This window comes from Bidens hawaiensis, unplaced genomic scaffold, assembly GCF_021521415.1.
Source record: "Bidens hawaiensis isolate Kalapana, Puna unplaced genomic scaffold, B.hawaiensis_p1.1 tig00003644_1, whole genome shotgun sequence".
Classification (NCBI taxonomy): Eukaryota; Viridiplantae; Streptophyta; class Magnoliopsida; order Asterales; family Asteraceae; genus Bidens; species Bidens hawaiensis.
In genome coordinates this window covers 1,271,880-1,343,968 of record NW_027491207.1, presented here as the reverse complement: position 1 = coordinate 1,343,968, position 72,089 = coordinate 1,271,880, and the positions used below count along the sequence as shown (strand labels likewise).

The 72,089-nt window shown below is 37.7% G+C and overlaps 1 protein-coding gene across 1 annotated transcript; it reads right to left on the bottom strand.

Annotated features, from left to right (window-relative positions):
- Window positions 1-20,394: 20,394 nt before the first annotated feature.
- LOC143623927 (uncharacterized) lies at window positions 20,395-57,500 on the bottom strand. The gene is made up of 2 exons (XM_077094718.1): window positions 57,086-57,500; window positions 20,395-20,525 (listed from the first exon to the last, which is right to left on the bottom strand). The coding sequence occupies exons 1-2, from the start codon at window positions 57,498-57,500 to the stop codon at window positions 20,395-20,397; spliced, it is 546 nt and encodes a 181-aa protein (XP_076950833.1).
- Window positions 57,501-72,089: the final 14,589 nt, after the last annotated feature.

Below are 72,089 nucleotides of genomic sequence, written 5' to 3'. Positions count from 1 at the left end.
GTGCTTCTTGAAAGATTGATCAAAGCCTCTTATTTTTCTAGAAACACCTTCTTTTTGGGTTTTATTCTTATCGTCAATAAGAACCTCAAGAATACATCTTTGAGGCTATGGAGTGATTGAGGATGATAAACGGACGTTTGGATATACGTGTAGACATATAACGCATGGTATTTATAACCCTGAAACCTTAGATAACCATTAATACACGAGTGACTTGTTTACAACCGTATTGTCAAACTGGTTGCTTACATTGAGACAAACCATCACAAGATTAAACAACCTTGAGACGGGGGTGCCTCAAATAGTATGGGATGATACGGTCAGTTTATATAAATATCTTTACGAATAAGTCACAGGTGATACAAATCATTTCATATTAGATACGCGGTCTATCGACCATGGAAATTAATTTGAGTTTTTCACATGTGGTTTAAATTTGTGTGTTTGAAACACAATGTATTAGTCTATACACAACATATTTTCCTTATTTATACGTATCGTATAGTCCTATACGTGGCATATTTTTCATCAATTATTTATTTTATCACGTGTATTAGATTCTTCTTAGCAAGACACTAAGATCGAAGAACCCTACACTCTACTTTATTGTCATTGTTCGGTTAATATTCGTCAAAACGATTATTAACCTATGACATTCGCGACAAAATCAAGTATGCCTTAGTATTCGTTTATCGAATAATCGATTAATCGCTTATTGCGTAGCGAACAAACGATTAACCGAACGGGTCTGGTTATGACCCAGATATCCCGAGGGGCCATCTATAAGTGATATATGTCTATTATAAGCCAACATATTGATACTAAGGCTTTAGTATGATAGCAAACTAGTTAAACGAAAACGTACTCGTCTAACTACCCGCTATGGATTTAAACGCGAAAGATAGTTCTGAAACAAGCATTGTGTCATCTGTTAAGCCGAAAAAGATTTACCAAAAACTTGTTATGGATGCTTTAAGCGATCCGTGAAAATATTTTCGATTTTTACAAACAAATACTATGTTTTTATAAATTAACAAGAAATTGGCCGAAAAAGACTCGTTTTCGCACCGTTTATCATACCCGATATATTTTCACGTAAAAAACCGAACCCAAAATAAATTTGAAGTCAGGATTTCACGCTCGGGCACGAAAATTGAGGCCATTGGGCCAAAATAAGGCCCAAGAGGGCACTAACATTTGCGTCCGCAAGGTGGGGACTCCACCCCTTGGATATTTTGCTTCCTATACCTTTTAAAGCTTTTCTTAACCAAATTAACAAGATCCCAAACCTGCTCCAGCTGATTCTCCATGATTTTGGCCAAAAACATCAAGGTAATCCATGTTTTTAACTTGCTTTTATCAAGTTTACATCATTAGAAGTGAGTTTTATTAAGAAAAATCCTATCTATCCATGAAAAACACTTCAAAATCATGTAAAAACAGAGTTTGATGTTAAACAAGTCTATGAATATGAGTTGATAAGTTTTTTGGCCTTAAACATGGATTAAAGGGTTTAAACGACGTTTTTATGGTTAAGGTTGTGATGTGCATATTGTTAGGTCATGAAATTTTTCAGGGACATCAGGGACCATATCATTGAGTCCCTGTCCAAATTAGGTAATTTTTTGACCATCCGAGAATATTTGGCGAATTTATTACCGATTTAGGGCGTTTATTTGGGAGAAATAGTTAAAATGTTTGAAAAATTATGAAATTTGTGAGGAATTCAGAATTGGTATATTAATATAACATATGAAATTCACGGTCATTTGGAAAAGCCTAAATATGTTTTGTGCATTCGCGCTTATTTGAATTTTCAAGGTCGTTTTTTGGCTCGAAAATGAAATTTGGCAAGATTTTTAGCTTCTGGAATTGATACAGGTTATTTTGGGAAGTGTTTTGATCACTCAAGAATTTTGGCGGATTTTTTGGATGATTTTTGGGCTAAATATAGCATATAAAATGATTTTTTATAAATTTATAAATTAATAAATAATTCCAGAAATATTTTTATAAAAATATACATATTTTATTTGATAAGTCTCAAAATTTTCATAATCTAATGATTAACGGATAATTAATTATGCTAATTTAAAGATTAAACAAATTCAATTCTAACGAAAACCGATAAGTTCATGATTAACGAACCCGTTAGAACACAACATCAAGAATGATCAAAAAGCATATTTTCAGATTAATTATGTAAAAACAAACTTTTAGTGAGAAATTCAGACAATTTAGATAGATTGTGAGCGTTTTTCTCAAAATCAAACAGAATAAACGGAAACGAGCCCCGTAGCGAATCCAGACCCCTAATCCATGATATTTCTTTATAACTTAATCATCTTATCAACCAACACGTTTACCCAAGTTTATATCCCCACAACTGTTTTCCAAATGTGTACACAAGCAACTTGGTCCAGCTGGTAAAACGGGGAAACTTAGCCAAGTTCGATTTTAAACAATAGACACTAAATAACATCACAATCTAAGCCTATTGACACTTTCTGGGTTTTACAGCAAAACCCGGACTAGCTATACAGCCCATCTTAGTATAAAGATTATAATAATATTAAATATTAATATTATTATAATATTGACTATAGGGAATAAGTGATAGCAAGGAAAATGAACCCCGAGCTGACCTCGCACCGAGTGCCTACAAAACCAGGAGTTTCATGACCCCTCTTTTCAAACTATTTATGAACTAGGGTGAAAAGCATGTTTATATATGTTATCTTTCTGAAAACGGTTCAGGATATAAATTATCTAAACATTTATATATGAAAATTCCCTATAAACATAATGATTGACTACGTGCTGATGAAAGGTGATTATTATCGTTGATTGGTATATTAAGTGGAGATAGTACAAATGACAAAAACATAACGAAATTACACATGACAATATGTTTATACATACACGTTATGTAATGTTAAACATAACTAATTTGGGAAACAACGTGGTCTGTAATGGCCATGGGGATAACGTGGTCTGTAATGGCCAAGGGGATAATGTGGTCTGTAATGGCCATGGGGATAACATGGTCTGTAATGGCCATGGGATAACGGGTTTGTAATGTCCATGGGGATAACGCGGTCGGTGATGATCATGGGGCTATTGTGGGTGGAAGGGGGGCCACAATAGTAATAAACAAAAGTTGAGTATGGCCTATGAGCCAAGTTCTGCTGCAACTTATTAAACAAAAGTTGAGTATGGCCTATGAGTAAAGTAAATGCTGCAACTTACTAAACAAAAGTTGGGTATGGCCTATGAGCCAAGTTCTGCAGCAACTTACTAAACAAAAGTTGAGTATGGCCTATGAGCCAAGTTCTACTGTAACTAAACAAACTAACTTGATTATCACATGAATGCCAAGAAAATATTGTGGTTATACATATAGTGGGCGGAAGGGGGGCCACAATGATTGGCGATACGTGATAAATACTATTTATGTGTGTGTGTGTATATATATATATATACTATGTGGATAGGCGTCGGAAATACTATGTGTAGAAAATACTAGCTGTTTGTGTATACACTGTGTAATGTTTGAGTTTACGTAGAACCATTGTGGTCGGAAGAGGGGCCATAGTGGTTGATTTTACGTGGAACCGTTGTGGGCGGAAAGGGGGCCACAGTGGTTGATTTTACGTGGAAAATGAAGGCATGTAGTACGAACGAACAGTCACGATTTTGTCATAATTTCCAACTTTTATCATAAATTTATACACTGGCATATGTACATACAAAGATACAGATGTACATATTTACAAACGTAAATACATATTTCGATACGCGTGTACATAAAAATTACAACTGTGTAGTACGTAGAATCGATTTCGTTAAAACTTATGAAACTCACCAACTATTTGTAGTTGACCTGTTTTTAACATGCTTTTCAGGTAATCAGAAAAGTGGAGTAAATTGATTTTGTGCTACATGTTTGGAGGGTAATCGAGGTAGTGTGAACTGATGCAAGCATGGCGTGAAGTAGTAACGGACTAGTTTTGATTGTATCACCTAGTTTGTAAAAGTCATTAGAACAATGTAATATATTATAAATTAGTTAATAATGTTTCTTTATGAACAATGTATTTGATACCAGTTGTATCTGTTACATTTCCGTTTTACGCTTCCGCAAATCGCTCAACCTGACAGAAGTTGGTATCAGAGCCATTGGTTATAAAGGATTAGGTTATCCATTAGGATACCTATAATATAACCATAGGCTCGATTTTATCTGGGAAACTTAATAATGAGTAACGATAGATACTGATGGATGCCGGGATGAACTCGTAGGGAAAGTGAGTTATTATGGTCCGGAACGTAATAACAGACTTGCTTGTACGAGGAATTCAGGGAGGAGTCGTGGAACATACCGATAGGTAAAAATGGCAACATACGTGTATGAAGGTGATGTGGAGTATATATGTAACGTGCATACGTGTTTATTTGCAACAAGGTATATGGATAGTTGTACATACGGTACTACCGGTAATATTGAATCTCATCATAATGAATAGTATATTCGATTATAACTAATATCAATTCCTATTCTAATTAAAATTATATTTTACCAAAATTAATGTTATATTTAATTATAAATAACATTATATCTTTTCATAACAAATAAAATATTTTATTTCTGCCCTAATTAATAATATCCTTTACGCTTATCTAAGCTATCGAAAAACGTTCTTTTTGACTAACCATTGCAACGAAAGATATCGAGATCGGGTGGTTTTATGATAAATAAAGAACCGGTGTTGCTTGTGAACGAGGATATGAGGATGCTTTAGCAAGTTTAAACTAAATCTAGTGATGTGACGAAACCACAAAGGGACTTAATATACAAGGCCCGGGAATGAACCGTGGGAGGTGTGATCTACAAATAATAATTTCATGAGAATATACATATAATACTTCTCAGCTTGGGGCTAATCTTTATTCTATAAACTCGTTTATGTGTCATTAAACTAAACTATTTTCCGGTTACCCTTCCGTTTCTGTTGTTCAATAACAAACACCATCCCTAGGGGAAATGCCTAGTGATGAGCCCAATTTATCAAATTATAAATATGATAATTACTGAAACAGAGTTTTCAATTATAATATGACCAATCGTAGCTACCAGTACATATAATGTACTAATGATATTTCAAAAATAAATAGTAATAATAATAATAATTTTCTTTACATATCACCAGTACAACTAACTCTGACGAGCCTCCCTAACTAGCAAACTCTTCAAACCATCTATGTACGAGAATCTCCCACCTCTCTTATATTTTTGCTATTCCAATTGGTTATTATGTGTAGAAAATACTAATTGTTTGTGTATACACTGTGTAATGTTTGAGTTTACGTGGAACCATTGTGGTTGGAAGAGGGGCCAAAGTGGTTAATTTTACGTTGAACCGTTGTGGGCGGAAGGGGGGGCACAATGCTTGATTTTATGTGGAAAACGAAGGCACGTAGTACGAACAAACAGTCACAATTTTATCATAATTTCCAACTTTTATCATAAATTTATACATAGGCATATGTACATACAAAGGATAGAGTTGTACATATTTACAAACGCAAATACATATTTCAATACACGCATACATACAAATTACAACTGTATGGTACGCAGAACCGATTTCGTTAAAACTTATGAAACTCACCAACTATTTGTAGTTGACCTATTTTTAACATGCTTTTCAGGTAATCAGAAAAGTGGAGTAAATTGATTTTGTGCTACGTGTTTGGATGGTAATCAAAGGTAGTGTGAACTGATGCAAGCATGACGTGAAGTAGTAACGGACTAGTTTTGATTGTAATACCAGTTGTATCTGTTACATTTTCGTTTTACGCTTCAGCAAATCGCTTAACGGGCTGTGATGTAACCCATACACTAGGATCAAATAATTAGATGCTATTGAGACCGTTGGAATCGGGATTCACTTAGCTAAGGACAAGAACAATAACTGACTAAACCAAAATAACAATGAAGAACCCTAACTATAACTGGCGGAATCAAGCATAATTAGTAAGTTGGTAAAACAGGAAATGACAAAAGATCAAAACTCAAAAGCTTTCCATATCATTCATTAATATTTAATGAGGTGCAAGGAAGTATTAGGATTTGAAGGAATGCCGACACAGAAAATTAGGTAATCAATATGCTTAGGTGACTAAGGTGTGTAGAGGTATCCTATCAATGCTATCTAACATTCTATTTATAGGGGACCTGACATTCCTTCTAGAAACCCTAATTATTAGCAAAAACATAAAAATATACAAGTGTAGAAGGTCTTCGAGCAAACTATTTCTTGACGAGCATGGCTCCTTTGACTTTGTAATCTTCGAGTATGCTTGGGATTTTACTTTGTACTGGAAAAATACTTAGAAGATCTGCAACGTGAAATATTCCTCTCAAACAAGCTTCATCTTCTCAAGCATATTCAAACTTTGCTCAGATACGCTACCACGAACAAGAAAGTTCTTGCTCAGATCACTTCAGCCTTAACTTAGTCTTATTTGAACTAACCCAGTATGCTCGGGTACTGTAGGCTTGCTAGAGACTGAACCTTGCTAGGAGTAACACTTAGATAAATGCCAAAACTCCCTACCAGAATGCTTGTGATCATCTTTATTATATTTAACTCTTCTCGACCCACTAAGTTACCCGGGAACTTAGTTTAAGCAAAGTTTCTTCACAAGTTTGCTCTGTAGCAAATGCTGCTTGTTCAAGAAAATTCCTTGCTTGACAAAGTGTAGTTTGCTCGAACTCAACACTTAGAAGATTTCTGAAGACTATCATGCTCGGGTTAGGATATCTTGCTCTAGGAAGTAAATTCATTGCTCGAAGTGCACAAGCTTGATCGGATTCCATACTTAGCCGTTTCTTGAGGAGGTGAAGAACATTTCAATCATTCTTCAGACCCAACAATCTCCTCCTTGATTGAAACAAGCTCAGATGCACCAAAAAAATACCTAGATTACATACACTTGTCAAAAATACACATCAAATCCTTAAAAAACAGTAAATTACATTACTTAATGGAAATGAATTACATATTCAAATTCTGCCTCATGGGCGTTACACATCAAAATTACAAAGAAAAGATAAAATTACATCAAGAAGTGAAAATACATAAGACATAAATAATCTTTAATCCTGCTCAGGTCTATTATATCTTCTCTTGAGTTCTTCTTCGCGTTCATACCTTTTCTTCTCCATCACATATGTAGCTCTTTGTTGAAACATATCTAATTCAATATGGAAGTTGTGAGCAAGAGGAAGCTCAGTGCCACAATGTCTTGACTATCATCTCCATGTACCTACTGAAGATCGCTGTCATTCTCCACAACCGCCAAAAACCCTCTTGCTCCCTTCAAGATGACATGCTGAGTCTTTGAATCATACTTGAACCCAATGATTCTTCCACAAGGTATGACTTAACCATTTGAGTGTGTCATAAATCTTCTCATTCTCATAGCTTCATTTATAGTCTAGTGGATAGTTTTAGGAGCTAATCTTGAACTTCTTAATTCTTGTGCTCGCTTTTCCTTACTCTGCTGCAATGTAAGAGAGGGATCCACATTTACATTATATTTCACTTTCCTTTTGAATATTGGAAAGCATGATCTCATTTGATTTCTTAAGTACTGAGAAAGTTTATTTTGCTGGGCTCTAGCTATCTTTTATTGATTCTCACAGTAATGAAGAGGAAGCTTTGAAATCTTGGCAAGTTGTTCAACTGTAAAACCCCTGAATTGCTCATTCCTCTCAACCAATAACTCTCTCCCACTTCTCAATCTTATCACCAACACCCCTTTCTTCTTGTCCCAAAACCAATCCTTTGGAATATTATCTCCTGGAATATTAGGTTTAGGACTTCGCTATCTTCTGCATGCAGCTCTGGTGGTTGGTAATGTGACTCTTGAAGTTGATGCCTTGAGGATGAGGGTTTATCACTTTTGCTTTCAAATCTCCTAGAGGTTTGAGGTCTTGGGGGAGTCTTTTCTTTCCAATACTTCTCAGTTGTGACATGGACATTAAAATTTAATCTTTAATTGTAACATCTCTGAATAATCTTTCCACTATTTCCCTAGGCCAGGTAATCATATCAATTATACTGTATCCCCTATCAGCCAGATACAGTCTCTTGTTAGTAAGAATCTTCACAGCAGTAGCCTTTCTTCTTCTTCTTCTTCTTCTTCTTCTTCTTCTTCTTCTTCTTCTTCTTCTTCTTCTTCTTCTTCTTCTTCTTCTCAGTTTGAGATGAGGAAGGCTTCTTTTGCTTCTGTTCTTTGAAACCTTTATCGAATCTTTTAACTTCCAGATCAAATAATTCTTTCAATTGAGCTTTATTCAACTTCTCTATATCATGTTCAGCCTATCCTTTCCCAGCAAGCATCCTGTTGGTTTGATCAGCCATATTATCTTTAAAAGATTGGCTCTTGAACTTCCTTTTTCTTCTCTTCTCTTAGCCTCTTTTGAATATTTTCTTTTAACAAACTTTTTTGTTTTACTGGTTGGTTGATTGACCTTTTTTGATTTTTCTTTTTTTTCTTGGAAGGTGCAATATCTTGTTCTCTATTCTCATAATAATCCTTTCAATATGATTCTCTATCTCTTCATTTGACATCTTTAGAACATGCTGACGGTCATAATTGTTACTAACTAGAAAATTTATTTTGCTTTCCTATTTTCTCACCTCTTATAGCCTTCTTTCTTCCAATTCACTCTTTTTCTAATGCAATAATCAAGACCATCATTGTCTAAGTCCTCATTTCATCAAATCCCATTGGAATTTGGATTCTTGGATCCTTTCTTATTTCTCATCCAACTTCTTCTGAATATTTTCAAACTGCTGCTCAGTCATGTTGACATGAGTGCTTTCCATCTTTTCATTCTGGATCTCTGATTCACCTTCTAATACATCAAAATCTTCTTCAGATAAATTATCCAAATCACTAATCTTGGATTCATCAAGGCTTGGGTTCACTATCTTTCTTCTTCAACTTCTTTTCCAATAGAGATTTTGCTTTTAAGGTTTTTACAGCCACAAAATTTTACTCTCCTTTTCATTAGTGCAAGAGTTTTGATTGGCTCATTCTTCTTCTCATATTCAAGCTCATTTGCTTGAGTTGATTCTATTTCAGGTTCAACAGAAGATATTGTTGTAGGAGTAGGCTCAGTATCAGGTTCAGAGATTTTAGATATCTTTTTCTTTCTTGCATATAATACCATCTCTTCTTACCACACCCTTTGTTCATAATCAACTTCTGTTTTAGACTTTCTCTTTTCTCCCTTCTTCAATTCTATCAAAGATTCAATAAACTCCCGTGGGATTTCTTGTTCAACTAACATCTCAACTTCAAGTATCTATTGCCTAGCCAAATTGGCTTGTTCAAGTAAAACTCTCTGTTTATGTTGAGTCGGATATTTACAAAGGAAGATTGGAATCTTCTCAACCTCATCAAGAAATCAGCTAAGTATGGACTACGAGCAAGCTTGGACCATCGAGCATGGCTTTACTACCTCGAGCATGGTGTTTCAGACCCACTTCAGTGAAATCTTCTAAGTGTTGAAGGCTTTGAGCAAGCTACACTTTGCCGAGCATGAGTGTTCTTCATCGAGTATGGATTGCCAATCGAGTAAACAACTTGATCATCCAGCACATTGGTCCGCTCCTGACAAGTGTTATCAGTGCTTTGGAAGCTCGCTGAAGGCCACGAGACTGAAGGTTTGAGATAAAGTTTGAATCTTGAAAGGGTTTAAAGGTTGCTGAGTTCATATGTGTACAAATGGATGAACAAGAAGTATCTACAAATAAGATACCATGGTTGCTCAGCCAAGAAAACTTCATAAAGTGGAAAGTGTTGTTTGAAGCAGCTGTAAACTACAATGATACTGAGCTCTGGAACTCAATCAGAGATGGAAAATATATTCCTTTTCTAGCACCAGGCAACTACGTAACCATTGAAAGACAAATGAAGAAACGAGATGACAAAGCATTATCAATGCTGAAACTAGATCTCTCATGGGAAAAATTGACCAGTGTGAATCACCACAAGACTGCAAATGAGATGTATGATGCAGTTATCGAAATGTTTGAAGGAAACGTTGATCTTAGAGACATTAAGAAAGACAGATTGAAACAGCAACTTGACCGATTCAAGGTTAAAGAAGGTGAAAGATTGAAATCAGATCTTCAAAGGTTTAAGACTATTGTCAATGAAATCAGAACCATTGATTTACAAATCTCTGACTTTGAGCTAAGCAAGAAATTACTGTCTTCTTTATCTAGTGAATGGTATCTGAAACAGGATCTATGTGTGGAGGAAACCAGTCAAGATTCAATGTTCAAATGATTGAAGACAATGATTGTGCATCAGCAGCAAGTCGACATCCACCCTATGTTCAAAATTCTGGACAAGGGACCGACTATCAAGAACTGTTTTCCATGTTCACTGACTCTTATAATTCATTTGTTGCGTAGAACCTTATACACACCATTTTTGTGCAAGAAGACCTTGAGCAAATAGATGCAGATGACTTAGAAGATATGGATCTCAAATGGCAGGCTGCCATGTTGGCTGTAAGAAGCAAGAGGCTGTACAACAGGATAGGAAGATCAAGCTTCTCTAGACCTAATGAAAGAATAGGGTTTGACAAGTCAAAAGCCATCTGCTATAACTGCCAACAGCCAGGACACTTTGCAAGAGAGTGTAATCAACCTAGGCAGCTTGGAAATCAAATGAATCAGAATCAATTTTATCAGAACCAACATCAGAATTATCAAGGGGTTCAACAGAGAAATCAACCCATGAATCATAATCCCTATCAAAATCAAAACAGGCCCCAACAACAACCAGCCTCAGCAAAGAAAAAATCAGCTGCAGATACACGGGAACCAGAAAAGGGGAGCTGCAAATCAGTACAGGGATCAGGGGAATGTGGCTGTCACAATGGTACCACAAGATGGTAATTTTGATTGGAGCAATCATGCTGCAGACATTGAGAAAGCTAATGTGGCATTTATGGCCAAAGTGCACGAGAATGGGGAATCCTCTAACTCACACTCACAGGTACCATCTGAACCTTCTGTTTCTGACCTTCTTATTATCATTGATAATTTTCACAGAGAGGTTGGAAACTGGAAAACTGAGTGTGGGAGAAAATAAGCTATGCTGAATGTCTATGAAGCTAGTGAAGCCACTTATGAAAATCAAATTAAAAGTTTGGAAGAAGATTATGTTCAAGCCTACATGACTCAGTCAATGCAAAATGTTGAAATTGAGAGTCTGAAGAAAATGTACACAGAAGAAAAGCTCAATAATTCAGAATTGCTGATCCAAATGGAATTTTTGAAGAGTCTTGTGTCAACTGGAAACATAGTGGGATATTTGAAAAGGATGAGCCCTGAAGAAAAACACAAAAAGGTTCCACCACCCTTTTGTGACAAGTATCCTCTCAAAGTTAACAAAGAGCAAAGATAGGAGTACTTGAAACAATTCAAGAGTGTCTTTAAAGAAAAGAAAGTGTGTGTGAAGATGTATGAAGAGGTGATTGTGGATAAAAATGATGAGTTTGTTATAAAGGAAAGTGCTGCTATAGAAAAGACAGAAATGAAGCATGCTGAATAGAAAAAGAAATGGAGTGAATACTCTAGTGAAGAAAGCAGTTGCGGTTGCAAAAGTGATAATTCATCTGATGTCAAGAAAAAAAAGAAACCTGTGAAGAAGAAGGTTGAAAAAAAATACCAATGGTTCCTAAGGCAAATCAGAAAATGAAGAGGCATTATGAACAAATGAGAAGGGAACACAAAGTATTTGACATATGTGAGAGATCTCAATCAAGGAACAAGAGTGATCAATCAGGAAGCTACTCATATGATCAGTTCTATGCACCAATATATCCTGTATTCTCCAATAATGAGCTTTTTGATATTGGAAATATTGAAGATATGCCAAGGAGATGATATGTGCCTGAATAGAAAGGAAGTTCATCAAGGACCTTTACAAAGCTGGAGATGATAAAGTTTGTAAAGGAGAAGTATCCACAGAAGCTTGAACTGAATAAGTCAATCAAGATAAATTTCAGTGAATCCATGTAGCTAAAACCTCTTTAGGTTTTGACTTCCCAAAACCTAGTGATAGAATTAAAGACAAACAATTGCTAGAAGATATGTGATGTTTTGCCAAAGTGTGGTGCAAGAAGTGTGATTCCTATGGACATCACACTGATTCATGTTGGCTTATGGAAGAGAAATTTGAAATTCCTGATATAGTTTGTGGATTAGACATGAAAGAATACAAGTAGATGTATGAAAGCTACTTGAATGGTGAAAAGAATCCATTAGATAATGAAGATCACAGACTCAAGTTGGAGAAAAGGTTTAAGACAGTTCTTAAATTGAATGAATAAACAAGTGATTCAAACAAGACATTTAAGGAAAAGAGACCAAGATTGAAATCAAAAGATAAAGTGAGACCCGGAACTCTAAATGGAGATGAAAATTTTTTGCTGAAATAAGGTTATGAACTTAGAGGCTTCCAGTGGAAGGCAAAAGAGGAAATGGTAAAGAAGAGGGAGACTGTGATTGAACAAGTTGAAGTGAAAGAGGTTGAAGCTACTGTTGAATATAGATATTAATCTGATGATTCATGTGAATTAGTGCAAGAAGATCTAGTTCCAACCTCTGTTAAAGTCTCAATAGATTCTAATTGGCAAACTGATGAAGTTTGTAAGTCAGAAAGTAACTGATCTTCTTGTGTTTGTATGTGCAGGAACATTCCTCAAATGGAAATGATATATGGTATATGGACAGTGCATGTTCCTGGCACATGACTTGTGACAGAGAAGCACTTGTCAATTATGAAAGAAAATTTGAAGGACAAGTTGCTTTGGGGAGTGATGAAAATGGAGGGAAAATTGTTGGTAGAGGCACTCTTATAAATGGCAAAGTATCCTTTGAGAATGTGCTGGATGTTGAAGGACTACAGTACAATTTACTCAGCATTTCTCAAGTGTGTAATAAAGGATACAAGGTTGGATTTGATGATGCACATTGTTTCATTTTGAAGCCTGAGTTTGTCATCCTACCAAAAATGATAATGATGATGGCACCTAGGAATGGAAACCTCTATGAACTTTGAATGAAGAATGCAATCTCTAGAGGTGGTTCCTGCTTTGTGTCCAAGGCTACTGAAAATGAAACAAAGATGTGGCATAAAGATGTGTCATGTAAATCTCAAAAACATGAACAAGCTTGTGAAAGGGGAGCATGTTGTAAGTCTTCCTACAAAAGAGTTCAAGTTAGAAGAAAAATGCTCTTCCTGTCTCAAGGGAAAACAACACAAATCCTCATATAAAGCAAACTGATTAACTCAATTGATGAGGTATTGGAACTACTTCACATGGATCTGTTTAGTCCTGTAAGTGTTCCAAGCATTGGAAAGGAGAGGTTTTGCCTAGTAATAACTGATGACTTCTCAAGGTTTACATGGGTTTTCTTCATTGGAAACAAAGATAAGATTCCTGATTTGATCAAGAATTATGTACTGAGAATGGAAATTCAACTTGAAAAAAGAGTGAAAGTGATTAGAAGTGACAATGGGACAGAGTTCAAGAATTGAATTATGGAAGAATTTTGCACTTCTAAAGGGATCTTTTATCAATACAGTGCTCCAAGGACACCTAAACAAAATGGTGTTGCAGAAAGAAAAAACCGAACACTAATTGAAGCTGTAAGAACCATGATGGCAGAGGCCTTCTTACCAGTGAAATTTTGGGCAGAATCTATCAACACTGCGTGCTATGTGCAGAATAGGGTCCTTTTGAACAAGACTCATAACAAGATTCCATGTGAGATAATTTTCAAAAGAAACCGTATGTGAAGTTCTTGAAGCCATTTGGATGTAAATGCTCACTGTTGAACACAAAGGACTATCTCAACAAATTTCAATCCAAATATTTGGAATGTTTCTTTGTGCGCTATTCATCTCAATCTAAGGCTTACAGAGTTTATGTTAAAGAGCACATGGTTGTCATTGAGTCCTTAGACATCATATTCAGTGAAAATCACTTCAATGATGTGGAAGGACCAAAATGGTTGTTTGACTTAGAGAAAATGATCAAGTCATTCAAGATTTATGCTGATGATATGGATGAAAACATGTTCAGAACAAGCATTGAAGAAAAGGGGAAACAAAAGAAGATTGATCTGGAAAAGCTGTGGTCAACTATTGCATCAGGAGAGAAAGAATTTAATTTTGAGAAAATTAACACAAGATCAGATGAGATTGAGTCAAATGAACAAGAAACAACTGTTGAAATCTCAAATGATGGTCCAAGTGGTGTGAAGAGTGAACCAAAGGACGGCCAACCTGAAGAGAATAGTAGAAATGAAGACAGATTCCAATCATTATTTGATTCTCTACAAATTGGGAAAAATGAAGCATCCACATTAGGAAATGCAATGAATCAAGAATCTCCTGAATTTGAAGAAGAACCTCAAAATGAAGCTGCTGATGTCAACATGACAAATCTAGACACTGAAGTCATTGCAGATCAGATTGTTCAGACATTCTCAGTTGAAAGAAACCATCCTGCTGAAAACATCATTGGTGACTTGCATGAAAGAGTAACCAGAAGTTCCTCTGAAAGAGCAAACATTTGTGTTTTTTTTTGCTTTCTCTCCCAAGTTGAACCCAAGAATATTAATCAAGTCTTGAAAGACAACAGCTGGGTGAAAGCAATGCAGGAGGAGTTAGCTCAATTCAGGGACTTACATGTTTGGGATTTGGTTGACAAACCCAGAGGAAAATATGCAATTGGCACTATGTGAGTTTTCAAAAATAAGAAGGATGAAAGAGGGATTGTCATCAAGAATAAAGCAAGACTGGTGGCTCTAGGATGCTTACAAGAAGAAGGAGCAGATTTTGAAGAAGTCTTTGCTCCAGTAGCCAAAAGAAGCCATCAGAATTTTCTTAGCATATGCTGCATCCATGAACATCAAAGTCTATCAACTGGATGTCAAGTCTGCCTTCCTGAATGGGAAGATTGATGAAGAAGTTTATGTGACTCAACCTCCAGGATTTGAAGACCCAAACCATCCAAACAAGGTGTACAAATTGAGCAAGGCATTGTATGGACTACATCAAGCTCCTAGAGCTTGGTATGATGAACTCTCAAATCACCTATTGGATAATGGATTCTGTAGGGGAGCAATAGACAAAACTTTTTTCTACAAGAGATGGATAAAAGATCTACTGCTAGTTCAAGTGTATGTTGATGGCATCATATTTGGTTCAACAAATGAACAAATGTGCAAGGATTTTGAACAGGTGATGTAGTCAAAGTACAAAATGTGCTCAATGGGAGAAATGAATTTCTTTCTTGGACTGCAAGTGCAGCAGAAGACTGATGGAATATTCATCAATCAATCCAAGTATGTGCAAGCAATTCTGAACAAATTCAAGTTCCAAGACTACAAGACAGTGTCCACTCCAATGGATACACATGAAAAGATGGTACCTGATGAAAAGGGGGAGCCAGTGGACTAGCATATATATAGGGCCACGATAGGATCACTGACGTATCTAACAGCATCTAGGCCATATATTATTTTTGCTGTGTGTGTATGTGCAAGATTCCAAACAAACCCCAAGGTCTCCATATGCTAGTAGTGAAGAGGATCTTCAGATACTTGAAAGGAAAACTAGATTTAGGCATTTGGTATCCAAAGAACCCCTCATTTGACTTGATGGCCTACATTGATAGTGACTATGATGGTTGCAACATGAGCAGAAAGTCAACTTCAAGAGGATGCCAATTTCTAGGAAATAGGCTGGTGTCCTGGCAGTGCGAGAAGCAAACAACAGTGTCCATCTCAACTGCTGCATCTGCCTGCTGTACACAGGTTCTCTGGATCCAAAACCAACTGCTGGATTATGGTCTGAACTTCTTACTCACTCCTATTTTAATTGATAATATTGCTGCCATGTTTATTGTCAAAAATCCTGTTCATCATTCTCAGACAAAGCACACTGAAATTAGGCATCATTTCAATAGAGACTATAGTGAAAAGGGTTTAATAGAAATGAAAAGGGTAGAAACAACTGATAATTTGGCTGACCTGTTCACCAAACCATTAGACCAAACCAGGTTTCATTATCTATTAAAATGCCTAGGAATGATAAATGCTGATAAAGTCTGATTGATGATGTGTGCTTAAGTGAGACACCTAAATGACTATCTGTTATCTGCTCACTTCATGAATGTATGATTATGTGACATATGCTTACTGATTATGCTTTGTGTGTCTGATGTATTATTTGCCTGCAAAAGATTTGACTGTATGACTGTTGTGTTATTTTTTGCAAAAAGTATTATTGTGTTTTGAATTGATCATGTTTTGATAATCAAATGATTGCTTGCATGTTTGCTGTGATTGATCTGCATGAATTGCTGTGTGTTCTGAAATCTGTTTGAATCAATGCATTGAAATGACATACATCTGTAACTGTTTGATTCTAATGCTGCATGATTCATATCCACTTGAATGAATTTGTTTTTGTTTAAATGAAACATGTTGTGCTGATTTGAAAAGTTTGTAAGTCAAATGCGCTTTAAAGACAAAGTTGTTTTCAAAAATCAAATGCTAAATGATTTATCAAATGTAAATTTTTGAAACAATAAATGATTTTTGACTAAGCAAATTGTTTTTGGTGATCTCCTTAAGAGAAATGATAAGAATATTCAGTTCCAAGCTTTGTAGAAGCTTAAATTTTTAATAGAAATAGTATTCAACCTTTTGGGAAATGATAGAACACTGTCTAATCAAACTAACACATGGATTATAGACTTAAAAGACCAAAATCATTCATTGACTTTATGCTAGCTTTCCATGGTGAGTAGTTGTCTAAGTGATATAAACCTAATGAATCTGCTAAGACTGATGTGGTGAAACATTTGATGCTCAAAGTATGTTTCCTTACACATCTCTCCAAATGATAGATAGAAAGGTAATTATCCAGTTATAAACAAGCCTGTTGATGCATTGGTCACCCAAAAAATTTTTATCTAAATTTATGAGCAGCTATATATATATAATATATATATATGTATATACTAGAATATACAAAAAAAGGTTATAAATGCTAATTATATGTATTATATTAGAAAATAATTAGACTTAAAGGGGCACCAAGGGAACAACAGGGGTGGGGCATACAAATAAGTCCTGAACACCGTGAATGTAAGGCATGTAAGTCTGGATGGCATGTAAGTCCAATGTTCAACCTTAAAGTCTGATCTTTACAAAAACTGCTCTTAAAATTAAAAACATTTTGACCATACATCATGGGATTGAAGTCAAACAGGGGTGACTTGGAGAAAGCTGAATAAGCTTTGAGAAGAGATAAGGTCCAACCAAAGTCAAAAGTGATGGCCATTCATGCTGCACTCAATTGAACCTTAATCATATCACTGAACACAATGATAATTATACTAAGTTTATACATGCTTTCAACCTGTTTTGTGTCATAATCGTGTCAACCATGAAGTGTTGTGAAAGTGTTTAAACAGTATGATCCCATGTTGAGATCTTTCTAAATGTTTTTGAAAAGTCCATTAACTGATTCTGATATCTTATTCACCTTAAAATTATGCTTAAGTCAGTAACAGTGTTTTGAATGATAAAACCAAATGGGTTAAGAAAAGTTTGTGTGTGAAATTGTCTAGTTTACTAGACAGATGATAATTTATTTGAAACATGTAATCTGAATTGGTATAAGTGTTTTCGAGCATGTTCTAAGTGTTAGAACTGCTCACAAAATGTTTTCGAGCATAGATATCTTATTTATGCTCCTCGAGCACAAGGATAAGTCTTGGAAAATTTTTCCAAGTACTTCGAGCAGAGATTCTTGCTCTTTTGACATGCATTTGCATTTCGAGCATAATGTTATGAAACAATTGATGATGCTAAGTGTTTTGAGCATGAATTTTAGTTGAATATCTGAATCTTGGGTGTTCGAGCACAGGTTTTGACATGTTAGATTTTACTAAGTGTTTTCGAGCACTTGTAGTTTTTGAGCACAAGTTTTGTCTTGATAGATTTTACTGAGTGTGTTCAAGCATGAGTGTATTCCACGAGCATGAGTTTGTCATGATAGATTTCTCTAAGTGTTATCTAGCAAGGAAATATGCTAGATGCTTAGGCTTGAAGTTACGGGCACAAGAAATGGAATGATAAATTTTGTTAAGTCTGTCGAGCTTGCGACTATACTAGATACTTAGGTTTGGCTCCACAAGCATAGAATTAGAAGGAATGTTTTTGCTAATTATTTCGAGCATAAGGATACTCTACGAGCATAGGTGAACTTAGAATGATTTGTTTTAGTATGTTCGAGTAGAGCTGAAAGGTTGAATGTGTTTCAAGCACGCTTGTCCATCTGAGTATTTCTTTAAGTACTTCAAGCACAAAATGAATCTGTTGTGATTGAAATTATTTCTAAGTGTTTTCGAGCATGCTATTTATCACGAGCATACTGAGTTACCTAAACTAATTTTGATAAGTGCTTGTAATGATCTCGAGTATGATATTATACTCGAGCATGTGTGGTTTCTCACCTTGTTTAATGAATATGAAATTTTGGTTAAGGCAAAATCTCGAGCATAGTTGTGATTTATCTTGAAAGACATTAAGAATATTCTAAGTTCTTTTCTCGAGTATACTTGCTTTTGAGCAAACTTTTAAATTACCAATTTTCAAATTACTTAACCTTTTCACTTTAAAAGTAAGTCGAGCATGACTTGAGATAAGTATTCGAGCACATAGGGAGACAGCTGTTCATTTGGCTATATGCTCAAGTAGGGGAGGTACATTTAATTCAAATTAAATGACAACTGTAGTACACTAGACGAAAAATCCGTGGTGTACTGACCAAACGTTAGGTATCAAAGGGGGACTTAGAAACTTTTCCAAACATTTCATTTTCCCTCTTTCGACCTTACACAGAAACCCCCTTTCTCGTAACTCCTCTGCTCACTCCGATTAACCGTTTGTGCTCAATACTTACTCGAATATTGTCGTTAGCTCTGTTTCGACCTTAGTAAGATATCGATTATCGATTATCGCTTACTCGAATATCGAAATTAGGGTTTGTATTATTCGAATACTAACTGATTAATTGAATTGTGCAGGTTAGAAAACTGTTACGGAACAACTTACTAAAGATGCATTTCTTCTCTAACTACCAACTGCTTTTACTCTGCTACCTTGAATACTACTATCTCTTTGTTTTGCAGATCTGATGGCTATGAAATTCAAACCTAAGCACAGTATGTGCGCCCGTCTGGAAGTCGATAAAGAGAATAGGGAGTTGGAGTTCATAATCAACTTTTTAAACAACTCCAACGTACGGGTGGCACTTACAGAGAACCCGACCATTTATAGAAATCGTATCACCGATTTCTGGGGTTCTGCTGCTTATATGGATGATATTAATGGAAAGTGGATTGAAGCATCCGTGTTGGGTCAGGACATTGAAGTCACAGAGGCATCTGTTAGAGAGGTACTGCAACTCAACGACAATCATGAAGTGCAACCTCTATATTCTACCCAAAGACTTTTAAGAATTTTCCAGGAGATGCTGGGCTATCAAGGAGTTGTCCATGAAGGTCAATTCCAGAAGGGGAGCTTTCCATTGTTATACAGATTCTTAATACATCATGTGATCCAATCCTTATCTCCTCGAAGGGGAACATAGACATCGCTGAGTAGGGATTTAGCAACAATGACTGTGGCAATATTGTTCAACCAACCATTCAATTTTTTAAGATTTATATTCAATGGTTGGGTCACCAATGTTAAGAAGTAGGCACATCAGCGTTTTCTAATGTATCCAAGGTTTCACCAAATACCAATCAATAGATCTTTGCAAGGCTTGAAATTGGCAGGACAACCTTTAAGGCTACAAGATCCAAATATATACAAGAGAATCAAGGAGGCAAGAAGAATGGGATATACTTCCGTGGCTCTTAAATGCAAACATTGAAGTAATGGAAGTACCTGCCTCCCCTGGATAGACTGATGAATCTGATGAAGATGAGAATGATGAAAGTGATGATGACTCAAATGACAGTGATGATGAGAATGATGATGGTGCAGATGATGCAATAATAATGGTTGAGCCACAGGCAGGGCAAGTGATAGATGAGCCTGCTGTACAACAAATTGCCCATGAAGCTCACAATGATGATATGAGTGATGATGCTGAGGTAAATGAACCAGTTGAGGAACCGGAAGTGGATTCAAGGAGTGTGGCAACTAAGCAGACTGACAATGATGTATTTATTGCCAATGTGGTCTCAAATGTGACTGACACTGTTTAGAATATTACACCACCAGATTCCCCAGGTCCGGTTGGAGCCAACATTGACACATCTTCACGTGGGTCAGAACAAGCCCATGATATAATCCAGTCATCCCCAACTAACACTGAACCTGTCATATCCAGCCCTGAACAAATTCATGACACATTCATTCTTACAACACCTGTTTCACCTCTACATGAACCTATTCAACCAGAACCCATTCCCACATCCCAAGTTATACAAGACACAACTGAAGCCTACACAGTTCCATCACCTGAAACTTCTTCAAGTGAACCTTTTTCTGAACCTGCTTTCAGATCTACCTGTAAGTCCCGAATCTGGACCACTACAATATGATATCAAGTATCTTGATGTTAGTGCGGAATCCTAACACAAGATGATTCAAGACAATAAGCAAGAACACGTAAAACACACGATGGAATGCTTCAGAACACACGTTATTATTAATGTCAGGTGCTTAAGCACTATGCTTACAATACTCGTTTTACCACAACACAGTGAACGACTAATCTTTCTCTCTCAAAACGCCAAACCCAAAACCCTATACAATATGATCAATATATAAGGTAGCCAACATACTAGCCCAACCAAAGCCCAAAGCCCACCGAGATCCATAAGGATCTCAGTTTACATAATGCACCCCAAACTAAGCCCAAAGTACAAGCATAAACCACAAAATATAGCCCAACATTCTCCCCCTTGGTTTATTGCTTGATCACAACTGCTTCAGCTGTACACGATCAGCGTGCTTCTATACCTTCATTTAGACATTTCGGCGTATATACTGTGGCTCCTAAATAGACACTTGGAAGTTGAGTGTCTTATTTAGGGCCTTTATTAAAACCTGGCTAGTAATCCAGCGCAGGTCAAGCTACTACCCATATGAAGTAGATGAACATGACTTTTCTCATCATGAATAATTGCAAGTGTTAGGCTTGATTGACTCAGAAAAGTCAAACACGATGTATGGAACCAACAAGTCCTCGGTCAAGGTTTGACCGAGAATGCTTCAAAACCTCTCCAACACGAAGATCTCTCTGATTGATCAAAAGAATTTGATCAGTCCATGCCGAGAACCTCATAGCACTACTCATCATCTTCATCATACCACCAATCACCATTTATGACCAAACCTGTAACTACAATCAATGACTAAACCAATAATCAGTAACTTCAACAGAGAACAAACAAACCTTCCGAATAATTAATCGATCAAATCTAATAACCACCGAAAACCTTCAACCATAATAGATTTACTTACCTTTTAAAGATGTCTACTTGAAAGAACAAGCAGACAGGAAATGATGTATGGCGGCAAGTAGGTGAAAGATATGATGGTTATAATGAGAGAAGATTTTGGAAGATTATAGAAGTTGTGAGTTTCAAGAATAATCAAATAAGTAGTAATGAGTGCCTTTGAAACTACCTGGTCACATCAGACTTGATCGAGAACACTTAATTACCGAAAACATATGGCTGAGAACCAAGTACTAAAAGTAGGGAACTCACAAAATTGAGTTTTCTGGGCCAAAATGATCTGGCCGAGAACAAAGAAGAACCGAGAACACCATTAACACAAACAACTTGGGCCAGAGCTGACAGGACCGAGAACACAGAGATCATGGACACACTTTGCCCAACTGAACGGCCCATGACATTTTGCAACCGTCAAATAAAAAACAGATCCCGATCCATGTGAAAACGATTTCTTTAGACATTTGTTTCGACACGAGTAAACATGAGGTAAAAATTTAAAAATTAAAAATAAAATATAATTAAAATAAAAACTTAACAAAAACAAAAATGATTTACCTATCCGGCCTTTAGTAGAATTAACATATTTTGGGATCAAATTTCAGCTATTTTAAAACAAACAACACCTTTTTATGAAAAGATCCGAACATGAAATCATATTTATTAAGATACTTTCACAATGATTCATTTTCAGCATTATTGTGACATAGTGAGAAGGTTGATAGCAGGTAATTTTCATGATTTTTATTGCGCCAGTGATATGATTAGATTCAATTACGCATAAAGCTTACATGGACATCACTTATGGACCTATGATGCCCCTTATCTATTCTCAAGGTGTATTTGGCTTTCCCCAGATCTCCCCAATTTGACTCCAACCCCCTAGTACTTGATCAAAATACCTTATCTATTCTCAAGGTGTATTTGGCTTTCCCCAGATCTCCCCAATTTGACTCCAACCCCCTAGTACTTGATCAAAATACTTTTCTCTATACAAAATGATTTTAAGCTTTAAGGTTGAACGTTGGACTTACATGCCATCCGGACTTACAAGCCTTACATTCAGGATGTTTAGGACTTATGTGTATGCCCCACCCCTGTAGTTCCCTGGGACCCCTTTAAGCTTTTGGAAAACAATTTGAATGACAATAATTTTCATATATATATATAAATATTATATAAAATTACTATTATTATTTATTTATTTTTTTAATACTTCAAAAGAAATATAATATTTTTGGCGATCAAGACACTAACGGGCTCGTGTATGACTAGGTAATTGCTTTTCTGCCTATCATTCGGGGAGATGTATTTAGGGACATGCAAATATCTTCAAAATGACTCTCCACAATAAGTTTAGCAGATTTAGTTTATATCACTTCAAACTTTTAGTTATCATGGAAAGCTACCATACACATCAATGACTAATCAAAAGCCTTTTTAGCCTAATAATTTCACACGTTAGGCACACAAAATCGGCACACAAAATCAATTTATCTATCATTTCTCAAAGGTTGGATCAATTTTCATTTGAAAATATTTTAAGCTTCTAAAAAGCTTTCAGCTGAATAATAATATCACTTCCCAGAAGACACACATGTTAAGAACTCAGTCACCCCGGTCACTCTTTAGCTTTCAGGTAAATGGCTATCCTGCATGACCACAAGTGGTTAACAGGACCAAACACATATGAGAATATGTGTCCCTCCAACTTGGAATTACCGACATAATTTTATGTGAAAGAGTTCAAAACATAAAACACATTACAATCGCCCCGAATGCGTTCAGTGTTTAGATAAATGGCTATCCTGTGAATCTACGAGTAGATTACCGGACAAAACATATACAAGTATATGTCCTTCAAACTTGAGCAGTCGACATAATTTTAAGTGAGAAGACTCAATCCTTGAAACAAAGCATTTTAAGAAAATTCACAAGCACATTAAACCTGGCTGTTCTGACCGGTTTTGTAAATAGGTCCGCCAAATTATTATCAGTGTGGACCAGTTCAAAATGAATCAGTTTCCGGTCTTAACAGTCATGAATGAAATGGACTTTGATGTCAATGTGCTTGGTTTTGGAGTGCTGAACGGGATTTTTAACAATTGCAATAGCAGCATCATTATCACAAAAAATGGGAGTATTAAGAAATTCCAAACCGTAGTCCAGCAATTGATGTTGCATCCAAATAACCTGTGAACAGCAAGCTGACGCAGCAACATACTCCGCCTCGGCAGTCGAAGTAGACACTGTTTGTTGTTTCTTGCACTGCCATGAAATGAGACGATCTCCTAAAAACTGGCAGCCGACAGATGTGGATTTTCTGTCAATGTCATCTCCACTATAATTGCTATCAGCAAAAGCATAAAGATTAAATTCTGAGTTTTTGGGATACCAAAGACCTAACTTCAGTTGTCCCTTCAGATATCTAAAAATGCGTTTAACAGCAATTAAATGAGTGAGTTTAGGATTAGCCTGGAAACGAGCACATTGACAGACAGCTCGGGACTACTGGCGGTGAGATACATCAGAGACCCGATCATCGATCGATAGTACGTTTGATCTACGGGACTCCCTTCAGGATCAGACGACAAAAGAGGCCTTTCTGCCATTAGAGTGACGGCACTCTTGGAATCTTGAAATTCAAATTTTGCAAGCATATCTTCAACGTACTTTCCTTGATGCAGCAAAATTCCCGTCGAGCTCTGACGAACCTGCAATCCTAGAAATGTTGTCATCTCTCCCAACGAGCTCATCTCAAATCTCTTCTTCATAACCTCTTCAAATTCTGGACATGATGTGTCGTAAAACACACGTATTTTCCGCACCTTTTATCTACGTAATATATTATATTTTATGTGTTTTTACTCGTTTTAGATAGGTTTTACATACATTTATTAATCTTGTAGGTTTTGGGTAAAAGAAAGGAATAAACCGGGACTTTTCGAGCTTTTTACGAGCCTTTTACGCATACAAGTTCAAGACAAAGCTCAAGGCCCGACCCGTATGCATCATGGAGGCCCAAGACCATATTATATTATATTATATAAAAAAAATAAAACCCTAATCAGCCAAAAGAGCTGCTGATCGGAATCAATAGCAGCACAACAACAGCATCAACAGCAGCACAACAACAGCACGACAGCAGCCAACAGCAGCACAACAGCTGCTGATCGGAATTTCCAGCAAGAAAAAAGAAAGAAAAAGCTTTTGTGTGCTAGGGTTTTGATCGTGTGACGGCTAGGGAAGGAAGAACAAGCAAGAATCAAGCCTCGGGATCATTCACCACTGTTTTTTTACAGTCGAGAGCAGCCCCGGAACACCTCATATCCTTACCTCTTTTTCATTGTTCATACACTTTTAGTTTCTTGCTTAATTGTTGAATTGTTTTGCAATTACTTGAGAGATTGAATTGTTTATGATTAGGATTGATTGTTGGACGATTGTTAAGATGGTTGGTATGAGTTTTATGATGCTTTTATTGAGTGTTTGCTGCTGTCCAATTAATATGCTTGGCTAATCTTGTTAGTTCTACCTAGGAATGATGATAATTGTTAGGTTTTGATGAGTTTTATGGATTGTTTGATTAATAGACCTTAATTGTTATTGTAAAGTTTGATTTAGACATGAAATAGGTTGTGTTTAAGGGCTGGAAAATTTGGTGATTCATTGCATAAACCCCGTGTGTCGGTTGATTAGTTTTGTATTGATTGATCGGTGCATTGTTTGATTCTAGACTTTGTGTTTAGGGTTTGTTTGCGGTAGGTACCACCGTAGGGTTTTGTTGCATGATTAATTGGATTAAGTACAACGGTTAAACACCTTTCTTGAGACCGAGAGGTGATAGGAAGTTAGGGTTGTCTCATTACCTTTGCATGCTAGAATAAGGATTGCGCGAGAGCGAGTTCGTTTCTTGTCAGGTTTAGGTGTTTGAGCGACTAGTTGGTCTATTTTAGTTTAAGTTGAATTGTTCCTCTATCCTTGGTTGTGTAGTATTCATTGCCATTAGGGTCGAGTGTTGGTGAGACCGAGAGGTGATCTAGCATTAGAACACGTTAGCAATTGTTTCCCGGTTTGGTCGTTTTAGCCGATTTTGAGTAGTTTAGGTTTGTTGTGTGAGACCGAGAGGTAATCCAGTGAGTCTGAGCGATCCTTAGTCGTGTCATCTTTAGGAACCGGTGTCTATATATCATTCAATCCATTAGCTTGTTAGACCTACAATTTGATTCAGACCTAGGTAGACGTTTTTCTCCATCCTAAGTTAACACAGTTAGTTTTACGTTAAGTTTTCTATTTTTGGTAAGTTTTGTTAGTTAGTCCAGTTAGTTTTTTTTTTTTTGGGTAAAGGGGTTCACCCGGTTAAATGCATTCACACATCCAAAAAATACAAGTAATATGGCAGAGTGCCATATTAGTTCTCAAGTATGACATGCCATACAAGAGTAGACAAACCAAAACCACCAAAACTGGTAAACACAGCTAAAGCTTACACAAGAACCAAGGAAAAAAAAACAAATCAACCATTATCATCAATTTGATGGGAAACTCCCCGCGGAAAATGCCAATCCTCGAGAACCCGATTAATCCGTTCCGGATTCTTGAACTTAAGAGTCATAAGCTTTAGGCGAGTACCCCTAATAATTTCTTCTGCAACAGTCGTAGGAGTCTTCAAGGAGTTCCTGAAAAGCCGGTTATTTCGCTCCTTCCAAATAACGTACACCGACGCCCCAAATAACAGCCGATTAACAACATTCTCAATAGAGTTGGACATTCCAAATTGAGACACATATTGGAGAATATTCGCCCAACCATTTCTGCACCCCTGAAACTTCCCCTTCATTTTTACAATACTCCAAACCTCAGAAGAGAACTTACAGTCAAAGAAGAGATGATTACGAGAATCCGGCTCTCCATTACAAAGAAGGCAGCAATACAAGTTATGATTTGGATACCCACCAATCTTCCACCCCATAATACGATTCTGCGTGCTCAACCTGTCATGAATCACAGTCCACAACATAAAGGAGTGTTTTGGAACACATTGAGAGAACCAAACAACATGCACCCAAGACACCTTATCCGCCGGTCTCCGAAGAAGATGCCATATACCTGAAGTCGAGAAATTTATTGAAGTCCCATTCTCATCCAAAACCACTATCTTGTCCCTCATATCCGGACAAAGACTTACATCTTTTAAGTTCGAAAGAATTGGGTATCTCAACATCCAATCAGGCGGCCAACCCCAGTTATTATGATGAACAACATCACTGACACATGTAGTATTTAAAAATCAAAAAATCAAAAATCAATTAAATATTATTCTAAGGTAGGTCTTGTCTAGGGTTAGTGATCGTTGGCGTCTTACGTGTCCACGTGTTCGATACTCGGACTTCCTAGGTCTATACTACTTGCGATCGGTACACTTGCCGGTTGTGTGTGGTTTTAGGATTTTCGTTTTAATATTAAAGCTTAGTTGTGAGGGTCATTATTATAGGGTTATTAGACACACATCATGTTTTTGGCGCCGTTGCCGGGGACACGGTTTTAGGCGTTTTGAGAGCAATCCGAGTTAGGACTTATCTTTTGTGCTACTTGTAATTATTTTTTGTTTTATTTTGCTTATTTGTTAGAATAGTTTAGATAATCTTATTTCTAATTATAGTTTTTATGCGACAGACTCGATCTCGTGGACCACCCGACACAGAAGCATTCACCGAGCCAGAGAGAGAGTTTCGCGAGAGACGTCGCACCATTTCACCGTCATTTACCTCGTCATCCGTTGGTAGTTTATCCTCTTCCCCCTCGTCTTCCGACATCATCGATAGGGATAGGATCATGGGCGACAATCCACCACCGAGGAGGACAGTTGCAGACCGGGCCCATCCGGCCAATGCTGGCGCGAGATCTAGCATCACACCACCCGCCGTTGGAGTTAACACGAACTGGCAGATTCCTTCGAATATTCTAAACACTATTTCCCATTCTGCTCAGTTCCATGGGTTGCTTCACGAGAACCCGCATTCTCATCTTACTCGCATCGTGCGTATTTGCGACACCTTCCATCTTGCCGGCGTATCCGAGGATGCTGTTAAGCTCCGCATATTTGCGTTCTCACTCGCTGATCAAGTGAGTCTGTGGCTCGAGTCCCTCCCACAGGGCTCCATAGCCACTTGGGCTGCCATGCAGACCCAATTTCTCGAGAAGTACGATCCTCCGGTTAAGGCCGCTCGTTTGCGTAATCAGATTCATTCTTTCCAGATGGAGGACACCGAGAGTTTCTTCGAGGCATGGGAGCGTTTCAAGAATCTACTAGCGTTGTGCCCGAACCACGGCTTGCAGGATTGGGCGGTTGTCGAGAAGTTCTACAATGGAGTGACGTACGTGACGCAAAACATGCTCGACACGGCTGCGGGAGGAAATTTGCTGACGACTAAGGACCCGGATGAGTGCATCGCGTTATTTAACGGGTTAGCCATGAGTGGATACCAGAGACCACCCGCCAAGGGTGGCAAGACCGTCGATTCGATTTCACGCGGAATGCATTATGTGGACACGAACACCGCACTGACGGCACAGGTCGAGGCGTTAGCGAAGATTGTGAATGACTTGCAGACGAAGAGCAAGTTGTGTGAGATTTGTCGAGGAGGGCATGATACCGTTCAGTGCCCAGTCAGTTCGCAGGAGGAGGCCGTAGACTTCATAGGAAATCCAAACCGAAATCCTAATTCTTTCAATTCTTATAATTCGGGATGGAGAGGCAATCAGAACTCGAACTGGATGAGCGGAAATCAGTCAGGTTATCAGCAGTGTCAGAGTTTGTTTCAGGATGCCGGTGAGGGGGCGAGCAGTGGGGAGAAGAAGCCCACTTTAGAGGAGATGATGGCGCAGCAGACGCAGATGTTGTCGCAGCTTATGGCGCGTGAGGATTCCCGACACAAGGAGACGCAGGAGAAGTTACGCGAGCACGAGCAGTTCATGAGGAATCAAGGAGCGTCTATTCGGAGTCTCGAGCGGCAGATGGGAGAGATAGCGAGTCGGTTGAATGAGAGGCCGCAGGGTACGCTGCCGAGTAATACCGAGCAGAACCCGAGAGGATTCGTGAAGGCTGTGACAACAAGGAGTGGTGCAGGGGCACGAGATGAGCCCGGGATTTAGCAGAGGTCTAGAGGAGAAGTCGTCGAGGAGCCTGCAGTCGATGGAGAGGAGCAGGTGGATGAGGAGATTTAGATGGAGTCTCCGCCGGCCCAGGTACATCAGAGGAGCATCCCAGGGAGTTCAGCACAGGCCGAGAAACAGCAGTCATCGAGCGAGCCACCGAGAGTTTACAAACCCCGACTGCCATACCCCGGGAGAGTCCGTAGAGATAGAGATGAGGAGCAGAACTCCAAATTCATTGATCTTCTGAAGCAGCTTTACCTTAATATCCCATTCCTTGAGGCACTCAATCAGATGACTAAACACGCGAAGTTCCTTAAGGATATTCTTTCAAATAAGGAGAAGTTAGCTGAGGTAGCTTCCCTCCCTCTGAGTGCTAGTTGTTCTGCTATCTTACAGAGGAAGCTACCAGAGAAGAGAGCCGATCCAGGGAGTTTCACAATTCCCTGCACCTTGAGTGATGATACAATGGTTCATGCGCTGGCTGATCTTGGTGCCAGTATCAATCTCATGTCGTATTCTGTGTATCGCAAGCTGAGTTTAGGCGAACCGAGGCCTACCAGGATGAGTATCCAGCTTGCTGATCGTTCCGTGAAGTATCCGCGTGGGATTGTTGAGAACATGCTCATTCGCATTGGGAAGTTCATTTTCCCGGTGGACTTCGTTATTCTTGACATGAATGAGGATGATAATGTTCCACTCATTTTGGGCAGACCTTTTCTTGCCACCGCACATGCGTTGATCGACGTTCGCGATGGCAAACTGATCCTTCGAGTCGGGGATGAGAACGTCACGTTTGACGTTCGACAGTCACCTAAGCATCCCAAATCGACTGATGACTCCGTATGCTTCATTGATACGATCATGACTCACGTGGGGGAGTTTTCCAGTGACCCCGGTGGAGGCCCCGCCTCAGACACACATTTCCTAGATAGGGAGACCCCGGAGGTTGAGATTGTCACCTTGACTTAACACCCCCCTGATGCTGACATTGAGTTGTTATCTACAGGAGATCATCGTGTTCATTAGTTGCTTGAGTTGGAGGAGTTACGGGACCATACTTACGCGCATTCAGATTGTTATAAGCAGCAGGTGAAGGAACTGCAGGATCGTAAGTTAGAGGGTGTTGAGCAGTTTAAGTGTGGGGATATGGTCTTATGGTATAATTCCTGGTTGAGGTTTTTCCCGGGAAAGTTGAGATCCCGTTGGTCAGGTCCTTTTATGATTACTGAGGTCTTATGACCATATACGATCTCATATGGAGTTTTCATTTGTGATTTGTTAATTATCACCCGATTCTGAACATAACAGGCCGTGTTGATAGCTTTTGCCCAGAAGAATAATGCCAGTTTAGAATCACACAGCATGGTCCTTGCCGCCTCGATAAGAGTCCTGTTTCTCCTTTCAGCCACACAATTCTGCTGTAGTGTCCGAGCTGAACTGTATTGACGGAGCACCCCCCCTTTCTGAGCAAAATAATTCAATGATGCATTCTTGAATGTCGTACCATTGTCACAACGAATTCCTTTTAGTTTCAGATTCAGCTGATTTTCCAAAAGCACCACAAATCTCTTGATCAATTCTGCAGTTTCACTCTTATTTGACAAGAAAAACACCCAAGTGAACCGTACGTGGTCATCAGTAATAACGAGACAGTAAGAGTTGCGTGAAAGACTCAAAACATGAACCGGACCAAAAAGGTCCATATGCAATAGTTGAAAAACTGATGAAATTGTATTAATCAATTTTGGCTTATGAGTTTTTCGATGATGTTTACCCAAAGCACAAGCCACACATTTTTCAATTGTAATAAAATCTTTAACGGGTAATCCACGTACCAAATCATTTTTAGCAAGACGATTTAGATTTTTCATATTAGCATGACCATTACGACGATGCCAAAGCATGGCATTATGTTTAGACACCTTTGAAAACAAACAGGTTATTTTATCAGGAACATTTTTGTTCATTTCGATCACGTAAGCATTATCTTTTCTTTGTGATTGAACAAGAATCCAGTCTTCTGGTATAATGATACCAGGTTTCAAAATCAAGCACTCTTTCTTAGTAAAATGAGTTGAAAACCCTTTATCATAGATTTGTGACACGCTTAACAAACTGTGCTTCAGCTCTGGAACAAAATTAACATTTTCGAATTTTAGAACACCGTTACTTACAGTACCCTTCTGCGTGATCTTCCCTTTTTCTCCACCCGTAAAGAACACATACCCACCATTAAAAATTTGAATGTCGTGTAGCTGGGAAATATCTCTTGTCATGTGCCTGGAACAGCCACTATCAACATACCAAGGTCTGATGATATTCCTCCATAGCTGCTCCTGCATGAAGTACGGGATTAATTAGACTTTGGCACCCAGTCCATAGTAACACTGGGTACACCTTACTCATCTACACTCGTTACAGGCTTCCATGACATATCTTCTTGAGTATCTAAAATGGAAGAAGAAACCTTCTTTATCAGAGACTTAGGCATCCATTTATGTTTACCATTGTAAGATTTACTGTTGTTTGTACGAATGGATGGTTCAGTCTCTGGTTTGCATGTAGAGGGAATCGATGAATTTGTTCTCCCAACAGGCCATGATTTAGAAATCGAGTTAGTTTTTGAAGTCGAATCATGGTTTCTATCACTTCTACTAAACATGTTAGGCTTGGTCTGATGAGGACGAAACCTACTAGATTTGTACTTGTTCCAATCATCGTCAGAGGGATTTGCCTTATGAAGCCCGAAATTTCATCGATAGGTATCACGAGGCATATTCCTCTGATAAAATCCATAGTAAGGAACATATGGATGATGTGGACAGTTTCTAGCAATACGACTAGGAATCCCACAATTATAACAAGTTTGACATTTTATATAAAAATCATTGTGGTGAACCTTTTGTCTTGACCTATTGTGTGGGTCAGGTCGCTTAGCTTGATGTTTACCATTAGACCTGTTGTTCGGTTCGACACCCTTTTGTTCATTTGAGCATCCCTCTTTAATGAACTTGGGTGGTGGGTAGTTTTTAGCAAATGTTTTATTTTTATTTTTCTTATTAAAAACCACATCATCAGATTTCAAAGTTTTAACAGAATTAACCACACAATTGTCTTTGCTCTTAAAACCAGAGCCCACACAAACAGTCGAACTAACAGAATTCAAAACAGGCAGTTTTAAAGAAACATCAGATTTAATGTTTTTATTAAACGAAACACAAGAGTCATCATCCTCATTAGTCCATTCCTCGACAATTACTTTTTCTGCACATGAAGCAAACACGTTAGAATCGTTCACTCCTGAAGTGGATACATTTGTATTCATAGGATCAGACTTGTCATTCTTATCTTGTTTACCATACTTCATGCCCTGTACCTTTTCTTCCTGTTCTTTGGTGACAGGAAGTCGAACATAGTTTTCATTGTAAGGTGGGTGTACCCGACTATATCCTATGCCCTCACCTTCGTTTTCCTTCCACCATAACTGATTATCAATCATTGAACTAACTACTTTACTGGAACCCTCGAATTTTTTGAAATCAAGTTCAGCTCTTTCAAATTTAGCATTTAAATTCAAAATTTCTATTTTGGAGGCTTCCAGTTTAGCTGTTAATTCAGCAATTTTCTGCTTGGCATCTAAGTGGTGACAACACTTTATGCTGAATTCAGATTTAAGCTTAGAAAAATCCTTTTGATTTGCTTCTAAGAAGGCGTTTTCATTTTTATTAAGTTTAAAATTTTCAAATTTCACTCATTCCATGTCTCTAATCAAGTTATCATTGTGGAGTTTATATAAATTAATTTTATCAACACACTCTTGAGAACATGGTTGAAAGCTTACCTCAGATGAGCTGGGATCAGTGAAGGCCATGAATGCGAATTGAAGTTCCTTGATTTGCTCATCAGCAGCATTTTCTTCTTCAGTGTCTTCAACATGAGCATAATTAGCAGTCAGATTGCTAATGTTAAGAGCATCCATCTGATCAGCCCAAGAAAATTGTTGAGCAACCAAACCCCTTTCAGGATTTCCCGAACTACCCCCAACTTCTTCTCTAGCGTTTCCCACTGGAACCAGTGCCCTTTCCGTGTTTCCTTCCTTTGCTGGGTTGGTACATTCACGAGCAAAGTGACACGGCTTGTGACAGTTGTAGCACCTCAGAGTGTCCTTGTTAAAACCCACCTTCTGATTATTCGGCATATTCCAATTATTCCTTCCCGTTCTCTTTGTGAATTTCTTAGCCCGGAACACTGCCATGGCGATCTGCCAAGAGATCCATTTCTTCAACATCATCTGGATGGATTTGATCAAGCTTAGCAGCAAAAACAGGTTGAACTAAATCTCCATCTAGGAATGCATTGTAGCAGTTCATGAATCCCGCCATTAAATCTATGTTCTCTTGAGTTTCCTTTGGGATAGAGGGAATCTTACTGGAGTTCTGACTGGGAGCAACACCAGATGATTGAGGTTGAACATTAGCAGTAGGAGATTGAGCAGGTTTAGTGAAAAAGACTGGAGCTGGTTGTGGTGAGGTGGAAGATGATTGACTCTGAGTGGATTTAAACACTTGGAAGTTGCTTTGAGGTTGAAATTGCGGTTGTCCCTGAGTAGTCTTGAACATTGAGAAGTTGTCTTGTGAGATGAGTGCATTATTGGAAGCAACGTTGTACCCAGCTGCACTGTAGGAGTTTGCGTGATTTATAGCACGTTGCTTGTCATCCATGTCACATGCCTTAATGATAGCCATCATCTCGGATATATACATCCTGTTGAGATCTTTTGTCTTCTTGATAACGGCAACATTCATATCCCAACTTTTAGGCAGTGAGTTCACCAACTTGTTGTTTATTTCAGAAGTTGCCAGATAGATGCTTGCAGATCTTATCTCGGTCACAAGAGCTATGAACCTTTGAAGTTGAGTTTCCAACGACTCTCCCAAAACATGATTAAACATATTGAATTTCTGTCGCAGCAGGTCTTGGCGACTTCTCTTCATGTCTTCGTTTCCTTCATACACCTCAATTAACGCCTCCCACAACTAATTAGTAGATTGAAGTTCTCTAAAACCCAAAGCAATCTCAGGTGAGAGCGCCATAGTTAAGGTTGAGAGCGCCTTTTCATCCTCTTCAATTTTAGCAAGATCATCATCATCGTACATAGCATAGGCTTCACAACAACTTCAGTTGAGTTCTCACGTTGATACATGATGATTTGGGGTCCCCTAACTATGCTTATCCAGATTTTTGCATCTTTCATCTTGACATACTTCTTGAATCGAAATTTCCACTCGCTGAACCCCTCATGATACAGTAGACGAGGCACACGAGTGGTGGTCCCCATTATGGAATCCAGTTCTTGATGGAGTGAAGCATTGGATGACCCATTATTATTAGTTAATTGATCCATTTTAGTTTTAATCAATCCAAAACAAATCTTAAGTCCAGAAAACTCTAAAGTCTAATACACAAAGCCAAATCCAATTGATCAGTGTCACACCTCGACTAGCACAATGCGGAAGCGTAAAACGGGAATGTAACAGACACCTCTGGTATCAACAACATTGTTTATAAAGAAACATTACAAACTAATTTACATTATATTACATTGATATATCTTTGTGTTCAGACTAGGTGTTTCAAAAAAATACGTTCGTTAAACTATTATATTCGTACTAATAACTTTGCACCTATTCACATAGCACCGAGCATGTTCCACAATAGATAGCACGACATCACTTTATTCCAACTTTGGTAATCCTGAAAAGCAGTTTAAAACGGGTCAACTACTGGAGTTGGTGAGTGTCATGAGTTTCAAGAAAACAGTTATGAATATTCACAAGTTAACACTTGTAATCATGATATAAGTATGTATGTATGTAAATGATGTAATTATGCTAAGCTACAGTGAAGCCTTGACTGTATGTGCTGCGTGCATCCATTTCCCACGCTCAATCAACCACTGTGGCTCCCCTTCCGCCCACAACATGCCCCGGTAGCTATGTCTAACACGACATAGCTTGTATATATAAATATGGTCGTGTGCAAACAGCGCTATGTGACACGGCAACCAGGCCGATTCCGTTTGGGTTTGTCAAACCAATAGTACTATTCACAAGTCACAGGCTCGAAGTTAATCACTTTGATCGTGGGGACTTTCGTGTGTTAGCACTTAGATAATTCACATCATTACAAATTTCAGATGTGTATACATAATCAAACATGCTTTTCACCCCAAAAGTTCGTAAAACTGTTTAAAGAGTGGGGTCATGAAACTCACAGTTTAGTAGATACTTAGCACTGTGTCAGCTTGCGGTTTGCTTGATTCGCTATCACTAGTTCCTATAATCAATATCATAATAATATTAATATTTTAATATTATTATAATCTTAACACTAAACTGGGCTGTATAACTAATCTGGGTATAGCTGGAACGCCCAGAAAGTGGCAATAGGCTTAGGTTGTGATGTTGTTCAATGTCTAATACTTAAAACCGAACTTGACTTAGTTTCCTGTTTTCCCAGCTGGGCCAAGTTGTTCGTTTACGCGTTCTGAAAACAGTTATGGGGAAATAAGCTTGGGTAAATATGTTGGTTAATAAAATGATTTAGTTATAAAGAAATATCACAATTGGTGTCTCGAATTAGCTACGGGGTCCGTTTCCGTTTATTCAGTTTGATTTGAGAAGAAACGTGCACAATCGAGGCGACTAGGGCGATTAGGGTTTCCTTGCTGCCGTCGCTAGGATCTGCCGATTAGGGTTGTCATTGTTGCATGCAACTGGTTCTTTTCCTTGGTTCTGATCGCCTATTGCTTATTTCAACTTTAGGGTGATCGGCAATTAGGGAGATCGGCAGTTAGGGTTTCAATCTGCAATTAGGGTTTCTGCAGGTGCTGGGAACGGCCGGTTTGGTTGTGTTTTTGCTTGAATCTTGATCTAATCCTTGGGTCTGACTGATTAGTAGGTTTGTTATTGATCACGGCTATTTGATATAGTTTAGTTAGATCGATTCAATCCTATTAATTGATTAAGATTCTTGTGATTAATGAAGTTTATGGTTCTTTCGGCCGGCTGAGGTGAGAGATACTGGTTAGGGTTTGTGTTTACTTGGTCGATCTTGGCTGCTCCTTGGCTGATCTAGGTCGTTCTTGGTCGATATTGATCTTGGGCGATTAGGGTTTCAGCCGTTCGTAGAGAGAGAAACAGGTTTGGGTTTGTGCAGCCGTGGTTGTTTTGGTCAATCTTGATCTTGATTCTAACCAGCTGTGTAGCCGTGGTTCTTGGGTTTACGTGCAGTTTGGTTGCTTGGTTTATTACTTGCTGATTGATTGCTTGGATCTTTGTTCTTGGGTGTTATTTTCTTGGGTTTTGCATGGAGCAAAAGGGTGGTAATGGATTTGTTGATCGTGTTAAGCAAGGGTTTTCAGCCAATCGGGTAACGAATATCGATGGGGTCCTTCCTCGCAGGGGGGCTCTAAAAACTGGTTCGTCGGGTAACCCTAATGCTTCGAGTTCGTTTGTTTCGTTTGCTGCTAACACTACATTCAATGCTCCTCTAAATGATGTAATCAACAAAGATGGTGGCTGTATGCCGTGGATTCGAATGATAAAAAGGTTATTTGTTCTGATTCGGTAACTTTTCAACAAGATGGAGGTTTTTCAGCCTTTGTTTCGGATGATAATAAGGTCTGTGGATCTGAAAATATTCAAAGGGATGAACGAATGGAAAAACATGTGGAAAATTCAAAACCTTCGTATATGAGTGTTGTCCAACTTGAAAACAAGACATCGAAGGTAACATTAAGAAAATTAAATGTGGAGTCAACAATGGAAGGAGTTGATGTGGTTATACCATTGAATCTGTCAAGAAAGTTAACGAAAGGTTTAATAATACTTTGTTTGGCTATTTTCTGGGTAATAGACTTCCTTTTCCGGTGGTTGAGTATTTTGCTAAGAAAAATTGGAACAAATATGGGCTTACGAGACTTATGATGAATGCGAAAGGGTTCTTCTTTTTCAAGTTTCATACGGAAGCTGGGATGATGCAGCTGATTGAAGATGGTCCTTGGATGATTAGGAATGTCCCCATTATTCTTAATATTTGGACTTTGGAGTCAGATTTGGAAAAGGAGGATATACGGTCTGTTCCAGTTTGGGTCAGACTACAGAATATTCCTCTGGGTGCATTTACTGAGGAGGGTCTAAGTATGCTCGCTTCAAGAATTGGGGATCCGATAAGTATGGATTCTTACACTGCCAATATGTGTAAGGAATCGTGGGGAAGAAGTAGTTTTGCTAGAGTTCAAGTTGAACTTCATGCAAACCAGGAAATTAAGAGGAAGCTGGTTGTTGCTGTTCCGGACACGTTGGGGGAGACAAACAAGATCTCGGAGATTAAGATTGAATATTATTGGGAGCCCCCCAGATGTTCCTTATGTGAAGTGTTTGGCCATTCGAACACTCAATGCCCGAGACAAGTTCATGATAAAATGTCAAATGTAGAGCCAATGAAAGTCACTAATGATGATGGTTTCCAAAGGGTAAAGGGAAAGAAAAAAGTTAATACGCAAGTCAAGAAACATAATCTTGTCTATCGACCGGTGGTTAAACCTGCTGTGACACAACCTATAAATAAACCACCCGCTCAAAGACAAGACAATAATTATCCAGTGGGTAAACCTACAACTCCTAAGGATGTGGGGGTCGAGATAAAGGAAAAGCATGCTGTCCAAACCAGTAACAGGTTTGGTAATTTGGTGGACGAATCGGAATGTGATGAAGATGAGGATGAGGTGGAGGAGCTGTTTACGGATGTGGCTAACGCTATGCAAGCGGATATTGGTTCTGAGGGTGCAAGCACACCCGGTGAATTGGGTGTTTAATGGGTACTATCGCCTCTTGGAATATAAGAGGGTTGAACCGCCCTCTTAAACAAAAAGAGGTTCGTAAGGTAATCCAAGATAATAATATTCAGGTGTGTGCTATTCTTGAGTCTCATGTACAATTAAATTCGGTTTTTGATGTTTGTAAGAAGATCTGTAAAAATTGGGATTGGACCAGCAATGGTAGTGTTTGTGATAAAGGTACTCGGATTATTGTGGGGTGGAATACGGATTTGGTTGATCTTATGGTTATTGATTATTCGAACCAGGTTCTTCACGTTCAGTTAAAGTTTAAGCTGGATAGCAAGGTGATGTATGGTTCTTTCGTGTATGCTGAGAATTGTTATTTGAAAAGAAGGGAGTTATGGCATAATCTTGCTGTTCATAAAACAATTCACTCGTGGAAAACCTTGGGCTTTACTAGGAGACTTTAATTGTGCTCTTAATTTGGAAGACAGCTTACATGGTTCCTCCAAAATTTCCACTAGGATGCTTGATTTTCGTGATTGTGTTAAGAACATTGAAGTTGAGGATATTAATGGGGTCGGGCTACAATACACTTGGAGCAATAAACAGAAAACGGGTATGGGTCTTTTCAAAAAGCTTGATAGGGTGATGGGAAACTCTAAATTCATGGAGATTTTTAATGATTCATCGGCGGTGTTCCTTCCGTACCGGATTTCAGATCACTCTCCATGTTTATTGAAATTCCCCTCTCTTATTAAAGGTAAGCCTAAACGTTTAAATTCCCTAATTTCTTGATTGGAAAACCGGGTTATAATGATATTATTGCAAATGGCTGGAAAATTGAGGTGAATGGTTATCACATGTTTCGCGTGGTAAAGAAACTCCAGAACTTAAAACATCCAATCCGTTCTTTGCTGCATCGGCAAGGCAATCTCCACAAGAAAGTTAATGATCTGAGAACCTTTCTGGATGCTTGTCAAACCCGTCTTGACACTGACCCTACTAATTTGGAGTTGATTAGGGAGCAGAGTAGTTATCTTAAGGCTTATCATGAGGCGGCTAAAGATGAGGAAGAATTCCTTAAACAGAAGGCTAAAGTTGATTGGTTAAAGCTTGGTGACTATAACACTGCGTACTTTCACAATTCTTTGAAAACGCGAAACCATAGAGGCCGTATTGATACTATAAGTGATGTTCAGGGCCGATTATTTGAGGGGTCGGATGTTCCTTTGGTGTTTGTTAATCATTTTATGAACATCTTTGGTTCAGATTTGCAACCATTGAGAAAACCGGATAATCAGCTTTTTACCACTAAGCTTTCGGCCTCTCAGGCGGAGCTTATGGTTAGACCTATATCCGATTTGGAAATCAAAGATGCTTTTTTCTCGATTGGGAATTCCAAAGCGCCCGGGCCTGATGGTTTTTCCTCGGCTTTCTTCAAAAGTTCTTGGGATATTGTTGGGAAAGATATTTGTTTGGCGGTTCATGAATTTTTCAGAAAAGGAAGTCTCCTTAAACAGGTTAACCACACTATTATTGCCCTTATTCCCAAAGTGACCACCGTTTTGACTCCTAATGATTTTCGTCCCATTTCGTGCTGCAACACTTTATATAAATGCATTACCAAGATTATCTCGGTTCGTATGATGAAGGGTTTGGAGTCGTTAATTGATATCAATCAGTCTGCGTTTGTCCCTGGGCGTAGGATTTCTGATAACATTCTTTTGACCCAAGAATTAATGCATAATTATCACACTAATAATGGTCCGCCTAGATGTGCTTTTAAAGTTGATATCCAGAAAGCTTATGATACGGTCAGTTGGGACTTCATTCGTGATATTCTTTTTGGGTATGGTTTCCACGACAGGATGATTTGTTGGATAATGGAGTGCATAACCACTTCTTCCTTTTCGATATCCGTTAATGGGAACTTACACGGGTTCTTTAGTGGTAAAAGAGGTCTGAGACAGGGTGATCCGATGTCTCCTTATATTTTCACGCTGGTTATGCAAGCTCTCACGTTAATTCTGCACCGAAAAGTTCGTATTGAACGATCGTTCCGTTTTCATCGTCATTGTGAAAAACTAAATATTATCAATATGTGCTTTGCGGATGATTTGTTCCTGTTTGCTCGAGGTGATGTGAATTCTGCTAAAACTATTATGGGGGCTCTGAATGATTTCAAAGATATGTCCGGGCTTACTCCGAGTGTTCCGAAAAGTACCGCGTTTTTCTGTAATGTCCCGGACCGCGTTAAAAGTGGTATTCTGAATATTATGCCCTTCGTTGAAGGAAGGCTCCCGGTTAAATACTTAGGAGTTCCTCTTATTTCTACGCGGTTAAATTACCGTGATTGTAAGAGGTTGCTGGATTGTATGGATAGTCGGATTGGGGATTGGAAGAATAAAACTTTATCTTTTGCGGGTAAACTTCAGCTGGTCACGTCTGTTCTGTCGTCCTTATATATTTATTGGTCTGCTGTGTTCTCACTCCCTTCTAGACTTATTGCTGATCTTGAGAAACGGATTAAAAATTTCCTTTGGGACTATGGTCACAATAAGGGAAAGCATAAAGTCTCTTGGGATATTGTGTGTCAGCCGAAATGTGAAAGTGGTTTGGGTATCCGGCGTATCCGGGATGTCAATAACTCTCTTCTGGTTTATCATATCTGGAGTGTAATCAATGGTCGTAATTCGTTGTGGGTTAAATGGATTCATGAGTATAAAATGAAGGGGCGAAATTTTTGGAGCTTGCAGATTCCTAACTCGTGTACTTGGGGGTGGAGGAAAATTCTTCACTTTCGTCCCCGTATTAGACAGTTTATATGGCATGAAATTGGTAATGGGAGTTCTACTTCAGTTTGGTATGATAAATGGGATGATCTTTGTCCTTTAAGCGATTATATTAACCCGAGAGCTATACATCGGGCTGGTTTATCTTTAGAGTCCTGTGTCAATGATGTTGTTCACCATAATAACTGGAGTTGGCCGCCTGATTGGATTTTGAGATACCCAATTCTTTCGAACTTAAAAGAGGTCAGTATTTGTCCGGATAAGAGGGACAAGATCGTGGTAATGGATGAGAATGGGACTTTATTGAATTTCTCGGCTTCAGGAATATGGCATCTTCTTCGGAGACCGGCTGATAAGGTGTCTTGGGTGCATGTTGTTTGGTTCTCTCAATGTGTTCCAAAACATTCCTTTATGTTGTGGACTGTGCTTCATGATAGGCTGAGCACGCAGAATCGTATTATGGGGTGGAAAATTGGTGGGTATCCAAATTATAACTTGTATTGCTGCCTTCTTTGTAATGGAGAGCCGGATTCTCGTAATCATCTCTTCTTTGAGTGTAAGTTCTCTTCTGAGGTTTGGAGGATTGTAAAAATGAAAGGGAAGTTTCAGGGGTGCAGGAATGGTTGGGCGAATATTCTTCAGTATGTGTCTCAACTTGGAGCGTCCAACTCTATTGATAATGTTGTTAATCGGCTGTTATTTGGGGCTTCGGTTTACCTTATTTGGAAGGAGCGAAATAACCGGCTTTTCAGGAATTCCTTGAAGACTCCTAAGATTGTTGCTGATGATATCATTAGGGGTACCCGCCTAAAGCTTATGTCTCTAAAGTTCAAGAATTCTGAACGGGTTAATCGGGTTCTTGAGGATTGGCACTTTCCGCGGGGAGTTTCCCACCAAATTGATGATAATGGTTGATTTGTTTTTTGTTTTGTTTATTCCTTGGTTCTCGTGTAAGCTTTAGCTGTGGTTACCAGTGTTTGGTGGTTTTGGTTTTGTTTACTCTTGTATGGCATGTCATACATGAGAACTAATATGGCACTCTGTCATATTACTTGTACTTTTTTGGTTGTGTGGAATGCATTTAACCGGGTGAATCCCTTTACCCAAAAACAAAAAAACGTGCACAATCTATCCAGATTGTCCAGGTTTCTCATAAAAAAGGTTCGTTTTTACTTAATTAATCCAAAAATATGATTTTTGATCACTTTTGGCGTTTTGATATTCCCGCAAGTTCGTTAATCGCGAACTTGCCGGTTTTTATAAAAACTGAATTTGTTTAATCTTCAAATTAGCATAATTATTAAAACGTTAATCATTAAATTATAAAAATTTAGCCACTTATCAATTAAAATATTTTGATTTTTATAAAAATATTTTTAGAATTATTTACTGATTTATTAATTTTTAAACATTCTTTTTTACTGCTATATTAAGCCTGAAAATCGTCCGTTTATCTCAAACGATTTCCAAAAATTCCACAAAAATTCATGAATACTCAAATTATGTCCCAAAACAATCTGTATCAATTCCAGAATGAAATAAGCTTGTTCAATATTCTTTTCGGCTCAAATTCAGCTATAAAAATTCATACGAACGCATAAGCACAAAACACCCTTAGACTTCTTCAAATGATCCAAAAATTTATATGTGATCAAAGTACATCAAATATGAGTTCCCAAAAAAATTTCATAATTTTTTAAGCATTTTAACTATTTTCCCCAAATAAACGTCCCAGTTCGATAATAAATTCGCCAAATATTCTCAGTTGGTTGAAAAATTACCAAATTTGAACAGGAACTCAATGATATGGTCCCTTATGTCCCTGTAAAATTTAAAGACCTAATAATATTCACATCACAACCTCAACCTAAACAGCCCGTAAGCGAGTGTTTCGGCATTACCTTAGCGGTTTTGGTTCGTTTCCGCCTTTCTAATCAACTTTTCAAGCTCTTGTGATCCTATGTAGGCTAGATACAAGTCCTATATTACAAACCAAGCAATTTTTCATCAACATAACAGCCCTTGAGTTAGGGTATCGGCTAGTGCACAAAAACGAACTGTTGAACCGTAAAAATGCCGTTTCAACCCTCTAATCCATGTTTATGGCCAAAAAAACTATCAAATCAGATTCCTTACCATGTGTATGATCAAAACATATTTATGGACCATTTTTAGTAGTTTTACATGGTTAGGAATGATTTTTGGCAATTAATCCATGTTTATATGGTATTAAACATCATTAAAACTAGTTAAAAATGATGAGTTTAGTAATCTTACTTAGGGTTTTTGGGACTAGACTGAAGAATAGCAGGAACCTTGTAGATTTTCTGGAAATTTCTGTCATAAAATATCTAATAGGTTATTATATATAATGTTTACTAAATAATAATAATATAAGGTATTTTTAGTCCACTTTGGTGGGCTTGGGCTTGTTGGGCCCCCTTTTGGGCCCATTTGGCCCACTTTTCTCGATTTACGTGCCCGAACATGAAATGCCGAGTCCAAATTTATTTCAGGTTCAGTTTTTGGCGCAAAAAACATATCGGGTGCGTCAAACAGTGCGAAAACGAGTGTTTTTCGGCTATTTTTGTGTAAATTTATAAAAACATAGTATACGTTTGTAAAATTCAAAAATATTTTCACGGATCGCTTAAAACATTTCAAATAGGTGTTTGGTAAGTCTTTTTCGGCTTAATGGATGATACAATTCTTGTTTGTAACTATCTTTCGCATTTAAATCTATAGCGGGTCGTTAAACGAGCATGTTTTCGTTTAACTGTTTTGCTATCGAACTAAGGCCTTGATATTGATATATTGGCTTATAATAAACGTATATCATTTATAGATGGACCCCTGGGATATCTGGGTCATAACCAGACCCGTTCGGTTATCCGTTCGTTCGTTATGCAATAAGCGGTTAAACGCTTATTCGATTTGTGAAAACTGAGGTGTATCTAGTTTTGTTACGATTGTCACAATCAGGTCCAACTACGTTCACAGTATGCGTTGACCGAGAACCAAAGATGACTGAGAACTGAAAGAGTTGACCGAAAACTAAAGAATGTTGACTGAGAATAAAGGTTGGTGACAGAGAACAGAGATTGTTGACCGAGAACCACATAATTTGGCCGAGAACCCTTAAATCTAACCGAAAACGATCAGATTTCAGAAGAAAACTTGAACAAATTGCCAAAAACCCTCAAAACTAACCTAGAACCGATTTCCTTAGCCGAAAACTAGAGATTCAGTTGGATTTGAGTATATTAAACTCCCGAGTTTAGTGGGATTTGATTTGTTTCCAAAACAAAATCAATCTTTCACCAAAAGCAATCCTTTCTCTTCTCCGATCAACAGTTCACCGGAAATATAACCAAATCACCAAACACTTAGATCTTGAATCCGTTGATTTCACAATAACGAGCCTGAATAGGTCAAAGGCTCTGATACCAATTGTAAGTCTCGAGTCTGGATCACTACAATATGATATCAAGTATCTTGATGTTAGTGTGGAATCCTAACACAAGATGATTCAAGACAATAAGCAAGAACACGTAAAACACACGATGGAATGCTTCAAAACACACATTATTATTAACGTCGGGTGCTTAAGCACTATGCTTACAATACTTGTTCTACCACAACACAGTGAACGACTAATCTTTCTCTCTCAAAACGCCAAACCCAAAACCCTATACAATTTGATCAATATATAAGGTAGCCAACATACTAGCCCAAAAAAAGCCCAAAGCCCACCGAGATCCATAAGGATCTCGGTTTACATAATGCACCCTAAACTAAGCCCAAAGTACAAGCATAAACCACAAAATATAGCCCAACATTCTCCCCCTTGGTTTATTGCTTGATCACAACTGCTTCAGCTGTACACGATCAGCGTGCTTCTATACCTTCGTTTAGACATTTCGGCGTGTATACTGTGGCTCCTAAATAGACACTTGGAAGTTGAGTGTATTATTTAGGGCCTTTATTAAAACCTAGGTAGCAATCCAGCGCAGGTCATGCTACTACCCATATGATGTAGATGAACATGACTTTTGTCATCATGAATTGCTGCAAGTGTTAGGCTTGATTGACTCAGAAAAGTCAAACACGATGTATCTTTGGTAGAACCAACAAGTCCTCGGTCAAGGTTTAACCGAGAATGCTTCATAACCTCTCCAACACGAAGATATCTCTGATTGATCAAAAGAATCTAATCAGTCCATGCCAAGAACCTCATAGCACTACTCATCATCTTCATCATACCACCAATCACCAATTATGACCAAACCTGTAACTACAATCAATGACTAAACCGATAATCAGTAACTTCAACAGAGAACAAACAAACCTTCCGAATAATTAATCGATCAAATCTAATAACCACCGAAAACCCTTAAACCATAATAGATTTACTTACCTTTCAAAGATGTCTACTTGATTGAACAAGCAGACAGGAAATGATGTATGGCGGCAAGTAGGTGAAAGATATGATGGTTATAATGAGAGAAGATTTTGGAAGATTATCGAAGTTGTGAGTTTCAAGAATAATCAAATAAGTAGTAATGAGTGCCTTTGAAACTACCTGGTCACATCAAACTTGACCAAGAATACTTAATTACCGAAAACATATGGCCGAGAACAAAGTACTGAAAGTAGGGAACTCACAAAATTGAGTTTTCCTGGAATTTAAGAATACTATTCTTAAGAGAGAAATTATTTATTTGTCACACCCTGTTAAGCGATTTGCGGAAGCGTAAGACGGAAATGTAACAGATACAACCGGTATTAAATACATTGTTCATGAAGAAACATTACTAACTAATTTACAATATATTACATCGTTCTAACATATTTTACAAACCAAGTGATTCAATCAAACTAGTCCGTTAACTACTTCTCTCCATACTCGAATGCTCATAGCATTGATCACAATCCGAACACGAAACATATAAGCAATCTATTCCACCTTTTTGATTACCTGAAAAGCATGTTTAAAAACGGTCAAGTATGAATAGTTGGTGAGTTTCATAAGTTTTAATGAAATAAGTTATGCATACCACACAGTCATAGTTTGTATGTACGCGCATATGTAAAAATATATATTCACGTTTTTATATATACGTACAGCCGTATCCTTGTGTATACATATGCACACATGTCAGTTTACAATATGAGTTCAAAATCATGATAAAATTGTGACTGTTTGTTCGTATTGCATGTTTCAATTTTTCCATGTTTAATCACCATTGTGGCCCCCCTTCCGCCCACAACAGTTCCACACAAAATAAACCACTATGGCCCCCTTTCCATCCACAACGATTCCTCGTAACATCAACCACTATGGCTCCCATTCCGCTCACAATGGTTCCATAAATAGTCAAACATTGCACAGTGTACACACAATAATTAGTATTTTCTACACATAGTATTTCCTATGCCTATTCACATAGCATGTATATAGATACACATACATATATAGTATTTATCACGTATCACCAAACACTATGGCTCCCCATCCACCCAAAATATGCGTAATCATATTATTTTCTTAACATTCATGTCAAAATCAAGCTAGTTGGTTTAGTTATAGCAGAACTTGGCTCATAGGCCATACTTAACTTTAGTTTATTAAGTTGCAGCAGAACTTGGTTCATAGGCCATACTCAACTTTAGTTTATTAAGTTGCAGCAGAACTTGGCTCATAGGCCATACTCAACTGTAGTTTGGTACTATTGTGGCCCCCTTCCTCCCACAATAGCCCCATGGTCATCACAGACCACGTTATTCACCCATGGCCATTAAAGACCACGTTATTCACCCATGGCTGTTTCAAACCACGTTATTCATCCATGGTCGTTACAGACCACGTTATTCACCCATGGCCGTTACAGACCACGTTATTCACCCATGCCCGTTATAGACCACGTTATTTTTAACAGTATGCAGCATATTTGTATAAACGTGTTGTCACGTGTAATTTCATTATGTTTTGGTATTCGTACCATATTCATTTAATTTGTCATTCAAGAATACTATTCACCATTCATTTGCATGCAATCAGTTTTTATGTTTGTAGGGACTTTTTGTATGTAAACGTTCAAACAATTCATATCCTGAACCGTTTCCTGGTAGATAACGTATATAAATATGCTTTTCACCCAAAAAGTTTGAAGACAGTTTGAAAAGAGGGGTCATGAAACTCACTGTTTTGTAGGCACTCGGTGCGAGGTCAGCTCAGGGTTCGTTTCCCTTGCTATCACTTAGTCCTTATAATTAATATTATAATAATATTAATATTTTAATATTATTATAATCCTCATACTAAACTGGGCTGTATAACTAATCTGGGTATAGCTGTTACACCCAGAAAGTGTCAGTAGGTTTAGATTGTGATGTTGTTTAATGTCTGACGTTTAAAATCGAACCTGGCTTAGTTTCCCCGTTTCAGTAGCTGGGCCAAGTTGTTCGTTTATGCATTCAGAAAAAAAGTTATGGGGATGTAATCTTGGGTAAACATATTGGTCGATAAAATGATTAAGTTATAAAGAAAGATAACAATTTGGGGGTCCGGATTTGCTAAGGGGCTCGTTTCCGTTTCTTCAGTTTGAGTTGGAGAAAAACGCGCACAATCTACCCAAATTGTCCGGATTTCTCACAAAAAGTTCATTTTTACATAATTAATCCGAAAATATGATTCTTGATCATTTTTGATGTTCGGATATCCCAACAGGTTCGTTAATCATGAACTTACCGGTTTTCGTTAGAATTGAATTTGTTTACTCTTCAAATTAACATAATTAATTATCTGTTAATCATTAGATCATGAAAATTTAGACACTTATCAAATAAAATATGAAGATTTTTATAAAAATATTTTTGGAATTATTTACTGATTTCTAAATTTATAAAAAAATCTTTTTATTTGCTATATTTAGCCCGAAAATCATTTATTTATACCAAATGATTTCCAAAAAAGCCGCCAAAATTCCTGAGTGACTAAAAAACTTCCCTATAACCTGTAGCAATTCCAGAAGCTAACAATCTTGCCAAATTTCATTTTCGAGTAAAAAACGACTACGAAAATCCGAATAAACACAAACGCACAAAACATACCTAGGTTTTTATAAATGACCCCAAATTTCATATGTGATAATAATACATCAAATCTGAGTTCCCCAAAAACTTTCATAATTTTTCAGGCATTGTAACTATTTTTCCCAAATAAACGCTCCAAATCGGTAATAAATTCTCCAAATATTCTTGGATTGTCAAAAAATTACCAAATTTGGAAAGGGAATCAATGATAATGTCCCTTATGTCCCTAAAAAATTTCATGGCCTAAAAATATGCACATCATAACCTTAACCTAAACAGCCCGTAATTGAACATTTCGGCATTACCTTTGCGGTTTCGCCCGTTTTTGCTCTCTTAATCCAATTTCCGGGTTCTCATTCTTCTATATAAGCTAAGTACAGGTCCTATATAACAAACCAAGCATGTATCAACAATACACCAGACATTAAAGTCAGGGTTTCGGTTAGGGTTCTAAACCGAACTTTTGAACCGTAAAAACGTCGTTTAAACCCTCTAATCCGTGTTTATGACCAAAATACTTATCGAAAAAGGTTCTTAACCATGTGTAGGATCAAAACATATTTATGGCCCATTTTGATGAGTTTTACATGGTTAGAAGTGAGTTTTGGCAATTAAACTATGTTTATATGAATTTAAACATGTTTAAACAAACATAAGATTGATCAAAATAGATGTAGTACCTTAGGGTTTGTTGTGTGTGTGAAAGAACAGCAGATTTGGCTGGTTATAATTCTGGAACTATGTTCTAAAAATATCTTATGTTACTTAGTGTTAAAGGAAGCAAATAATAATACTATAAAGGGATTTTAAGTCCACTTTGGCGGGCTGGACCTTTTGGGCCCTCTTTGGGCCAAATTTTGGCCCATTAGTCTAGTTTGCGTGTCCGAACGTGTGAGCCCAAATTTATTTAGGGTTCGGTTTTTGGCGTGAAAAATATATCCGGTACGACAAACAGCGTGAAAACGAGTGTTTTTCGGCCAATAACTTGCAAAATTAGAAAAACATAGTATTTTTTGGTAAAAATCGAAAATATTTTCACAGATCACTTAAAACATTCCAAATAAATGTTTTGTAAGTCTTTATCAGCTTAACGGATGATACAATGTTTGTTTTGTAACTATCTTTCGCGTTTAAGTTCATAGCGGGTAGTTAAACGAGCATGTTTTTGTTTAACTGGTTTGCTATCGTACTAAGGCCATAGTTCGAATATGTTGGCTTATATTAAACATATATCACTTATAGATGGGCCCTCGGGATATCTGGGTCATAACCAGACCCGTTCGGTTATTCGTTCGATCATTACACAATAATCGGTTAAACGCTTATTCGATTTGTAAGTACTGAGGTGTATCCGGTTTTGTCACGATTTTCACCTTCTCCCCCAGTTAAGAAATTTCGTCCCCGAAATTCAATATGCCAATTACGTCCCTTTAGGGAAAAGTTATAAGTATTTGTTTTAGAATTTGTTCTTTCTTTTCCCGAATGCGTTTGATTCCCTGTTGTGGATTCCACCGAATTTTATTCATTTTGATTTTATTGTGTCGTAACTGTTTGATTTTCCCCGCTCAACATTTTCACAACTCTCTTTATAGATTTTAGTTATATGAAAGTTTTCAAATGGTGTTAATTCCGCCCTGTAAGTAAGGCACATGTTCTGATTCGATATATATAAAATATCGGGAGTGAAATAATTTTTGTTTAATACACTACTAGATTAACCTTTCGAGGCAATTTTGTACGGTTCTTAGTATTTTGGAATCAACTCATCGGTCTCATCAACTCAACTAACAACTTTCAAAATTTGATAACTTCTCGCGTATATAAGTATAGTCTCTTTTTAGCCTCAGGCGGCTTTTAGTTTGTTATTAATATTACGAGCTTTATCCATGGTTTCTGAAGTCGATTCGGATTTTGTATTTTGGGGGTCGCCACTTTTCAGTTTAATAAGGTGGCGAGTTATATTCTTGCTCGTGTAATGTAGTATATAACCATTTGTATAATATTACGATAACTGATAATGTACGAGGATTGACATTACCGGTCTCACTTTCCTCTAACATATGAATAGTTATTTGGTTTGATTGCTTGTTAGAGGATGGAATACTGTGCTCAGGTCGATTCGGGATCTAAAGTTTCATACACAATTTTTCAAGGATAAGATTTTGTTAAGGCGAGTTTTTCAGTTGGGTAATTGTCATAAATCGGAAGAAAGTATTCGGAGTGGATCAGTCAGGGAACTATCATTTAGTTTGCATTGCTTTCTCAAGATGTTTTAGGAGCGTGTGTTAAGAGGTCCATTGTAGTTTGTTCCCCCTTTCCAATGGGGTATTTCAAACTGTTGTAACGTCCCTGAAGATTTTTAGTATTCCACCTTAGCTTATTATGGTGCATATCTTTATAGCACATGTGCCTATGATCTTTTACATACCAGTTCCTCCATAAATTTCCTTTACATCTTTATACTAGTACTCAGTCTAACCAAACATCTGGCCTGACTTTTCTTCGTTCATCACCCGGTTATAAACCGAAACGAAAGAAGAGACCTTTCTCGCTCGGCGCCTAAAGCGCACTATGCTCCGCTTCAACAAATGAGAGTTTTCGGTGGAACCGGTGAACCACGCGAGCCGCGTGGGACAGAGGGCTCGTAGTACCTGCTACCGCAGCTATGCGGTGGAAGGGAAGGAGCCTAAACTGACCTTTTTTCTTTGAAAAAGAAAAAAAGCAGTACAAGGAGATTAGACTCTCGGATGAGACTAAGTAGCTACCGACCGTTCCGACGCGCCCTTGACCTATCTTGATTAAGACCGAAACCTATCTAATCGAAAGTGGGGTCTAGTTTAAGCTGTCAAAGAAATGGCCTGGAAAGAATAACCACTAGTAGGGATATAGACGGAGTCTCGCTCAGTAAAGAGAGTTATTCGTAGAACAGGAGAAGAGCCTTGACTTTCTATTATATTAGTCCAGCACGCTAGCTGCAATCTTTCTAAAGCAAGAAGGGAAGGGAGAAAGTTTACTTTGAGAAAGAAAGGCCTTCTCTTCTATTTCGATTCTAATCGGTGCGTTATCGCTTTGATTTCTCGTTAGCTAGGCTTCAATAAGGACGTTTAGGCTTTACTAATATAAGATAGAAAAGAAAGGTTTCATCAGGGTGCGAAGGTTTGGAACCTTATACAAACAAAGAGCGTTTTCTTTCAAATGACAACTGCCTCTTCCTGCTGCGAGGCCTTGCACGAAACCAAACGAGACTATAAAAGTTTGAAGTTCAAGTTTTGGTTCTTTTAGTAAGGAATTTCTTCGGTTTTCACAGTTATGATTGTTTTATTCCACCCAATCTCCATATGTAACCTTCGTTCAAACTCAATTAACTAGTCCATACTCACTATTACATAACGACTCCTCACTTTCACCAGGAGTACATCGACAGGGAATAGCTAGTTATTTAGGTTGAGAGGGCATTTTTGAACAGTATGTTTAACGGTTATGGTTTTACCTTTGGTGGGTTTTATAATATAAGAATTTATTATTTTACTACTTGGTATATTTTTCCAAGGTAAAGTTTTGTAAAAACAATACATCTATTAGTGCCCGCATTTAAATAAACTAAAGTATACTAGACTCAGAATGTACCCGTTAATGCGCTTAATTTATTTGATTTAATCACAATACGCGACCTCTAGTCGGGATGGACATCGATGCTGGTTCTTGATTTTGTCTTTTCATTCCAACTCGATTCAAACCAGGACAGTCTTTCTTGACGTGTCCATACTGTCACACTCAAAGCAAGTATAATGACTTATTATGGGTTAGTTTTGGTGAGCTGGTAGCTGTCGGATCGGTTAGGGTCGAGGTAGTTGTGATTACTAAAGGTGGGTTGGTTGGTTTATAATATTCATAATAGTTCTACAGTTACAGGCATAGTGTACAACTTTCCCTCTTTTATGACATACCTTTGTTTGACATTCTCTTAAGTGATAATAATTACATTTCCCACACTTTGATGAAAGTTCATTGTATATTGTTCGTTCGGAACTAAAAGATGATCGAAATATCGGTTTAAGTTGTAGGACGCACGTTTAGTTGGTTGTATCTCTTGTACCCCTGTTTCACAATTGGTTTGTTTTATACTAGATGCTTCCCCGGATATACTCAACAAACTATTTCTGACCAAATCAAAAGCTACCACACCAGCTTTTGTCACGGCATTCTCAAAGGTTTAGTGGTTAACTAGATTAACTAATGTCCTTATGTCCGGGCTAATAACCATGGTACCAGTCGAGCCAGATCGTTAACACATTTTGTGTATTCCAATTTGTCCGCGCTTTTCATTCTCAAGTTCCCGGGTTTGTGTTTAAATTTATAGGTTTCATTCCTTGGACGAAAATGTTTCAATATAATGGTTTTAAGTCTTGCCCGAGTCATGTGGTTGATTACTTTTTGTTCCCAAATTCGTACCATCTTTCTCTACCACGTAAGGGCGTGGTCAAGAAATGTACAAGTGGCATACTCAATGGTGCATTTTGATGGGCACTACTGGTTCTGATAACAGGTTCTATTGCTTCGATTCATTTTACTACCCCATTTAATCTTTTAGTACCACTAAAATTTACAGGTATGTATGACATAGATTGTTTAAATGAATATTCTCGTCGTGAAGGATCACGGTTGTTACGACCAGTATTCATGTTCGGTAGAAGATTTCCGTTTCCAATGGCATTTAGTGGTCACTGGGGGAGAATTTTTAGTATTTGTTTGAAGTACAACATCTGTAACTGTATTAGTATTGGGCGGCGAGATAGTATTCACGGCCGTATTAGTGTTTGGCATTTGATTTGTATTCATTGCTATGTTAATGCCAGCAGCAAATCGTGCTGCTATTGTCAGAGTTTCTATCCGTAGTTGCCGAGCAATCAATTCAACCACCACTGCCTCAAATAGTATGTTTGTTTTCTCCGGGGCCATTCTATAATGATAACCAATTATATCGTAACTAATAATAGTTCGCTACACCACTTATCACAAAAGGAATCACATTATCAAGTAATCAGGTATTTCAAATAGCATATGTGTATTACACATCTCTGTCCATGTGTTTATATATCGAGGATAGCATATCAATTTAGCCTAACAAAGGCCATTGTCTGTATGTATATATCAAAAGTTGCCACCAAGTGACAAGAAATTTTAACCCTGTAAGGTTTAATATTGTAACGGAAGGTCAAAGTTGTCCTCCATATCAACATAGCACACACTATTAGATGCTTGCATGGAGTATCGAAAAGATGCTATACACAACAATACCTTACTATCCTTATCTATCAAAGCAAACATTATAACAATTATAAACAGTTTACAACCTGCTCGACAATTATTACGGTACGACCCATCATAGGGTAATTATTTTTGTTCAGCCTCTTCCGTAAGCAGACATTTACTTGTTACGAGTTTAATTAGTGTGTTATCATAGGAATGCACTCGTATATTCCACTAGACCCTTAGAGGTTGTTAAATATCATTATAGAATATATTCTTTCACGAGGTCATTCAGTACGCACAAACATGCTGGGTCTACTAAAAGTGGTAGTTTACTGGTTGGGGTAAGTATGTCCCATTCCAGTCAGTCACGTCATTGCTTCGTGAGCATGAGGTTTCTCTCCTATATTAACCAATTGGAATAGCAAAAATATAGGAGAGGTTGGAGGTTCTCGTTCATAGATGGTTTGAAGAGTTTGCTAGTTAGGGAGGTTCATCAGAGTTAGTTGTACTGGTGATACGTAAATGAAAATATTATTATTATTATTATTATTTCTTTTTGAAATATTATTAGCACATTATATGTACTGGTAGTCACAACTAGTCTTATTATAATTGAAAACTCAGTTTTGGTAATTATCATATTTATAATTTGATAAATCGGGCTCATCACTAGGTATTTCCCCTAGGGATGGTGTTTGTTTTTGAACAACACAAATGGAAGGATGACCGGAAAATAGTTTAATTTAATGTCAAAGAGACGAGTTTATAAGATAAAGATTAGATTCAAGCTGAGAAATATTATATGTATATTTTCTGGAAATTATTATCTGTAGGTCACACCTCCCACAGTTTGTTCCCGAGCCTTGTATATCAAGCTCCTTTGTGGTTCCGTGACATCACTAGATTCAGTTTAAACTCATTTAAGCGTTCTAGTATTCTCGTTTACAGGCAACACCGGTTCCTTATTACCATAAAGCTACCCGATCTCGATATCCTTTGGTGTAAAAGTTAGTGATAAAAGAACGATTTTCGATAGCTTACATCAGCGTAAAGGATATTATTAATTAGGCATAAATAAAATATTTTATTTGTTATGAACAGATATAATATGAATTATACTAAAATAAAATATTAATTTTTGTAAGATATAATTTTAATTAGAATAGGAACTAATATTACTTATAAACGAATATAATATTCGTTATGATAAGATGCAATATTATCGGTAGTACCGTATGTACACGTATCCATATGCCTTGTTTTAGATAAACACGTATGCACATTACATATATACTCCACATCACCTTTATACACTTATGTTGCCATTTTTACTTATTGGTATGTTCCGCGACTTCTCCCAGAATTCCCTCGTACAAGAAAGTCTGTTATTACATTCTGGACCATAATAACTTATTTGGCTACGAGTTCATCACAGCATCCATCAGTATCTATCATTACTCATTATTAAGTTTCCCAGATATAATCGAGCCTACGGTTATATTATAGTTATCCTAAGGGATAACCTAATCCTTTATAACCAATGGCTCTAATACCAACTTCTGTCACACCCAGTTAAGCAATTTGCGGAAGCGTAAAGCAGAAATGTAACAGATAAAACTGGTATCAAATACATTGTTCATAAAGAAACATTACTAACTAATTTACAATATATTACATCGTTCTAACATATTTTACAAACTAAGTGATTCAATCAAACTAGTCCGTTAACTACTTCTCTCTATACTCGAATGCTCATAGCATCGATCACAATCCGAACACGAAACATATAAGCAATCTATTCCACCTTTCTGATTACCTGAAAAGCATGTTTAAAAACGGTCAACTACGAATAGTTGGTGAGTTTCATAAGTTTTAACGAAATCAGTCCTGCGTACCACACAGTCATAGTTTGTATGTACGCGCATATGTGAAAATATATATTCACGTTTGTATATATATGTACAGCCGTATCCTTGTGTGTACATATGCACACATGTAAGTTTATAATATGAGTTCGAAATCATGATAAAATCGTGACTGTTTGTTCGTTTAGCGTGTTTCCATTTTTCCATGTTTAATCACCACTATGGCCCCGCTTCCGCCCACAACGGTTCCACACAAAATAAACCACCGTGGCCCCCTTTCCACCCACAACGATTCCTTGTAACATCAATCACTGTGGCTCCCCTTCCGCCCACAACGGTTCCACAAAGAGTCAAACATTGCACAGTGTACACACAATAATTAATTTTTTCTACACATAGTATTTCCTACGCCTATTCACATAGCATGTATATAGATACACATACATATATAGTATTTATCACGTATCACAAAACACTGTGGCTTCCCATCTGCCCATAATACGCATAATCATATTATTTTCTTAACTCATAGGCCATACTCAACTTTAGTTTATTAAGTTGCAGCAAAACTTGGCTCATAGGCCATACTCAACTTTAGTTTGGTACTATTGTGGCCCCCTTCCGCCCACAATAGCCCCATGGTCATCACAGACCACGTTATTCACCCATGGCCATTACAGACCACGTTATTCACTCATGGCCATTTCAGACCACGTTATTCACCCATGGCCGTTAAAGACCACGTTATTTTTAACAGTATGCAACATATTTGTACAAACGTATTGTCATGTGTAATTTCATTATGTTTTATTATGTTTTGGTATTCGTACCATATTCACTTAATTTGTCATTTAAGAATACTATTCACCATTCATTTGCACGCAATCAGTTGTTATGTTTGTAGGGACTTTTTGTATGTAAACGTTCAAACAATTCATATCCTGAACCGTTTCCAGGTAGATAACGTATATAAATATGCTTTTCACCCCACCCCAAGAAGTTAGTAGACAGTTTGAAATGAGGGGTCATGAAACTCACGGTTTTGTAGGCACTCGGTGCGAGGTCAGCTCGGGGTTTGTTTCCCTTGCTATCACTTAGTCCCTCTAATTAATATTAAAATAATATTAATATTTTAATATTATTATAATCTTCATACTAGACTGGGCTGTATAGCTAATCTGGGTATAGCTGTTACACCCAGAAAGTGTCAGTAGGTTTAGATTGTGATGTTGTTCAATGTCTGACGTTTAAAATCAAACTTGTCTTAGTTTCCCCGTTTCACCAGCGGGGCCAAGTTGTTCATTTATGCGTTCAGAATACAGTTATGGGGATGTAAACTTGGGTAAACGTGTTGGTTGATAAAAGCATTAAGTTATAAAGAAAGATCACAATTTGGGGGTCCGGATTTGCTACGGGGCTCGTTTCCGTTTATTCAGTTTGAGTTGGAGAAAAATGCGCAAAATCTACCCAAATTGTCCGGATTTCTCACAAAAAGTTCGTTTTTACATAATTAATCCGAAAATATGCTTCTTGATCGTTTTTTATGTTCTGATATCCCAACATGTTCGTTAATCATGAACTTGCCAGTTTTCGTTAGAATTGAATTTGTTTAATCTTCAAATTAGCATAATTAATTATCCGTTAATCATTAGATCATGAAAATTTAGACACTTATCAAATAAAATATGTAGATTTTTATAAAAAATTCCTGAGTGACTAAAAAACTTCCCAAAATAACCTGTAATAATTCCAGAAGCTAACAATCTTGCCAAATATCATTTTCGAGCCAAAAACGGCTATGAAAATCCGAATAAACACAAATGCACAAAACATACCTAGGGTTTTCTAAATGAACCCAAATTTCATATACCTCTATGTCCATTAACAGCACGTGAGACGTGTCGTCGATGAGACATTTCCGTAAGTGAGAAACGTGAAAGGTAGAGTGAATCCCTTCCATTTCTGCAGGTAGATCAAGCTTATACGCCACGCCACCTCTTCTATATCAGCTAAGATCTTAAACGGTCCAATATACCTTGGACTCAACTTTCCTCTCTTCCTAAAACGAATAATACCTTTCCACGGCGAGACCTTAAGCATCACGTTGTCGGCAACGTTAAACTCGATTGGTCGTCATTGTTTGTCGGCATAAGACACACATTTGCTAACGTTTCAGACGAGATGGCCTCTCGTATAGGCAGAAAGTGAGCACTCTTAGTTAATCGGTCCACAATCATCCAGATGGTATCATGATTCTTAGCTGTACGTGGTAGCTTAGTTATGTAATCCATGGTGATGTGTTCCCATTTCCACTCAGGTATTTCCAAAGGCTGCATCTTCCTAGACGGTTTCTGGTGTTCGGCTTTAACTTGCAAACAAGTCATGCACTTACTGGCATAATCAACCACTTCGTTCTTCATACCTGACCACCAATAGTCTTTCTTCAAGTCTTGATACCTCTTGTTAGATCCTGGATGAATCGAGTATCGAGATTTATGAGCTTTGTCTAGGATTCGACTCCTGAGATTCCCATGGTGTGGAATCCACATCCGATCGAATCTGATCTTTACGCCTTGTGTATTATCAAAGAACTCAGTCTGTTGCCCATAAATCCTCTCTTTCTTCATTAACCATTCATCTGCAAGTACTTCTGTTTGAACCTTGCTGATTTTTATGAAGAGATCTGTGTTGACAACAAGCTTGTAAGACTTTACAGTTTCTATCACTTCTTCATTCTTCTGGCTTAAAGCATTGGCAACTACATTAGCCTTTCTCGTGTAATACTTGATTTCACATTCATAGTCTTTAATCAACTCTAGCCATCTTATTTGTCTCATATTCAACTCCTTCTGCCCGAAGAAGTATTTCAAACTCTTGTGATCCCCGTATAGATAGTACACTTGGTACCATACAAGTAATGTCTCCAGATCGTAAGAGCATGTACTACAACTGCTAACTCCAGATCATGCGTCGGATACGTACTCTCATGAACTTTCAACTATCTTAGCTCCCTAGCTTACCGTTTTATCCTTCTTACTCTCAATATCGCAGTCACCGAGTGGTGTTCATGAGTGTTAGCTGCTCGAGGTAGCTTGTCCATGAACCCCCGATGATATGATCTTGTCATGACTTAACAAATCTCATCTCATATTGGGAGACATTGACACCTACTATTTCAAAGCTACTGTTTGTTTTAACTTATCAAGTCGCACCTCACATGACTGTAATCCACACAAGCATTCATAACATAATTCAATCCATAACACCATATTCAACCATTAGTCTAAATTTAAATTTAAATAGTACACATAAAATCCTTAATAGTCATACATGACTTAAAACTTAAACAAAATAACTTGTTCTTCCTGAATGCTCATTCTTATAACTTTTTCCATAGACAGGTAACTCTAAGTCTGCACATTCTTGCCTGCTTCTCCCCCTCTTGCTTTAGGCCTCTTCATTCATAGGCCTTGTCACCAGCGTCCCCGCAATTGAAGCACTTGTTGTTGTCCTTCTTACATTCCCAAGAGAAGTGACCCATTTCCTCTTATCTGTAACATGCGCCTACACTCACCACCATGAGCCTTTCCACACTTGTGACAAACAGTAGTGTCGGTAACCAACTTGCACTCACCACCATGTATCTTACCACATGTCTTACACAATTTCCTCTCCCCCGTCTTCCGCTTCTTATCCTTGGGAGACCACGTTTGCATACTGGGTTGTTTAGCTGGAGCAATCCACTCCTTCTCTTTCTTCTCCACAGTTCTTGCACGGTCCTCAATAGACTTTTCCCGTTGAAGATTCTTTACTGCGGAAGCTACTGCTCTAGTAATGGTAGCTTGAATAGAAGGGTTGATCTGATACTCTTCTTCAAGTACAGTCATGCTTTTCTCTTCACTAGACTCAGTAATCAGTTCTTCAGAGGATATTCGGTTAACACGTTGCCTACCAAGGCGTCCCGTGCGCCCTCGTTGCTCAGCAGTAGTCTTAGCACCAGCCATTCAAATTCTAATGGAAAAACACAAATACCGTCATGTGAGGAACTATTTAGTACAAGGATAGTAAGGTTGCAGGTAATAACAGTGGCCAGATGGGATTAGCTGCTCACGTTACTTTCCGTGTCCTATACACTTCCTTTCGTGAGTCTACTCGTGCTTGGTTCTACTAAAAGCAGTTAGAGTATCAAACATTTCAAATACATACAAGCAATTCTATCACTAACAATTCATATAACTTTCCTTACTCATCCCTACATTATACATAAGGAAATTCACGTATTAAGCTTACTTGAGTGACACATGGCATTCTCTGACCGGCATCTTCTTTCTTTCTTGTTTTCGTCCCATTCTCTGTTCGAGTCTAAGTATGTAGGATCCTATTCCCTCGAACTTATGCTCTGATACCAACCTATAAGGTCCCCGATCTCGGGTGCCCTACTTCCACGCTGGTTGGATTTACTGATTCACATAATTCAAAAAATCAGAGTTAATTAAAACAAATTGCGGAATAAAAGTCAACCATCCTTACATCACATAAATACTTTGTCTGAAACGGTAATAACATAAGTATTAGACATTAAATATGAATAACACGTGACACTTCTTTTGTTCGATGCCAGTCTTCTTTTATTTGCCACGTGTCTCCCCTTAAGCAACCTGTCTCATCCTACTTACCTGCGTGCATACTAAAATTCAGCTACGCTGAGTGAGTTCTAGTTAATCAATTAACATACAATACTTCCATGTTCATACTTATACGTGTTCGGAGATATGTATTTCGTACTTTACTTGCTTTTACTCATTCATATGTACTTTACGTACATACATACGTATTTACACACTTTTTTTCCTACTCTCCTATGGTATACCATAACAATCCTACTTCTACTATCTCGAATATTATTAGGGTCTGGTAACTCAATCTCAGATATTTTCAAGGGTCTGGTCCCTTCTATCCCAGATATTAATAGGGTCCGGTCCCTCTAATCTTAGATATTATTAGGGTTTGGTCCCTACTGTCTTAGATATTATTAGGGTCTGGTCTATCTATCTCAATCTCAGATATTATTAGGGTCTGGTCCCTTTTGTCTAAGATATTAATAGGGTCTGGTCCCTTTTTCATATGTCCCGTCAATCGCCCATACGTTTACTTCATATGTTTCCTATTATACGTGCATACTTTACGCATCTTTCAATTGCATATACAATAATCATATTATATACTCATATTCATACAATCAATTAATAATAACATTAAATAAATAATCATACACTTATCTCCTAGGATATGTGTATTAACTATCACATAGGAGTATGCGCACAGCCCCGAAAAACATCACAGAGAAAGGGGCTAGAACTCATCTGTAGTCGATTCCTTTCCGAATTAATGGTAATTCCTTTCTTCAATTGAGCTCTACTAACTGTTAATAACGTATACGTATTAATCCTCTATAATTTCTTATTCATTTCTAAAGTTAACGGGGTTAACTTTTAAATAAACTGAACCGACATGTAGCCATCCTAAACAGCTCATGTTAATTTATTGCATTTAACTTTATTTCAGTAACGAACCAACTTCCTTAGTTTGTATTCTTATCCTTTATATTTATTATCATACTTATACTTATTATTATACTTATCTCATTATTATTAGTTTACACCCTCAACCTTTAGTGAACATGAAATTTATTATTTTAACAAACCAATACGTTGCGGGTTTTACTCGGGTCGGGTATCGGGTTTATTATTTTAACAAACCAATACGTTGCAGGTCTTAACAAACCAATACTTAACGAACACACGGGGTATGGTCCCTAGCGAGTCGGGTTGCGGGTTTTACTCGGGTCGGGTATCGGGTTTGGGTCCCATTTAGTTTCTTATCCCTTCCTCTTATCATAATCCTATTATTATTATTATTATTATTATTTATTTATCACTTTTATTATTATTATTATTATTATTATCAATAATAATATAATAAGCATTATCCAACCACCCTCCCCCCATATATCCTAACCAACCCCCCCCCCCCATCACATTATTCTTCTTCTTTCTTCGTACCTCACGGAGACCACCGCCGCCGCCCGTTCCTCCGGCCACCATGACACCATCGGAGAACAAGAGATGGCTGGCCTACCTCTAGTTGCTTTGCCTCACAATGGTTCGCACAGGAAAGGATTCGCATCCACATGATTCACTGGTCCGCTGATTCGCATTCCAAGAGAATTCGCACCAACAATTCGCATGTCACTGATTCGCATGGGATGCGAATCGTTCGAATAATTCGCATACTTTCTGTCACATGGTATGAGAATTGTTTCCCGGAAACCATTCTCATATACTTCAATCGCAAGGTGTGTGACTCGTTTTCTAAAAACCATTCGCATAAGGAGTTTTATTGGGTTTGCACTCTGGTTCTGTCAGATCTGCACTTCTGTCGTTCTTGGGTGTTCACCGGTAAACGAACACGGTTAGGGTTTGGGTTCGGATATGTGACTCACTAAGCCGGTTGTGGTTCAGATCTGGGCTCGGGTTCTCGTTTCAGCCGAACCGCTGGGATCCGGGTTTCACTGAACATATTTGCACCAATTTATTATTGTTATTTGTATTTTGCTTAATCTCATGTTATTATGGTTTGTTTCATTTGGATTTTGTTCATGACGGTTTGGACTCGGTTCGTTTGTGTTCATCTTTTAGACTCGTTGTTCTTTTGTTATTAGATCCGAAATAAGAAAGAAAAATGAATATTAATTCTAAACATACCATAAATGTTGATAACTAGATCTTGAACAAATGGAAATGGATTTTGGAATGTTTGGTGTACAGGAGGTTTTTGTTGCGTGTATAGATATGTGTGACAATGATTGGGAGGATGATGGTGAAATGATGAGGATAAGGATTAAATTAGGGTTTAGGGGTTTAAATAGGAAAAACCCAAAGGCTTTTAGGCCCATAATCCTCCTTAACTCCATTAGCCTCTATTAACTTTATCCATTCTCCTAAAATATTTAATTAATTTAATTGACGCCTTATGATACGATGACTAAAACAACTCGAAATACTTTATTTACTTATTTATTGAACTGAGGACGTTAAAGTTCACAACATCTTTCGAGTTTCGGGATTGATGAGCATTGATGGTAAAAGCTCGCTCTTGAGTTTCTAGAGGTGCTTGGGCTTGAGATGTTGAGCTTGAGGGGTTGGAGCTTGTTAGGGTTGCATGATCATGGGTTGGGCTTGAGAATTTGGAGTAGCCTTGATTTGGGGTACTTGGGGTTGGTGAGTTTGCACTTGGTAGGATTGGTAGGTATAGTAAGGTTGTGGGGCAACATAAGCTTGATGGGCTTGAACGAGTCAAGGACACGTGTTGCGGAGGTGGTTTGGATCACCGTAATTATAGCAAGCCCTAACGGGATTAATGATTGGAGCACGAGGGATGGCTTGGTTGGGTTGGTTTGATGGTGCGTGTCACACCCTCAAAATCCACTAACGGAGTTTTACCGTCAGAGGGTGTGAACTGGCAGGATCGGAATCATCAGTTATAATCAAACCATAAAATAAAGTTTCAAAACTATGAAAACGTTTACGAGTAATTAAATGCTGAAGCGTAAAAACCTTTAATCAAAAGTTGCGTCACGCAGGACGACTTAAAACCAAAGATAATCGTTAAAAATAAGTTTGCAGGACAAAAGCGTTTTCAATCAATGCATGTTCCTAAACCGCGCGCCCGCCTCGGCTACCTGAGAATAACATACTAAAAGTGTCAACACAAGGTTGGTGAGTTCACAAGTTATATAAAATAAATCGTTTAGCGTTTGCGTTCAGCGTTACACGTTAAGCGTTTTGCGTAACCACGTTACGGCGTTTTGCGTTAAGCGTTTTGCGTAACCACGTTACGGCGTTTTGCGTTAGGCGTTTTGCGTTAAGCGTTTTGCGTAACCACGTTACGGCGTTTTGCGTTACCAGATAGTGTTATGTCAAATTATATATCGATAGGTAGCTAGTCTATACAACAAGTATTACTAAGTGTTCGACACCGAAGCTGACTCGTTTAATAAGTGCCTTGTCACCAGGTCCTCCAGACCATGGTACGTGTTAGCCAAAATTACACCCGCTCGACCTCCAGTCGAGTTTAGCGTTGGGTGGGGTTTGTCAAACCCAGTAGTACTACTCAACAGTGACTCGCTATTCAAAATATTAACCGGTTCGATGTGTAGGACTTCAAATGTTTCGTTTGCCACTTAGCCTTTACAAGTGATATATAATTTATAACAAAATCTTAAATGCGTTGTGGAGTATGTTATCTCCCCCAAGTGAAAAGCGTTTGAAAACAGTTTAAAGAGGGGAAAGTGAAACTCACTGTTTGCGAAGAATTTCCCAAAATAAATCACCAAGATGCGCGTCACCGAAAAACTCTCTCTAACGTTCTAAAACAACAAAGAGATTTTTCTAAGTGTCGGAATATTATCGAGTCTCTAGACCCGGCACATAATACCTATGCACATAACATGTTTCGTGTTTCGTTCGTGAATCGTGTGTGACTTTAACAAGTGTTTTTGTGACACATCACATGTGTAAGCAACCATATACGTGTCATGTATTCATAACGTACATTACTAGCAATTCTTCCCCGTAAGGGTATTTTGGTCAACAATTAACAATTAACTAGCCATTATTCCCCATAAGGGCATTTTGGTCAAATTATGACAATCAATTAGCAGTTATTCCCCGCAAGGGCATTTTAGTCAAAACACGACAATTATCTTGCAATCATTCCCCTCAAGGGCAATTTGGTCAAAACACGATAATAAATTAGCAAGTATATTTCATGCATTTTCACAAAACTCAGCAGCTAGTTTCACCGAGACATAAATCCTACTAGAAAGATTGTACTACTTCACCGATCATAGCATCTCAATTAATTTACCAAAAATCATCACAGAAGCACATATTTTATTACATTTTTATTCCTCATAGTTTTCTCACAATCATCAAATCATTACAGCAAACTCATAACAGTCAAATTCATGCGCCACAGAATGTTATTTGCAATTCCCGTTAAACGAAAAATCCAATAAATGCAAGACCACTTGGGTTAGGTTCCTAACTCAATGAGTCAACTTCCAGAAGTGGAACCAACCCAATTGGTCTCGTAGTTCATGAGATATAACATTTACAACATAACCTAACAGCAGGTCTAACAGGTCAACTTTGCACAACATTTTTGTAAAATCATAAAGTTAACTTCTACTTGTCCAAAAATTACAAGTTTATATTCTTTAGAAACCAGACTCAGCCTAGTTTACTGTAGTACCAACAATCTCAACCAATTTTCATGTTTACACTTGGTTACAGTCACTTAAACATCAAATACACATTCTGTCCAGAAACTGTTTGCATCCAAACTCAACATAATAACAACCTATGAACTATCATGCATTCATATGACCCTCTAGACTCCATAAACACCATCCATGCACATCAATTACATATTACATACTTGATTAGGGTTTGTGTTTGAACTCAAATCAAAGACACAACAATTTACATGCAACAAGATTCAATCTAGTTATCAAATCATCATCAATCAACAACAATCATGTTAACTTCATACATACATGAAATCGGCTCATCTAGGGTTTTCAATTAACCCATTAAACATCAAAATCAATCAACAAGAATGTAAAGGATGATCAATTATACCTTCCTAGCACCTAGTTCTTCAATCAAACACTTGATTTGAGGGTTGAATATGTATGTAGAGTGGACGGCAGCCAAGGAGAGGGGGGGTGGGGTTCCGATCGGGGTTAGGGTTAATAATAATAATAATAGTTAGGTTTAAGTTAATGATATATTTATAGACATACAAGTTACACTCAAGTCCCTCCACTTTCAATTGTTGTTTTTCTAACTTAACCAACTAGTTTATGTCTTGAGTTAACGTTTTATACTATGTTATCACATAACACATAAGTCTAACACATAATTATCACATAATTATTGTTTGACATTTTTCGTTTATTCATTAATCGTTTGCGTCAACTTGTTTGCGTTTCGGTGCAATTCCCGAAAGACTACACATGTAGTAAGTGTTAAGCGTCATTTAAACCCTAGTTTAAATGTAATGAAGTGTGTGTTATAGATTCAGTGATCTTAAGTTTGAATTGACGGAGTTGAGTTAACGGAGTTAACCTGAAATTGACGATTGTCACAGTGCGAACCGTGGTGGAGCGGCTAGCACACGGGGTGCTTCTCGGCATGATTGGGTAAGGTGGCCGAATCGGTGGCAATTGATGCACACTCGACAAGTGGAATGGGCCGGATGGTGACGTTGGTAGGTGTTGCAATATGGGTGTGGGCCGGTGTATGGTATCTTGGTTGGAGGGGCTTGTTGGGGTTGTGATTGGGCTATGACATAGTTTTGTGAATTGGGCTTTCCTTTGTTATTGCGGTAATGATAAGAGTAGTGGTTGTGGTTGTGTTTAGAGGACTCAGGCTTTAAGGGTTCAGGCTTGGACTTTTTAATGGGCTCGGATGCAGTCTTATATAGGGCTTTTTGGAACTTTTCCGTGTCAAGGTCCCGGCCTTAACGTGGTTTTTAGTGAGGGTACCGGCTAGGGTAAGGCATCATGAAGATCCTTCGGGTCACGACTTAGGACGGAATCTTGGATTTGCATCAGAGAACCCGTGATGTACTTGTCAATAGCACGCATAAAGGGAGTGACCATGTGTGGAATGAGGAGGCTCAATTCGTGGAACCAATCGTTGTAGGCGGTATTATCACCTTTCTGTTGCTTCAAATTCTAGAACTCTTCTCCCAATTTCCAGAGTTCATATTTTGGGCAAAAATTTTCTAGCATGAGCTTCTTGACGTCATTTCATGGCAAGGCCATGGCAACCTCAGCCCCAAGGGAGTGCTTTTTACTATTCTACCAAGTAAGAGCACTCAATTTGAAAACGCTTGTGGCATAAGTGGTCTTTTTGTCTTCCTGGCATGCATAGTGAAGGAACACGCTTTCCGTGTGCTAAAACCATTGAAGAAGGGTGGTAACACCCTCAGTCCCAAAGAAATCGGTCAGGTTAGCGTTTATGAATTGCTTGAAAGAGCAAACATTAGGTTTCGCGGGAGAATTAGCGGCATTCGCTGTTTGGAGTTGAGAGATGAGTATTGGGAGGGCTTCCACGATTCCCTTCGTAATGCGAGACGACATGCTATGGCCAGAGTTGCCGATACGACATTTACGGTTGATGTGACGGGTAGACATACTGCAAGGATAAAATGTGTAAAATTTATGAGACTTGGGTAAATATTGTAAATTTATGAGTTTGTGTGAATTGATACTTGTGAGTTTCATTTAACAATTAGAGTTTGGGATTCTGGTTGAGGTTGATAATTGTAATAAAGTTTTATCATCATTAACATTATGAGGAAAAATAAATAAAATAATAAAATAATAGCATAACCTAAAATTGAAATATAGGGTTTCATTTGTTGGTTAGGATTTCATGAACCACCATGGTTCCTTCCAACAAAACAAAAATATAGAAAACCAAATAAAAGTTGTTGAAATATTCATGTATTACCTTCACAAAATTGATTAAAATTGAGTTGTGATGGTTATTGAGCTAGATGGTTGAAGTAATTTGTGAACCATCCTGTATTTGTACACTTCACCCATCCATTAAACTAAAACACAATACAAAAACACCTAGTTTAGCCACGTATCACCGTGAATTCGGTTATAAATTAAGGGTGTGATCGTCACTTTACCATGATTGATACAATGAGGGTAGTAGATTCGTGAACGTTTGGTGTGATACGATTTGGCCTAATAGGTTTCAAATCTATACCTCACCTTCCATGAAGGAAACTAGGTCTCACGGCTGATTGAGATATGTGTGTATTACACTTCCTTAGGCTCGCAAGCCTTGGTGTTAAGGGTTCGGTGTACAAGTGTGTCCCCTTCTAGTTACTACATATATGTCACACGAATCTTCCTCAAGGAGAGGAGAAATAAAAAGGTAGGATTTCTTAAGGAAATTCGTGATTAACAATCGTTCTAAAGTTTAAAAATGATTTTGAGGGTGAGGCATAGCCTCGGAATAAGTGTGTGCTTTTGTGTACATATGATAAAAAATTTAAATAAATTAAGCCATGTACAAAAATTTAAACAAGTAGGGTGCACGTACAGGGACCCGAAGCATGCTACTAGATCGTTACGTCTAACCACCTATCTTATAGCCTTCGGATCTGATACTAATCTGTCACACCCCAACCTACGACGGAATATGCCGGGGCGCGAAATAGTTGTATCATAGCTCAAAAGAAACTCAAGTAAAATACACCTGTCAATATCTAAATTTTATTTATTTCATAAATTTCAAGTACACAAATAACAAACATTGTCTCATGAAAATAAACATTACAATTAAATAATTGAATGAAAAAATAAATAAGTTTTATTCGTCATGCAACATAAAGTCCAACTATTCCTTAGCTTGTTTATTCATCCAAAAAGCTGCAGGTGCCATGCGTGAAAATATATAGTCTGTCAACATATTGGGCAAGTAATCAAGGTTTAATTCCTTGTGACAAATATGAATTACTACAACTAGTATAACAATAATATAAAAGTTGTCTTTGCACTCAAATCCCATGGATAACGAGCTACTCTGACGACGTATGATCATACTACTGAGGTTGAGGATGAGATACCAACAACCAAAACTCAAAATATGCACATAGTAACATTTGCACGTATAACTAATTGAGCAATATCATTGAATGTAGTGTGAAATAAAATGATTGAGTTGTGAACGCATAACACCCCCAAAATGTAAAACGGTAAAAAGGTGTGTGAATTAGTTACCTTATCGAATGGATTAATGGAGGGGAACCGACGATATAAATTAAAGTCAAAGAAGTTGAGATCCTCGAGATACATCAACAAAAAGTCTTATTTGTTAACGATAATGTTAATAATGAATAAAAATAAGACATAATGATTTGAGATTTGATGGAATATTATTAGTTTGATTGTTATCATTGTGATTTAATCTGTTTCAAGATTTGGAAGTCGTTTACGGTTTAGATTGTTATACATATTTTATTTACTATTATTATAATTAAGATTATTATTATTAGTATTAATATTATTATTTTCTTTAGGTTTTTTATAAATAAAATAGAAATTATATATATATATATATATATATATATATATATATATATATATATATATATATATATATATATATATATATATTGTAATGACCGTTAAATTCGGTTAAGTGTTGGAAGCTTTGTAGAGTTTGTATAAATCTCGGGTTTGTTCCGGCATGCTTCGAGGATCCCCTTGTCATTCCCGTAAGTTTAATTACTTAACTTTTCATCCTACTTTCTGAATACTTCAAACTTTAGGGGCCAGAGTGTAACTTTTTAATGTAATAACAAAACCCTAGCCTCTTTTCCCTTGCTGGCCGATCGCATAAGTGCAGTAGCCTTAGACCTGCGATTTTTCTTTTTTCCAGCCAATATTATGGCTTAAAACTTCGATTCAAGGTTAGTCTTACGTCCCTGCTTGTCTTTACACCCTAATTCATCTTTATAGCTCACGTACTAATCGATAAATCGCTTGTTTTAGGCTTACCGGGTGGTTGTCCAATTGGGCAGTTTTGGGTCTGTTTTGGCTAAGGTTTTTGCTCCACAATCTTCCTAGGTATGTTCAATATAACATACTTTAAAATCATGTCCATTGGTGTTCGTTTGATTGGTCAACTAGTTGTAGATTGAAAACTAGTTTTCGGTTGTCTAGAATAGTGAATTGTTGCCTTTAACGCGAGGGATGAAGTAATTAACGACAAATTCAGTTCGGATAGCTTCTGTTTAATGTATGGGCTGTTGGAAAATGATTTTTATAAGTATTGGGGCTGAATTAGTTTTCGGTTACTTAAATGGGTCGGTACAACCCGCATTCGCGTTTATTGAATAGTTGGTGCGTTATGTTTGCGAGATACCGACCCATCCAACTCGTGTAGTGTCGTGTGGGTGAGTAGGCAGTGATATTATCAAATTTGGCCTACACGGGGATGAGTTGGATGTTAAGTGCCTAAATAATTCTTAAACGCGCGTATTCGTCTCACCCAGCACTTCCGGGGGTAATTTGTGAATTCTTTGTTCTCGGGATTACCTAAGGGTGGTTTTGATGAGTATAAGGCCCCAGGGGATGTTATAATTGAACTTGATGGGGTCGAGACTTTAGGAAACTCGAACCATGTTAGAACGTCTCGTAGGATAAACGAGTTCTTTCGGTATCGTTAGTAATGATTGTATGTAAACCGATAGACGTTTGAGTTGTGGGGGTACTTAGAGGTTCTCTAGCTTATGGTGATTTCGTGCCTCGTGTCAGGTGAGTTCATGATGCCCCTTTTCACTCTTTTCAAGTTTTGGGCTAGCATACACACCGAATGGTATAAACCTCTTATATGATTTTGCATAAACTCACTTGCACTATGGTATTATTTTGTGATGATATTTAAGTATGTATACACATGTGATACATTATGGCCCGTAGGCATACTTGTAGTATGGTATATCTTGGAATAATATGTACGTATGTTTATACATGTGTTATTGTATGGCGATTGATTGGCGATGTTAATTAGTCATTATCGACTAAGGATGTTTGTGTATGCCTACTTTGTGTTTGCATACGTTGATGGAATGTTACGTGTTTGGGTTGTACGTGTGCTCGACCCTGATGTTATTATTTGGATGTCATGTATAGAGATATAATTATATAGATATATAAGTATGAGGACTTATCGCTTATTTTGGCCTAAGTGTTCACTTTCCGTTTTATATTTAACTCTTGGGATGATTTACAAAGATGTCAATTATTAAAACTTAAGCTCACTCACTCAAGCTGACTTTGTGTGTATGTTAGTGTGAGTTTCATGTTAAGAAAAGGATGCTTACCGCTTGGACGTGCTCGAGACTACTTGGACGGTTGAAGGCATATAGTCGAGGATTTAAATAATGAACATTGTTTCCTTTCAATTATTCCTAGTTTTATTTAATTTTGGTTTTGGGCATAATTCCCGGGTTTGGGGAACTTGTTTTAGTACTTACGATTTTCTGCTGATTTTATACTCTGATCTGGTTTTCAAATAAAATGAATTGCTGTTGGTTACAATTTTGTTAAGTTTTTGGGAATCATGATACTTATTATTCTGCTGTTATTTACTCTGAATCGGTTTTAAATAAAACGAATTTTACTTGGTTTTTAAATTTGTATGAATTTTGGATATGATTACCAACTGTAGGATTCCCAGGATTCGGGGTCTTACAAGTTGGTATCAGAGCCATGGTTCGAGGGATCCGAGCATTCCCGAATGCTTGGACTCGAACTGTAGAAGAAGGGACTAGAAATACCAACCGTGAGTAGCTGCACGCGAAGAGGTAAATTTTTATTATGAAGTCACTCTTACAAGTTAAGATGTCATTTCATGAATAATTGCCTAAGTGTAAGATGGGATGCCGATATGGTTAGGGGCAGGTGGTACTTAGGATGGGCGGGTAAAGTAAACAAATAATAACACTTGATCAACATTATTAGCAGTTTAACGTTACCTTCCACGTTCTAAATACTACTTGTGTCTGACTATGTTAGGGTTTCGCCTTTGTTGGGATAGGATATGGCAAACGCTCGTGTCGTTAGCGTTAAAGTTCATCTCATTCCTTAAATTCTCCTATTCATTTCCGATCCTCTTGAACGTTTTGTGCGTGATTGTTTAGCTGAGGCGTAGCATGCTGTCACTCTGGGTTCCTTTGTACTTGACCGCTTAAATTCCTCGCTTGTAAGGTCCTGTTCCCGGAAGCCCTACTTTGGTGTTGGATTTACTCATAAACACAGTTCTAAATATCAGAGTTAACTAAAACTTCGCGGAATAATTTAAAACTTCAAACATCACATTACAAAACATTTGTTTCTGTCTTAACATACAAATTGTCTTTTCATAAACATGTGTCCCTCCTCAAGCCAGCTTCCTCAATCTATTTGCCTGCATGCATACTAAAAGTCAACTATGTTGAGTGAGTTCTAGTTAATCAATTAACATATATTACATTCATATCCTTACTCATACGTGTCCGAAGTTACATATTCATACCTTACATGTTATTCCCTCTTTCATACATACTTTATGTACATGCATACGTACTTACGTACTTTCTTTCATAACCCTGTGGTATACCATAAGCTATTCTATCCTATACATCACAGATATTATATGGGTCTGGTCCCTATCATCTCAGATATTGTAAGGGTCTGGTCCCTAACATCTCAGATATTGTAAGGATCTGGTCCCTAACATCTCAAATATTATGAGGGTCTGGTCCCTATCATCTTAGATATTATGAGGGTCTGGTCCCTTCTGTCTCGAATAACCATACATTTATCATACGTGCATACTTTACATATCTTCTAGTTATAAATACATACATTTTCATACAATTATTATGTAATAATACATTCAATACACGACCATACACATTTCATACACTTGCCAATCAAGTAAGTGTATTATCTATCACATAGGAGTATGCACACAGCCCCGAAACATAACAGATAAAGGGGGCTAGAACTCACCTGGAGTCAGTTTCTCTCGCCGTTAATGGTAATGCCCTTCCTTAGTTGTGCACGGCTTACTGTAAAATACATTATGCGTGTCAATTATCCAATACTACTACTTCCTACATCTAAGTTGATGATACCCTCAACTAACGGGGGTCCGGGGGCAGCGCCCCTGGTAGCGGGGTCTAGGGGCGGCAGCCCCTAGCAGGGTCCAAGGGGCAGAGCCCCTGGCTGGGAAAAATTTTATTTTCATTAACGGTCCTTTACAAAAGATGCATCAGAAAATGAATCGCATGAAATTTCGCATGGAATTTCGCGTGGCCATTTTGCTTCGCATGGGATTTCACTTCGCATGCGATTTCGCTTCGCATAGCATGCGATGCAAAATCTCTTCCTTTCACTGTTTTTACCATTTTAAAGCCATTTTCCTCCATGACTCTTCCTTAGGGCCCGATTTTACCCTTTCTATGGTTTTGGGTCGTACGAACTTTGTATACCCGTGTTTTACTTAGTCCAAACCTCATCCTTGGTCATATAACGAACCCGTTAACACTCGACCCTTCAAGTTTACATTTTTTTCTAGCTTCTCACAACCCGATCTATCGTTCTATCAGTTTGCATGTCGAACTCAACCATAAAACTTAACCTTTAAAACTTAAAACTCACCTTTTGCTTCGGGTTTGGTCCGGATATGGGCTAACCCGAGGATTTGGTGGTAATTCTTGTTGCTTGATGGCGTTCACACACGAGGTTCTTCCTTCTTTTAGCTCGGGATTGGATTCGGGTGCTA

Bases quoted from the DNA above. Each gene is read 5' to 3' on its own strand.
- LOC143623927 (XM_077094718.1), bottom strand. From the start codon at position 57,500: ATGAGACAAATAAGATGGCTAGAGTTGATTAAAGACTATGAATGTGAA. The intron at 20,526-57,085 runs GTATGAAGAACG...GAATTTGTTCAG, and splicing joins GAAAGACTATTGGTGGTCAG to GGCTGGATATGACAGGTTCA.